Source organism: Medicago truncatula, chromosome 4 (assembly GCF_003473485.1).
Source record: "Medicago truncatula cultivar Jemalong A17 chromosome 4, MtrunA17r5.0-ANR, whole genome shotgun sequence".
In the NCBI taxonomy this organism is placed as follows: domain Eukaryota; kingdom Viridiplantae; phylum Streptophyta; class Magnoliopsida; order Fabales; family Fabaceae; genus Medicago; species Medicago truncatula.
In genome coordinates, this window is record NC_053045.1 from 62117002 (window position 1) to 62189090 (window position 72089).

Consider the following 72089-nt stretch of genomic DNA (forward strand, 5'->3'; position numbering starts at 1 on the left):
GATCATGTTTTCAAAGATTGCACTTGGACAAAAAAAAGGTGTAGCGTCCCTCTCATTTGGGTATTCGGTTTGAGGATCCTTCCCTTCTTTTTTTTTTTTTTTGATTACAAAGAGGGCCGAAGCCCAGAAGGAAAAGAGAACTAAATAGGAATCAAACGGGGGATAGAAATCCCTATTACATCAGCTGCGAGCACGTGACTAAATTGAGCCGGACAAGACTCAAAAATTGTAATTTCACCCGTTAGAGAGCATCCAAACACATCTTAATCATGTCATATCTTAATCATCCTTAGATATCATCTCGTATGTTCTTTCTTTATGCTATGACATTTAGTTTGCTCATGGCAAGTCTTGTTTTGATGGAAATGCCTGCGAAGGATATTGTTCGTGAGGTTTGGACTGTAGTGGATGACTACAAATTAATGTTGAACATATGTAATATATAATTTTTTTGAAGAAGTCAAACTAACTCACTGATATTAACAACATGGAGAATCTAAGCCGAGACATTAGGAGGAGCACATTCCAAACACATGTAATATATCATAATTGCGAGCCTTTCTTTTTTCCAGTTCTTGAAACCCCCTCCTCCAACATTACTATAAAATTAATGATGTTGCTGGCTTGATTAACAATATGTGGGATATATATGTGGTTATTAAATATTCAGATGGATATGTTACAACACCTGCCACTTGGTGTGTCGAAAACTTTCCGAATTATGATATAGCTAAAACTTTGAATGTAAAGTTGACAATTATGTTCTTCTTCAAAAGAAAGGTTGGCAATTATGTTTTCTAAAGATATGAGGTTTTCGGAGGTGAAGTTTCAAGGTGATTCACATAATGTGGTTCATAGTTCCCACAACCTTTTAAATAATCAATCTTACTTTGATATGATGTTTGCGTATCCCATTTTCCCTTTTTTTTTTCTTTGAGCCATGGAAATGTAGCTGCTCATGTTTTTTAGCTAAGTTTTCTTTATCTTTTTCAGATACAATTCAAATTGAGGATTGTCCTCCTTATACTACTTCTTCCGTTGCAGCTGATTTGTTTTTTGTTACAATGATAAACAAAAATATAAAAAAAAAAGACAAAAAAAAAAAAAAAACAAGCTAACCGGAGGATGAAAGTGCCAACAACATCGCTTATGAGAAGGATGACGAGACGAGGAGGTGGCGCTTCATGGAAGAAGGAGGCCAACATCAGAAGAAGCTACAAGTTTCGACATGAAATCTGCACATTGGTTCCCCTTAATTCTTTAAGTGTATGAGAAACCGTAATGTTACTTTGAAGGTGCAAATGTTTTATGTCTTAAATAAGAACCACATAGATATGGTAACCGTCAATGGGGTCATTAATCAAATTAATGCAAACAGGATAATCTGAACCATGATAGATAGAAAAAAACTCAGCAAGCAAGATATCATCTGAACCTAAAATATACCTTGAAAAACCGGCAAGAAACAAACTAGAATTATAGCAGGAGTACCACCCTACTCTACTAGGAAGTAGTAGTAAATAAGAAGAAAGGGTGAATGAAAAATTAATTTAGTGTCAATAGTGAGGATACACCATTGGATAAGTCAAACTTGCACACATCGATCATTCCAATGGTTAGAAATCATTCTCTACCATGACCACATTAAGGTGTCCCACTATAGAAACAAGTTGTTATGAAATCTAAAAACTGAATTCTCTTGTGTGTGTGTTGATAGTTTCACCAAATAGAAACAAAGACACTTATCGAAAACAAGAACAAGAAGCAGATGCAGCCACGAACACAACAACAAAAATGACAATCCTTTCTTCACTCTGTTCTTTTCCTCCAATTCATTCATCTTATCCATTTCCAAATTCTGCATTAACATGTTCAATTTCTAACCTTAGAACTCAAATCCAATCCTATGCTTGTTCCACAAACATTTGCACCCAAAAAATCGACACCTCTTTGATCACAATCGCTGAATCTTTCTACGATGATGAATTCTGGGCTGCTTCCTCTCTTCGTGTTCGTTCCTTCAACCAATTTCGTCCAGACACTTTCGGACTCCAAGTGAGTTTTTTCACTCCATTTTTTTTTCTTTCAATTTTTGTAAAAATATGAAATTTTAGCTACTGTTATTGTTTTTAGCTACTGAATTGCAAAAGGGTGTGTTTGGATTGTGATAAAAGATGGGTTTTTCGTGTTTGTCAAGTTCTGTTAGGATCATGCTAAGTACTTGGCTGAACGTGAGTTTGAAGCACTTAAGGAGCGTGTTTCAGGGAAAAATAAGGCCTTTAGAAGAGTTTCTTGCATAAATGCTTCTCTTCCTATGTCACATTTATCTAGCCTCTACGATGATTTATGTTCTTCATGTAAGGTTTGTTTATTTCCTTGATTTTAATTCAATGGAAATGTGTTTTGTAATGTATATTTGTTTATCGGTCTTTGGTTTATTGTTTCTTAATAACAAAATTGACTTTGTTTTTATTGAAATTTTTTAGTATTCTGCTAGTGGAGAAGACAGGGTTGTAGTTGGTTCTCTTGATCTTAATCAGTGCTTGAGTCTTCCTGATGAAATTGTAGGAATGAAGCCAGAGGTATTTTTCAAACATTCTAGATTTCTAAGTCTATAAGTTGTACGTGTGTTTATGTTCTGTCCGGATAAATGACAAACGCTTATTGTATAAGTGCTTATTTATAAGCCATTTTTATAACAAAGGATGAAATAAAATCAACTGTTTTCATATAAACTATAAGTTGTTTACATAAGTTGTCATGGAGAGCTTATGGAAATAAGCTGAAATCAAGTCATGAACACTTCATAAATCATTTTCATAAGCTCTCCCAAATAGTTTCATAAGTGCTTATAGTAGATAAGTTCAAATAATTCAATCCATACAGGCCCTTAAGCTTGTTTTGGATGATCAAGTTTTGACTTTTGATATGAAAATTGATAACTCTTCTATGGTGACTAATTTGTTCAATGCTTCCTCCATCAAATTGTATAATGTTTTACTGTCAGGTTAGTGGAGCTGATACTACAAGGGCGTACCTTAGTAATGTATGTGTTGCTAGAGAGTTGCACAGAAATGGGTTGGCATATGAACTTCTTGAAAAGTCAAAGTCAGTTGCTCGTAATTGGGGTAAGAATCAGTCAACTGCTAAATGGACATTGCTATTGTTGTTTTCACTGCCTTGAAAATGGTCTATTTATGCGCACCTTTTTCGAGTGCCACTGCCATTACCAATTAGATACTATCAGGGAATTCAATCGTACTTGTAAGTGTTGGTCTTGTGCCTTAAAAAGGATTTGGTACTTAGTTGTTCAACTTGATTAGATATCAGGGAGCTCTTAGTCCTTAATCCTAACTATTTGTATTTATACGGAAAATGAACACGTGTAATAAAGGTCCACATAATTTTTATTTGGAGGATAGTTCATAGGTTAGAGGTAGAATAAGGCTAAAGAAAATTATAAGTCAGACTATTAAACGAAATTTTGAGTTAAATAGTATATCTTTATATATGATCCATGCTAGGAGTTAAGGGTGTTGCTCAATCTATGTACCAATTTTGTCTAGTAGAAGAAGTCTTTAATTGTTTTGAGTAGAGAAAATGTTTTTTAATTTAGAATTTCTTTACCTACTCACCTAATTTTGGTCAATTTAATCATATTATTGGATGGCAGTTCAACTCCCTAGAACCCCATCCTATATTTTGTAACAAAAAATAAAATAAAAATCATATTATTGGATGTCCCATGATATGAACTCGTAGAGATGATCTTTGATTGTAATACTCTCATCATGTAATTTAGAGCTAAATAATTTCAATATTCAGAACTTTATATTGGAGTAATATACTTGCATCCCTGCAAAATGAGTCTTATTATTGATGACAGTAGTAATGGTGTCGTTGTTCAATCAATGTAACCAACTTCGTCTAGTGGGAAAAAAACATTCATTGTTTTCATTAGGAAAATACTTTCTAATTTAGAATTTCTTTACCTGCTCACCAAATTTGGGTCCTATTAATCAAAATATTGCATGTCCAGTGATAATTAGGAAGTCTTGGAGACGATCCTTGAATATACTACTCTCAGCATGTATTTTAGAGCCAAATAATTTCAATATTCATAACTATTATACTGGAGCAGTATACTTGTAGCTCTACAAAACGAGTCTCGTTGATGATGAAACTGAAGTAGGTAAAATAATCATAAGAAAGGGGGGTTTGAATTGTGATCCTTTAAAAAATTAACCTGCAATTTAAAATTAATTCTCAAGTGGATTACTTGGAAAAGTTAAGTTAGTGAAATTGCTTCAGAACGTTCTGACGTTGTTGTGCAGATTATGCAAAACTGTTTTAATCAAGTAACTGTGTTTGTGTGTTTTTGTGTTTGCAGTAAGTAAAGAGTATAGGGAAGAGAGAATAAACGCACAGAGATTTATAGTGGTTCCCCCAATGTGGGTTAGTCCACTCCTCACAATCTTGTGAGAGTTTCCACTATGATGCTTGAGATAACCTCTCAAATCCTGCACCTTACAATTCGTGCTCACCTAAACACTTACACCTCTTTATTCTCTAAGCCTCAGCAGACTTGCATCATGTTTCTAAGTTGACCACTTAGACTTTTACAATCTTTGCTCAAACTAACACTTTAGTACCCCTAAAGCTAGATGAGACTTTCTTTTCTTCTTGCTAAGTTACCCACTTAGACTTTTGCACCTTTAGCTCAAACTAACACTTTATTACCCCTAAAGTTAGATGAGACTTTACAAGATGTTTGAAGCTTGAATGATTGAGATCAGACAAGAGAAGAAAGGAAGGAAGAGTTATCTTTAAAGAGATAACAAAAAGAATTGATTTGCACTACAAAAAGATATAAATAATCTTCAGTGATGATCAATTCAGAGGAGAGGGAAGAAGAAGAAGTTATCTTTAAGAAAGATAACAGAGAGTATTGATGTGCACTTATGGGAAGGTAACAAAAGCCTTCAGTGATTGATCAATTTCAATTGCAAGAGCTGAAAACAATCTCAAGTTATTTATTTGTATGCTTTGCAATGGTGCAAGTTTTGTTAAGGTCTTGATCTCTATTTATAGAGTCTTTGGGCTCATATAGCCGTTGTGAGGTGCCCAATGGTGTTATGCCACGTGTCATGCACCCCACAAGCTTTTACTTGAAAATCTGGGTGAACATTCTGACCATCAAAATGTTGTGTTCCCAGGATGAACATCAGAATGTTCATATTCATGACGTTCTTCATATGGGTTCATCAATGATGAATGTCTGATGAGTTTCTGGGTTTGTTCAAGGCGTGGCATGAGATTTGTTGGGCTTTATCCACCAAAAAGTAACTTTTCCATATGCATCAAAAGTTGCTGGATAAAGTAGGATAAAGTTGATTCAAATATGTCTTGGTCTTTGTGCAGGAGAGAGAGGATAGTGGGTCTGCAACTTCAGGTTCATGCTTCTAGGAGATTTGCTAGATTTTGTTCAGAGTACAAGTTATATCTGATGCAAGATCTCCTTTTGCTAACTTTTTCTTCTTTCTACCAACTACACTGTTCATAGTTAGAAGCATGTGCAGGAGTGAACATTCTGATCATCAGAATGTTTCATTTGATCTTACTTTAGGATGATTTGTAGGACTACTTTTGATGTAATCAATCCTACTAGTAGAGACACAACTGAAGTGCAGTAAAGTAACATCTAAGATAATATCCTCTTTGGAATATTCCTAGAACTTCAAGTGTTCATAGTCTTGAATGAACCTTGAACACCTTTTTGACACTTTTGCTTGTCCAAGCCTTTATTGCTGATACATCCATGCAACTGTACTTTCCTGGACATATATTTATGTCACGTTGTAGTTTGCATGTTCTTCATGTTCTTGATGATTTTGGGTTTGCTTATGAACAACCTTCTGAATTATCATCAGAACGTTCTGATCAGCTCTTTGATCAACATTCTGAACTAACTTTCTGAACTTCAGAATTAGTTCATGGATTCAATGTCTTTTGATTTCTTGTATCTTGGTATTATTTAAACTTTATTTGTGTCTTGGTTAATCACTCAAAAACGCACAAATACCAAGAACTATCCATTAATCCTTTAATCACCATAGATGTCTTTAATGATTTCTTGATCCAAAGTCAAAATCATTGTCTGCATAAGATATGTTCATGTCACATATGTTCTTGCATGTTCTTGGTGTGGACATTGATTTTATGGGTTTGCTCTAATGAACCTTCTGAGCAACCTTCTGAACAACCTTCTGAACTCCTTCTGATTTCATACAGATGAACATCATAATGTTTCTTCTGGGTTCCTTCCTTTTTGACGGTTGTATTTTATGTTGAACATTCTGATGTTATTCAACACTTTGAACCTTATGAAGGTTGTTTATTTATTTCCTTCAAAAGCTACTTGAAGCATATAAATGAGAAATCATTTGTTTTGGCAAACAAGATGATTCTTTCTTTGAAGTCCAAAAGAATATTTCTTTGCATCTAGTTCATCACTGCATGCAACTGATGACTTTAAATATTCTTGTTTATCCATGAAGTAATCCTTTATTATTTCTGGATATGTTCAAGGTTAATGTTCATGATTATTATGAAATCCATTCATATGAACATTCTGATCTCTGTTCATATGAACATTCTGAACTCAGAACTTCTTATCTTCAGAAGTTTTGGAAGTGTGATACTTTGAGGAGGTTCTGAGAATCTTCCTAGCTTGTATGCATATTTCCTTTTATCATATAGCATAAAACTCAATGTGAGTTTTGTCACATAACTTCAAGCACACTATTGTGTAGCTTGTGATGTAAGTTCTTCCATCATGATTCTTGAGCTATGAATCTTCATGGAGATATGATCTTGTTGTTTCAACTGATGATATACTCATTCTTTCATTGTCGAGTAGATATAGTGCACTTATCAATGTGGGTGGCTTCTAGCTTTATTTACTTATGTGATTCCTGTTCTTTTAACAAAAACTCAAGTGCAAACATCAGTAGATCAACATTCATAAAACTTATCATTTATTCCACAAGGTTTGTTATCATTAAAACATTCATCAAAAAGATTTTTGCTTCAACAGAAACCTCTCCGACCAAGCCTTCCAAGAGACTTGTCTGCTAGAAATTCAAACAGTTTTATTGACTGACTATGATTAAGTGTATTTTGCAACTTGGTTCTTTTGTAAATAGTAGGTTAACTATCATAATCATGGCAAGAAAGAAGCCAGTTATGTTTTTCATGTTGTGAATCCTAACAGACAATATTATGCTAGTTATAGTTTTAGATAGCATGTTTTGATGTTTATATTTTCCTTAATGGGTTGAGGTCATCTACAGTCTATGAAAAAATTGCATGCCTGTTTTTATTTGACTGCTTGTAAATTTTTAACGTCGATCAACCAAATTTCATATGATCTTGGTCTCAAACATAATGGATGGCTTCCAAATTGATAAACAATGGTGTGACTCTGGCCATTGTCAACAGATTTCAAAATATTGTTCCTTGAGATAGAAAACTCCAGTCCAGAATTGGCTTTGACCTAGGTTTGGTTATGTTCGGCTCGCAGTAGGGGGGATTTGGTTTCCATAAACTTGTTATCCGGAACTGTATTGAACTAAATTTGAGATCCAAACACCATTTTCATCACACACCCCTAGTTGATTAGATTTTCTTTTTTAATTTATTAATTTTTTATGCCATGAAGAGCCAAACATCGTAGAAAACAATTTTGGTTGCTGTCTTAATCTGTTTTAAGTGAATTGTTCATATATTTGTTGCGGTCCATGTAGATTCCAAGTTATAGGCACTCTATAATTTTCTGAATATTCTTGAGTATATGAACTAGGAAAGACCCTGGGATTTCTACATGACAATAAATACCGGACATTTCTTAAACCAAAAAGTGGTTACATTGACTCTAATTTTGTGTGTCTTTCAGGCATAACAGATTTGTACGTCCATGTTGCCGTTGACAATGAACCAGCAAAGAAATTGTACATGAAGAGTGGGTTTGTTTATGAGAGTGATGAACCTGCATGGCAGGCAAGGTTTCTTGATCGATCACGAAGACTTCTGCTATGGATGGGTCTTTCAATTACCTAATTTGATGGTGTTGTGGTGTCGGGTATCCTGTGTGACTGTGTTAATATGGCTCTATCTATTCGTTTGAAGTTATTTTCAAAACATTTCCATGTTGCCTCGTTAGTTTTCCTTCATTTCATTCATAAGCCATAAGTAAATCTGGCGGCTGACAATTAAAGATCCATTGTAAGAAATGAATTATGAAATACACAGTTGCTTTCCCTCGATGATTATTTTTACAAAAAATAATAGTAACCATCAACAACTGTGATCATGGCTTATCAATTGTACTATAAAAAGATGATGTATATCATATATACAGACCTTGCACTTGCCGCGCATATTTTTAGAGAAAGTTTCGTATAATCACAAGCATTACATATAACTGTTAGCCACACATCCAATGAGATGATGATAACTTGCAAAACCTTTGAGGAACGCATGATGGATTTGAAGATTATGCTTGATTACATTTGTCTTCAAAATTCTCCTCGATATAAACCTGTTTTTGGGAAAGGAATGCACAAAGAATTTCTTTTTGGTTGAATAGGGAAAATAGAGCAAGGGAAACGAGTTGGTAGTTGAAGTGAAATAAATCTTATGTAACAAAAATAATGTTACGAGTTGTCATTTTATTATTGGTTTGTGACTAATAATTACGTGTTGTGCTTGCGACTACACAAGACCTTTCTCAGCACTAGTCTTTCATTCTAAATAAATTTCTTTTTAAAAATTAACACATTGCTATCATGAATTATTGCCAACTTACCTAAAATTAACACGTTTTATTTTCTAATTCGAATGATTGGCTCAACTAATGGTTTTGCCATTATATATTTGTTCCCTTAGACAGTAATTAACCCTAACCTACTGATGCCAATCAGAAAACGATCCTGAGAGATGTGGGTCATCCATCTTTCTTAAAAAGAAAATGTCAACATCTAAAAATACATTAGAGAATCATTTACAATCTGTCGACAAAATTTTCTGGTAAGCAATACAAAATCAATCACCATAAAGTCATTTTAGAGACATCAAATTACAACAGATAACATTAGGAACAACCAACAATGAACGGTCACGATACTGCCATTTGCTGCACAGATCAGATGGTGCTATCTTTTTTAACATATACAACAATTGAAGCTTGAAGATCACGGTCCACCTTGAAGTGAGCATTAAAAAATCTTTTTTCCTGTAGATGAAATTTTAAATTAGAAAACAAAACGTGTACAAATTGCCAGTATTTAGAGCAAACATTAACTTTGGACAATCATGTAAATTACCTCTCTATAATCAAATGAAATTAAAAAGCTTCTCAACTTTTGCTCTTCTGAATCAAACAAAACAATGTGGCTGGGAAGGGACCAATTTTGTGCATATTTTGACATAAAAGATGCAGGGTCCATCATGAAACGGTCAGACTCATCTAGGACTCCTTTCTCTTCACTGCTGAAAATGATACATTGACATCGATTATGAACTTAATTTAGTTTCGACTAAGATTGGAGGCCATTCCAGAATTATTAATTCCAAACCTTGGCGTGCAGTCAAGAAACTTCATCGGCACATTTTGATGCAGCATAGAGTAGTATGGAGTAGCATGGCAAGGTGTTAAGAATAGGATACTTTTCATGTTCCCTTGAAAAGCTTCTCTAGCAAGGTGGTTCATGACATCCTCAGGTCCTCTCTGTTGAGAAAATAAATAATATATATAATTAACATTTATGTCTTCCTTCAAAAAAAAAAAATAATTAACATTTATGTCTAGATTTTTACAGAAACAGGAAGAACAAACAGTAACAAGAAAAATCAATAATTTGAATACTTAGAGAAGATAGAACAAGATACCTGATGAACCAAACTCATATACAAAGCCATTGGTATATTGGTAGCAAGCAAAAATAAGATAGCAACTGTCATCTTGGGAGGACATTTGTTCTTCTTTTTTGAAAACCCTTTTCCTTTATACTCCAGGGAACCGGCACTGGGATCTTCAATCACAGCCAAAGAATAACCAGAGAACATCAGAGCTATGGGAAGAACTGGCAAGACGAACCTGTATCTCAGTAATTACTAATTATTATCATTAATCAAGTCAAACCAATAAGCCAGGTGCATGTAAACATGCATATGTAAACTTTTCAAATTGAAATACCTGAATTCCTTGTGGCCTAATATACTATAGAAACCCAATACCCATGCAAGGAGGCCAGAAAACTTCCACTGTTTGGAATAAACGATACCAGCTATACAAAATGGTAAATGAGAGAAAATCATGACTGTAAATCCCTGAGTGAAGTACCAATGCCACTTGTGAGTTCCATAATAGTCTCCGCCCGAGGAAAGAAAATTGAATTTTAGAAAATTAAGTGGTACTAGAACCCAAGTGCCATACATAAAACGATCTAATAAGCAGGTAAGCCCAAGTACCAAGGTCCTGATAGAATGAAACAGAAACAGGAAAATTAGATATAATGATATAGAATTCTGTAAGATCCCAAGTAATAATTAAGATTTTTGCAAACTGGTAGTTCCTAAAATGGTTGAATTTCTATCCAATGGAGTTATTCAAAGTTCATGTGGAAGGAAAAGCAACACAGAATTACGAAAGTAAATCTACTGGACACTTAGAATGTAGCCAAGAAGAGGGCTACTGAATCTGATACAATTTAAATTCACCATAATTTGAGTTTCTAGTGATATTTGCTGACATAAAATGTCTGCAAACTTTAAATAGAAATGTCAAAGCTTTACATGTCAAATTGATGTAATTTTAGTAAGTGCAATACAATAAATTTCAAGGCACATGTAAGTTATAGTGAAACTCTTCAATTCAATGGCTAAACAAATCTTATTATTTGGATACAAAAGGAGAATACAACAAAATAACAAAGTTCGGGCATCTTTACATGCTTCCCCTAGTGCCATGAAGCTTTCTGAACACGTTAGGGAAAGTTTCCCTAGGTCAAAATCAAATTAGAGCGTGTGATAAACACTACTACGCTACAACACTGCTATAGTTGTTGTTTGACATCATTAGTACTAAATCATGTATTGTGAATTATTAACAGTTTTTTAAATTTCACAATGCTATAGCGCCGATATAGCCGTTATTTGACAACATTGTTAATAAATGGTTTGAAAACATACCCAATAGGAGCCACCTCCAAAAAAACAAACTTCAATCTGTCGTGTGCATTAAAAAGCTCAAGGAAACCAACATACATCCATGTGACTGCACTTGTCGGCCTAATAGCACAAGCTAATGCTGCCACAAATAAACCCCACTTCCTAGAAGCGTAGGAACTTTTCACCACATAAGTTCTCATACAAGGCCAATAGTATAAAGACACCAGCGTAAGAACAGTCTCCAAGCTATTCGACAGTGTACGAGAAAAACAATAAAACATAAACCAATTCGACAGCTGGGAAAATATCTAAGAAACATAGTTAAGGTATCTGTAAAAAATGTTTCTTTCTATATTCAATAATGCAACAAAAACTTCAAACATGAAACACTGTATCCAATGAAATAAAACAGTAGGATACAGCCCATTTTGCAACCGAGTGACCAAAGAGAACTGCTGAGAGTTTGTACAAGTACAAATCCCCAACTGCAGAGAACACAGACTGCAGTAACCTTGGAGCCCTCATCTAAGAAAAACAATACATAGAATTAGTACACGTTTTGATTTATTTGAGTTTATCAACTAACATAAACACTTGTAAGACTCTTTCGAAGAGCGAGCTTATAGAAACAAACAACTTATGATATGTTCACAAGATGTTTATAGCTGATTTCTTATTTTTCTATAAGTTCATGGTTTATGAAAAATAGTTTATGTAAAAATAAATAAATAAATTAACTTTTCATTATTTCAGAATCACAATTTATCAAACTCGCCACCTATCTAAACACATACATTATCTCTAAGAACTTAATTAAGTTTTTTATTCAAACACTAACTTACAAGAAACATAAGAATCAAAACTAAACAAACATTAATTAATTAACAAGAAATAAAGTTAATTACCATAAACCAAGGGGTATCAAGATGGATTAATGCGAGGAACTTGTAAAGAGGAACAAAGAGGAACGGATGAAGATAGCTTCGAATACCCTGTTTCCATTCCCATGTTAAGTGACCGTATCCGAATGCGATTCGATGTGCAACTTCAGGACCTTGCCAATGTTCATCTGGATTGAAGTAACTCTGCACTAGCATTGAATTTAGCATTCGAAATGCTAAGCAGAAAAGGAAGCTTCGTTTATCTGAATCTGATTTCGGAAAATTTGGAGTTTGGAGTTTATTTTGTGGTGCATCTTTGTAATTGTCGCGTCTTTTTCTCATTGTTACAATTTAGATGTTGAAATCATATGAGATTGAGAAGGAGGGATGTGAATCGCCGGCGGCCTGTGATAGATTGATGTGAGGCGGAGGGAGGAGATGGAAGGTTATGGCGGCGTACGGCGTCGGAAACTGGTGGTGGCGGGCTTTGGGTCGAAGAGGCAATGGAGGTTGTTTTTGCAGTTCGCGTTTTGTTTTCTGAATTAAACTTGTTTTTTTGTTTTTTTTATTTAGAGTGCAGCACCACCTTATGGGTTAGAAGAAGCTAAATTAACCCATCAAAATTGACATAATCGAACCTGAGGACACTCTTAGATATCAAGTCAATATCACCAAGTCAATCCAGGTGGGTTCATTGCCTCCCCAGGTATTTTTCATTTTCTTTCATACCTATCTTTTTGAGGAAGAGTTATATTATCAACTCTCAAAACACAACATGGACTCATATTGAAATCAAATTATCCACTATCAATAATGTAACGCAAGAGAAGTGCTACAAACACTCTCCTAATAAAATTGTACTTCCTCTTTTTTGAGGAAGAGTTATATTACCAAGTCTCCAAACACAACACTGGACTCTTATGGAAATCAAATTATCCACAATCAATAATATAACGCAAGAGAAGTGTTACATGCACTCTCTTTTTAACATTGAGTCTAACACATGCTCTTTTATTGGGTGAAGCTCATGTGAGTATCACACTTTAGAAATGAATTCGACATAAAGTCGTGAGATCTACATTGACTTATTTAACACAAGAGAAGAGCCACATACATTCTCTTCTTAACATTCACTCTAACGCATACTCTTTTTTTGGGTGAAGCTCATATGAGTCTCACACTTTAGAAATGAATTCAACATAAAGTCGTAAGATCCACATTGACTTCACCCAATAAAAGAGTAAGTGCTAGAAAACGAGTGTTCATGACATTTCTCTTTAATGCAATTAATACATTCGTAGTTATTAGATATTGTGATAAAACGGTTCAAATTTTAATGCATATTTTAGTTTCTTTTTAAGTAAAAATAGTGAGTTTAAAATATGGATGGTTCGATCTCATTCTAATGATAACAAATATGTCAATTGTATGAATGTGTTGAATTATTGATAGGAGGCAATTTAGGTTGATTGGTATGGGAATTGCATGATACAACGACTAACACTTTTCCTTAATTACACATCACTATGATTTCCGGCCAATAGCAATGCTCCATTGGTATATGTATTTATTTAATTAATAGATCTATCAAGTATTTTACGGTTAATACAATCTTAGTACTATATTAAAGGAAAATACTTGGGTGATATAAAGTTGGGTGACATTGGCCAATCACAATGTCACAATGCTAGTGTTTCTCACTCTTTCACAAGCATTGTGACATTGTAATTGGACAATGTCACCAATGTCACCCAACTCTATGTCACAAAAGTGCTACCCCTATATTAAAGGCTATCATTTGTATATTTATAAATGCTCTTATATAAGCACTTTATTTCCGTTGGATGGTGGACAATGATGAAGATGGTGAGGTTTACCTTTTTGTCTACGAAGATAACGAAAAGAAAGCTTATCTTATTTGTACTTAGTCTCAAATTATAGAGCTTGAGCTAACTAAACGTGCATTTTGAAGTAAAAGAGAAGAGTCCACATAGAAAACACCAGTTTGTCGGTAGGTACATTCCCCGGGGGAAAGGTACCACAAGGACATGATTGTTTCACACGAAGTTAAGCATTTCATAATGTTAAAATAATCAAAACTATAAAACTTACTATTTGAAGATTAACAGCTTGATCTCTTGGACATTCGTGCTCATTATATACTTTTAACTAAACTTACTATTTAGAGATTAACAACAACTTGATATCTTGAACAATGGACATTCTCTTCGTGCTCATTATATAGTGTTTCGATAAGCAAGTTCTTAATTGGATAAACTCAATATTTTAAAAATAGGAATCGGTGTGATCACTCGATCATGGTTCAATGGATTAAACCGGATGACAAATCATTTATTTTATTTTTTGAAAAATAAGAAAACAAAAAGAATTAAACTAATAACACATTCAATCCTGATTGAACCGATTCGATCCAGTTCTACGCGACTATAAGAATGAACCATGGTTGAACCAATTGACAATTCTTGTTTAAATTGGATGGCTCGGTCTTATTCCGAACACTAGATAAATAATTTTTGAACACCTCTCCAACAATCCTTTATCTCTCTCAAGGTGTAAAATAAATAACATTGTGTCCAAGAAATTATTTCCCTAAATTATATCACATTAACTGATTAAAACGGTGTATAAACTCTTAAAATTTTGGTGTCTATAACTCAGCTGATTTAATGCATGATCTCCAAGCAACTGGGCAAATTTAATTGGAATGAGAATTGTCACTTAAAATATAACCACTACTTTGTCCATATCAATAGTCAATGTGATCTCCAACGTGAACAATTTTTTTTTTTTTCTTACTTGAAAGGTAGATCACTGATTGTTCAAATTTAATAATAGGAATAATACATAATTTAATAATAGTTTTTGCAAATATATAAGATTAAAGATGCAAATGAATACATAAGTTATAAAGTACTAGTGATCATAATAACATGGTTATTTCAGTAAAATTGGAGCTCATATTTTGCAAAAGAAGTAGAAATCTTGAGCATATGATTGATGGTAGTGGCCCATGTCTTGTAACGACGAAGATCATCCACCATGTCTAGCTTGAAAGTGCCTTTTCTTGTTGCCAAAACAATCAGATAACATGTATCATCCTCGGTTTCTGAACCTTTATACAGCTCCGCATGCATATTCATTACAATACCTATAATAATAATAACCACTACCATATAAGTTATTCGTGCATTCTAAGCTTTCATAAATAATTAAAAGAATAGGGAATAAAAAAAAAAATCACGTACACTCCTTCTTGCTTTTTAGCAGATTATGCTTCCTCATCATGAGTACAACCTGTAGTTTGAGTAAGAATCATTCATTGCTCCAAAGGTCAGAAAAATTAAAATTTAATTACACCAGTAAAGCAATATTTGATCACAATATTAAGTTAAGCTTAATTTAACGGTACTGTCTTTAATTCTTTATGGTATTTCTGGATGTTTTTAGTTTCATAATCTTATTCACCTAAATAAAAGTAGACAGACATAAATTTTCCATAATCCTAACCTTTGCTTCACTGTTGAGGATTATAGACACTGTTCTTGGCATGTACTTCCCTGTTGAGACATAATTGAAGTAAACATAAATTAGGAAAAACATATAATACTTAGGATTTAATTCATATGCATGAACCGTGTAAAAATATTTTACATTGTCATTCAATCGTTCCTAAGTGTTCGATCATATATAACAAAAGTTTGATTTTTAATATATCTGACTTAAAAGTCATACAGATGGTTGTTTGTGATTGATTTCTTTTGTAAAAGTTTTACTATGATAGGGCATAAAATATTTCTCTATTTAATACTACTTAATACTTCTCCTTTTTAGGCTATATATGGTTATACTAATTGAATGGTAGTGTGGTATTCTAATTTTATTTTATTTTTAATAAATATAAGTTAAGAATTATGACATTTGGAGCAGGGCTTGTTATAATTGCATTGAAAGTACCTTCTGGTGATTCCACATATAACTCAGCACCCTGTGCAAGAATCAATCTTCCTTTTTCAAAGTCAAAATCCAAATCGTAGTTGTCTTCAATAGGCAAGATGGGGGCTCCCCCATTCAATCTGTTCCTTGATCCTGATCTTACTTTAAGTGTGGCTGCTCCTTTTAATGCTACAGTTAGCCAACAATTTTTGTTCAGTAACAGATTGTTCACCCATATTAAATTTAAAAAAATAATTGACATAAAAAGTTTATTTTTTATTGGTGGGGGGGGGGGGGGGGGGTCATGTTATGACTGTAAATCTTTTGCTAATTCTAGCATATATATATATATATATATATATATGTAATACCCCAAAACTATGAACCACAGACACTCATTGGATTAGACGTGTCCCACCGACAAATATAATTACACTGAATCGTGTCCGGTGTCTGTGTCCGTATTCGTGCTTCATAGTCTCAAAATAATTGTATTAAATAAAAGTATGAGTTGAAATAATAAAAATTACTACATGTTGCAGCTGCAGCAGTGAGAGTTAGGATATCACTAGCACTTGTGCCATTCATGGCTGAGCCAATAACACTTCTAAGATCCTCTTTCTTAGCTCCCATTGATTCAGCTACTTTTGCACACTGAGCAGCTACCAAAGCAGCAGCAGAGGCTATTGCTTTCTCTCTATCTTCATTTGACTCTTTTTTTGAATTTTCAGAAGCAATTGCAGCAAGTGCTGCTGCAACTCCTGCAATGGACATTGCTGCATGCACCTCTGCTCTTTGCAATCTTTGTTCTTCTTTCTTCTTCAGCTTTACTTCCTTAAACCATTTCTTTATTGACATACTTTTCAGTGGTAATATCTGCTTCCATGGCATCTACATGATATATGATGGTAAATAATTTATACTAATTTCAAGTGAAATAACTAGTAACGCTTGCATGTAACTCTCACCATGAAACTGAGTGAAAAATATTACGTACCCATTTTTTTCGTAAACTGCTATTGTAATTTAATTCAGGGTGCATTGCTTGCTGCATCCATATCCATGACTGAAAAAACAGAACATAAAAATAAATTGTTATTCTTGAAATGTCTTTGAGCATCTAAGATGTGTCTGTGTGTCTAATACTTGCGGTTGAAGATATGTTTGTGCGTGACAATGTCAAATAATTGTGCGACATTGACACGTGTGATTACATTCAATTCAACCACTTTTGTTTTCTCAAATTATTTCCATGTGTACTTCTTTACCTTAAGATCATTAGACTTCAATGGAGGTATAGACCTGAAATCAGCATCATCCATTCTAGCACTCTTTTTCATATCATACAAGTTTGACAAATATTGATCAAAAGTGAGTAGGTTGGTAAAAAAATAATAATTGAACTTGACATGACATGACATGAAATTAGAAATTTAGAGTATAGTTTAAACTTGGATTCACCGTAGGAAGAGCCATGGGGCTACTAGGCTCGAATTGTTTCATAGGGTTATCAAGTAGAACAAGTGATCCATGTTGTGGCTCAGGCTTCAGAGCCTGTACAGCAAAGTTACACCAAGCAAGTGAAAGGAAATCCATTGAGTCAGGGTGTGCATCTGAAGGGGATAGATTAAATTCTGAAGCCATGTTAATGTGATGATATCCCAAAAACACAAGATTATTTTGGAAACAAATGAGTTGAACAGGATGAAAATTCAACAAACCATGCATGCATATTTATAGTTGCTAAATCATGAACCCATGTTAGCTCCTCTGTATGTCGTCATGCAATTATTGAATCTCTACCATTGAATCAACATCAAACGACTCATATTTTTACTTTACAAAATTCATTTTATTATAAACAAATTTTACATCAGGTTTTTTTGAATGAAATATTAGTAAATTTACTTATTTATCCAATATTTAGTTATGATAATTCTAAAATACTTCTCATTTAATTTAACTTCTTGAATTTTTAGGTGAATCGTTTTTTTTTTGTCCTTTGGTTCCCTCTACTAATTTGAGGTAAACACTTACTTACGGGGTGCGTTTGTTTCAACTTAAAAAAAAATAAAAACAGATTTTGGGTTAAAAGAATCTAGAGATTTTTTTTTAGATATTTTTAAAAAAAATCTAAAGCTATTTTTGTTTGTTTACTAACATAAAAATCATTTTTTTTTAAGATTTGAAACTCTTACATTTGAGTTTCTTGTATTTAGAAAGAAAAAAAAAAGATTTTGGAAAAGCTACCTGGAATAGCTTTTCATTTTGAGGCTAAAAATGATTTTTTTTACAAAATGGATTTTTTTAAAATCTTAAACAAACACTACAAAAATGAAAAAAGTGATTTTTTAGTTAGAAAAATAGATTTTTTTCCAAAAAAATCTCAAACAAACGGGCCCATAGTCAGTTTGAGAGGGTTGTTTTTTTGGAGGGTTTTGGAAAATGAAATCTATATTTTGATATATATTTGATAGTTTAAATTTTTTAAAAAAAATATCATGATGTTTATATAATAGTTCAACCTCACTTAATTACTTTAATAAACATTTTATAATTCAAACTTATCAATCCAAACAAATCATAAATGTTGGCATCTCTTCTAACCATACTTCAAATAATAGTTTGTCTCGTTGTAGAAAACTAGCTACTTCCGCTAGACTCAACATGTTAATTGCTCAATGAACTACTTTATTAATCATGAAATTAAAGTTGGAAGATAATTTCAACAATTAAATTAGTTTTTTTTATTAAAAATTGTATAATCAATTATCTTTCTTAGTATACATATACATAATATACATCTACTCAAATTTTCCATATGTTACAAATCAAAATCCCTAATCAGCCGCTATATATATGTATATCAATAAAGTGAGTTTCAAACCCCACAACTCTTGTCTGCCTCAACCCAAAGCACAACAAGTAAAAGATTGTTTTTACTGTCCTCTGTTTGTCTGTCGACACTTGTTCCACTCAGACATTTTATTTTATATATGACATATATTACGGTAATGTATAAAATTAAGTTAGCTAAGAAGACAAAGCACAAGTGGACGGAACAAAAGTACCATCATGCATGTGTGCATCATTTTTGTTAATTGATATTGATCCATTGTATGAATTTTGAACCAGGCAAAGTGACTACATACATATATTATTAAAGTTCAACAAATTGCTACAGTCCAATGACAAATATCTCATATACCAAAACTTTTTTCTGGTGAAAAGGAATATTATTGAGCAATATGAGATATTAATTAGTACGTTACAGATAGAAAATGGTATTACACTTTTTTCTTTTGACAGAATGGTATTACACTTATTGTAAATATCTATTTGGTTTAGTTGCTGATATGATATTGGAAACTAGGGGACCTACTTGATATTGAAAGAGTTCATTAACAAATAGATTTTGATTTTAGAAAAATAACCTTCAAGATTTGAATGAGTGATAACACATGGTAGCCATAATAGAACACTATAGGTAGGATTAGTATAAACTTATAAAGCTAACGAGGTCCCTTTCTTTTGGGCATCTTTAAATGAAAGCCATACACTTCAAGCTCAATGTGGGTTTTCTTTCATATAAGCAATCAAGTGGGTTGGAGTAATAAAAAAAATATGCACATGAATCAATTTATCAAAAATAAAAGTATCAATTTATCATATCATCAATATTTTTGTATCAAAATATTACTTATTTAAAGTATATTTTCACTTAATATATCTAATGATTTGTCAAAAAAAAAAACTTAATATATCTTATGAGTTATTTAAAAAAAATAAATTAAATGCAATTTTGATCCACCAATTTTATAAAACTTTAACTTTTGATCCTTCTATTTCTAAAACTGAATTTGCGATCCTCCTATTTTACAATCCTTCGGGAATTTTTCGGTCTCCCACCATTTTTTATGATGTGGTATATTTGACTATAATAAAATTGACTCCAATATTTTTTTCTCTTTATCAAGATTTGAACTTAAACCTCCAACTCCTTTGCCCTAACTCAAAACAGTGCTACCCAACCTTCAAAACTCAAAATTAATTGAACTATTGAAAGCAGTTGCAAGAGGACCAGAACCAGCTTTCATGAGGGCCACCGCATAAGAAACCATAACAAAAAGATCTTACAAAAAGTGGCTGGGGAGGAATTATAGCCCAACATGCTAGCGGGGCCAATGTTGATGAAAAGTAACTAGACATGTATGTATGATTGACATGAATGAAAGGCAGCTAAGTATCATTATGATTAAGCATTTTTCATTAGAATAACAAATGCTTGATTAGCAGGCATACTTGTTAAATAATGACGATAAATATTAGCTTTTCATCATCTAGAAAAGAGCGTGTAAAGATAATTGAGTATTTTTATGTCATAGTGTACATATTCTAAAATGAGTTTGTCTGACATGTGTATATGTTAAAGTAACTAAAAGTAGTAATTTTTCATTGAAAATCAACAATTATTGTTTAAATGTTACATATTTAATATAAAAAACACAAATTTCAAGTCAAAATTACTAATTTAAACTTCTTAACATGTGCAAATTTGCACACGATAGAAAAACTCTTCTAAAATATAGATATTGGATACAAGACTAGTGGGGTTTTTGCTTGAAGGCGTGCGTGCTCATTACGTTCATGTACAAGCCAGCAACTGTTCATAGTTTACAAGTTAATTAGATTAGATGCTTATGGGCTTCTTTGGTAATTATAGATATCATAAAGCAAGTAGTTTTAACTTTTACCCAAATAAATCACGAATGGAATTATAATTTGTGTTTGTTTTTGGTTGTAAATTACATTTTATAAAAATATGATTAGTTTAGTAGTAAAAGATATAATTGAAAATTAATTTTGACTCAAACCTAATTATAGGAAAAATTTGATCTGTGTATACTCTTTGACCAAATTGATTTTCATTATAAATCTTGATTTAATTGGAATTGGAAGTGATGAAAACTATTTTGATGAATTGAAAAGAAGCTTCTTCCATAAATAAAAAAATAAAAAAATGAATTGAAAAGAAGCTAATTGCGTTATATTAAAAAATAAATAAATATTTACATCAAATTTTATTTAGAGTGAAAACTCAAAACATAGATCACTTCAAAATCAATTAATCAAATTTATTTGATGAAGTCGAAGCATTTAAAATTATATTCATCAATTTTCATCTAAACTAGGGATGTTAATGGATGGGATTGAGACAGAGGGTATTCCTTTACTCTTCATAAGAATGCAGTACTTAGGTTTTTGTAGGGGAAAGAATAGTATTTGTGTTGCTAGCAATGACTTTGATAACTACATTTAACTAGCTTAATAGGTGAAGTCTAACATGAGGGAGCCAATAGGTCCCTCATGTCATGAGGGAGTGCTTTTTAATGGTGAGATTGATCCAATGGATTAGATCTGCTCCATCTCAGCAAGAGAGCACATGTACCTCTCCACACTCAATCAAAAATCATAACATACAATCTCTTCTCTCTAACTACAATTCTCTCTCCTCTCTTCAATATCTCTCTATGTTTAGCGACTACATTGTTGTTGTCGAACATGTTGGTGCAGGCCTGAGTGGAATTTTGGATGATGGGTTCTTGTATAACCGAGTTTAAATTTTAATTGTAGAAAGAATATATACTGGTTAATTACATGATTATAAATTTTGGATGGCTTAATAGTTGTGTTGGAAGATTTGGTTTTGTTCTATTCATAAACGTATTCTTGTTCTTATCTCCTCCTTTTAGATGATGAATCTAATGGTTGCTTAATATTACTTCCATCTTCTTCTTTTTTCTTTTAAAAAAAAAAACTAATACTTGCATCTGGATTTAAATAAATAATGGTTTTACAAACTGGAACATACTATGATCCATTCAACAATGATGGTTTTTCAGCAGCAAGGGAAGAGCAACGTAGGGAAGAAGATGAAGCAGAGACATTTAGGGGAGAGAGAATAGTCACGTGAATGATATTTCGAATGAACAATAAAAAAAGAACTAGTATTTGGCTTGTGGATTTGCAAAATAAGCTTGTGCTTTCTTCATGACTTTCGATTCCGATGAAAACTATGTAAAAATCGTTGAGTTTCATTGTGTACTAAAGGAGATCCGTTCGTGTTGAATCGCGGGTCAAAACGACCCGTTTTAGAATTGACGGGCGAAGGAGATGAGCATACAAAAATAGGAAGAAAAAAAAAAAGCTAATATTGGCAACGAGTGACTTGAACCACCAACCACATAGCAGTACACAATCCTTACCAACTACAACAAGCATGCATTAATGTCATATTAGGATTTTGAATATATTTTATGTATATTGCTTGTTTTGAATTAATTCAAATAATCCCTAATTGAATTCGTGTTTTGATGGGTTTCGAAGATAAACTTTATTTGGGAATTCATCTATTAATGTTAAAATTTAAAATATAAATGTTATTAAGTGTTGAGATTAAATTATTTCTCTTTTAAATTTTATCATTTATGTATATCTTTTTTATTTTGGATTGTGTCAAACTAAGCAATTCCTACGAAGTAGAAACTAAAATTTTGACGATCGGAATCTTCGTTATAAATTAATCCAACAAAATATCCCTTCAAAAAAGTGTGTCCATCTTCCTTATGATCATTGTTTCCAAAAAAGTGTTAGTCTTTCTTCTCATCAACTAGGGTTCTCAAGGTATAGTTTTTTCGGTAGACATGTCTAACTTTATGAGGGTCACATCCAACGGTGGGATCGAATAAACATGTTTCGGTTCCAAAGTTAGACACGTTTCAGTCACCGGGGAGTTGTACTTCCTAGTTGACTAGGCTTCTGAAGGGATAGTTTGTCCGGTAGACAAGTCTCCTAGATTCCGATCTGAGAAATTCCAGTTTCTACTTCCTTCTAACTCCGTGAAGGTCACATCCAACACCTGGGATCGACTAAACATGCTTCGGGTCCAAAGTTAGAAACGTTTCAGTCACCGGGGAGTTGAACTTCCGAGTTGACTAGGCTTCTGAAGGGATAGTTTGTCCGGTAGACAAGTCTCCGGGATTCCGATTTGAGAAATTCCAGTTTCTGCTTCCTTCTAACTATGTGAGGGTCACATCCAACGGTGGGATCGACTAAACATGTTTCGGTTCCAAAGTTAGACATGTTTTAGTCATCGGAGAGTTGTCATTCCTAGTTGACTAGGCTTCGGAAGGGATAGTTTGTCCGGTAGACACGTCTTCGAGATTTCGATCTGAGAAATTTTAGTTTCTGATTCCTTCTAACTCCGTGAAGGTCACATCCAACACCTGGGATCGACTAAAAATGCTTCGGGTCCAAAGTTAGACACGTTTCAGTCACCAGGGAGTTGGACTGCCGAGTTGACTAGACTTCTAAAGGGATAGTTTGTCCGGTAGACAAGTCTCCGGGATTCCAATCTGAGAAATTCTAGTTTCTGCTTCCTTCTAAGTATGTGAGGGTCACATCCAACGGTGGGATCGACTAAACATGCTTCGGTTCCAAAGTTAGACATGTTTCAGTCATCGGAAAGTTCTTCTTCCTAGTTGACTAGGCTTCTGAAGGGATAGTTTGTCCGGTAGACAAGCCTCCGAGATTCCGATATGAGAATTTTCAGTTTCTGCTTCCTTCTAACTCAGTGAGGGTCACATCCAACGGTGTGATCGACTAAACATGCTTCCGTTCAAATGTTAGAAACGTTTTAGTCATTGGGGAGTTGTTCTTCCTAGTTTACTAGGTTTCTGAAGGGATAGTTTGTCCGGTAGACATGTGTCCGGGATTCTGATATAAGAAATTTCAGTTTCTGCTTCACATCCAACGGTGGGATCGACTAAACATGCTTCCGTTCAAATGTTAGAAACGTTTCAGTCACCGGGGAGTTGTTCTTCCTAGTTTACTAGGCTTTTGAAGGGATAGTTTGTCCGGTAGACACGTGTCCGGGATTCTGATATGAGAAATCTCAGTTTCTGCTTCCTTCTAACTACTCCAGGGTCACATCCAACGGTGGGATCGAGTAAACATGCTTCCGTTCAAATGTTAGAAACGTTTCAGTCACCGGGGAGTTGTCCTTCCTAGTTTACCAGGCTTCTGAAGGGATAGTTTGTCCGGTAGACACGTGTCCGGGATTTTGATCTTAGAAATTCCTATCATTTAAATTTGAGGTTCTACTTTGTTCCCAATCCTCTTAGATCTTATTTTACGGTTGAATTAATTATATAAAATAGAAATACTTAGCTGGACACGATACCAAATAAAAAAATTCGGGCACACACACAAAAATGATGATAAAATTAAATATCATATCTCTTTTAAATTTTATCATTCATGTATTTGTGTTCATATAACTTTTATTTAGACTTGCTCTATATAAAAACTCAAAATAAAATGAATTAAATCAATGATTATTTAATGTTAATTCAAAACTGTTAACTATAAATAAATATATTAAAAATCCCATTTATGAACAAGTGAAAAGATGGTGCAGTTGGTAATGTTTATGGTGCTCAAGGAAAAGGTTGCAGGTTCGAAACCTGCTAATGTATTTTTTATTTTTTTTATTTTTTGAACTTATCTTCTTCGCCCGTGTACTATAAAACAAGTTTTTCGACCCGCGTTTTGACCCGATCGGATCTCCCTTGTTGCACTATTAAACTCAACGATTTTTTATCGGAATTGAAAGGCATTAAAAAGCACATACTTATTTTGCGAATCCACAAGCCCACAGATAATTTTTTTAAGGTTTTTTCACTGTTTATGGTTACTTTTGCCCACCGAAAACCAAACATTCACGTTCCTTCACCGGAGGGAGAGGTAGGGGCCTGGTGACAATATTAGCCAAAGTTACTGTAATTATAAATTAATAATACTACTAATATTAATTATACCAGAAAACTAGAGAGATTTGCACGGTTCCTCTTCTTAATATATTGATATGAATTTGAAAACTGCAAGATAAGAATTGAAAGAAGAATTGACAGTGTGAGGGTTTTCGGAATGGTGGAGGCATCTTGGACGGCGGCGACGAATTGAAGGGGACGGAGTAAAGCCACTGGGTTGGGTTGTGAAGAGAATAGAGCTTTCTGTCAACAAAAAAAAAAAAAAAAAGAGAAGAGAGGAAAGGTGGGGTTAGAGAGGAAAGAGAAATTGTACTTAGAGACAAGAGGGTTGATATGTTTGATTGAGTGTGGAGAGCTGTAAGTGTTCTCTTGCTGATGTGAAGAAGATCTAATCCATTTATTTAATCCTAAGGTAAAAAAAAAAGCATCTTTGCTCCCTCATGACATGAGGGACCTATTGGCTCCCTCATCCTAGCCTCCACCAGCTTAATATATCAGTTTTTCACAAGTTTAGGAGAATACATTTTCAAGTTTAAAGAAAGTTTATGAATTCATTCATTTTGTATGTTTTGAATGTTGGATTTGTTAGATGATTTAATTTGAATATTGTATTGTATATGATTCAATTTTAAATATAGTTGAACTTTTTTTTTTAAAAAAAAACTTTGAATTTTCAAATTTAGTTACAATGATATTTTGTTATTTAGTGATTTATCATAATAAATTTTTTTATATTCCGGGAGTGTTTCAGATTATATAATTCAAAACAATCCAGAATGTAGATAATGACTTGGTCAGCAAGATTGACTAGTTCCATGCATGTGTTCAGGTGTCTTTTTACTATATTTAACCCGTTAACCACATGTTTTAACCTTCCATTGAGTGTCCTTACAATCTATGCTTGTATTTTTCCTATAAATCCGAATCATTCTTCATAATTTCTCATTCTAACTAACATTCTCTAATTTTCTTTCTTACTTTTGTTTTAGAGGGTGGAGGTTAAGATGTCGATTTCAATGTTGTCCTTTTATACACAGGGTCAATAGAGACCTTCGTAGAAATAGTTATGTGTTAGTATTAACGGTCAAATGAGGTTCTCCTAAATCACCTTGTATTTTATACCAGTTTGGATATGAAATTATTCAAAATGATTCTCATATTCTTTTGTCCTATCATCTTGCGCTCCCAAATTTTTCTGAGAACGCACAAGAGGGATAACAAACCTTCTCCCTCATTCCACTTTCATCTTCTTGTACTTCATATTAAGCTTTAGGTGTCAAACATTTTATATTAATTAACATTGTATTAATGTAAATATATTATGAAATCATGTTCAATTAGTATAATCTGAACATTAATTTTGGGTAGAAACAGTTTATATTAAAATTGTCAATTAGTATAATATTATGAAATCATTTTATATTAATTAACATTGTATTAATGTAAATAAATTTTGTTGACAATTTTAAATTATGTCATTTTAATAAATTGAGTTGAATCTGAACATAATTGGGTAGAAACAGTTTGATTTTATAATCTAAAAACATCAAATACATTTTGGATTATAAAATTCAAATAGAGGTAAAATGGTCAATTCGAAGGACGCGTTAGAAGTTAGTTAGGTGGAAAAAGAAAATCTCAAAAAGAAAATACATCTTTTGGGCTATATAATTTGGGCAATTTAATTACTATATCACACTTTTCAATTTAACAGAAAAAATAGAGAATTTCTTTGTAGCCCCCCCTCAATAGCTCTTAGACACCCCCCCCCCATACACACCCCAAAAAAACCCTTTTTTACCCCTGTCCTTCACATATGGTAATTATCTCTCAAACCTTAATAAAAACTACATAACCTTAATTAATAAAGATTTTTTTATTACTGTATGCATGCTCAAAACCTAACTAAACAAAGGGGTCGAAGATCAATTTATAATTTGGTAAAAGATTTATAGACACCCAAAATTTATCTACGCTTTAATAAAGATAGAGAGACATAGATGCGACAAGTTGCTAATGTGATAGGAAATGAAATATAAAAAGAAAATAAAAAAAATGTCAAATAAATGTATAAAATATAGAGGTTTTTAAATATAAGAGTGGTTATCATTTACGTGGGGAAATGGTCGTCTAACATTTTCAGGAGGGGGGGTGTCAAAATGACCTCAGGACTTTGATTATTTTTTGGAATATTTTTTTGGTTGGGAGGCTAATGGAGGTGGACTATTCTTGATGAAATTGGGGTATAAAGTCCTATTAAAAATTGCTTAAACATTTTCATTAGGAGGAAAGGTCAAATATTGATTGTAGTCTTGTGTGCTTAATAAAGAGTGGCAGAGTCTACCGCTATATAAGGTAATTGCATTTTTCTTGCCAACTTCTTTTTTATAGGGTGTCCTGACAAGCCTAATTTGAGTCGAAGAAAGATTGCATTGTTGTGTGTTATTTCTACTGAGATGTCTCTTCATATATTTCTTAAATTTTACTTTATTTACCAGGTATGGTAAATTTTATTCTATTGGTTGGGAATTGAACTGATTATTCCTCTTGGTTTGTTTTTCTTATTTTCTTGCTTCTATGGGGATCGGGGACATGAGCGAGCCTTATTCATACGGACGTGAAGAGGGAAGATGAATGCTTTTTCAAGGTTGCTCCTTTAATCTTTGGAGTAGCTATGATCTTTAGGAATTGAGCATAGAGACATAGGGGCTCTAAACATGTGGGAACTATGAAACACGAACGAGATACAGACACGGACACAGGATACGACACAAACACCAACACGCCGATACCAATAATAATTTAAGAAAATGACATAATTCAGTGATATCATAGATGTCGTGTCGGTTTCCGAAACCAACGTGTGTCCAAAACCAGGACACACTTAATTGAAGGAGCGTATGTGCTTCATAGTGCGGGAAGAAATGTTTCTTGGCTACCATCAAAATCCCACAATGCATCCAGATGAAGATTCATAAAGAAAAAAAATAAATCAAGAAGGCAAACAAGTAAAGATGTGATTGTTTGCAAGTGTCTCATAACTGTCTTCACTCTTCACCATAATCACGACCCTCAACACAACAAAAACAATTTGGGATTACCTAATGGAAGAATATGCAGGAGCTGAAAGGATTTGAAGTATGAAAGTGTTGAATTTAATAAGAGAGTTCGAGTTACAAAGAATGAAGGAGGATGAGACAATCATGGATATCAGATAAATTATTGGGCATTGCTAATAAAGTACGACGACTAGATACTTAATTTTATGATTTTGGAATGTAAAAAAAAAAAATAATACTTGTAACGGTACATGAAAGATGTGACGCTTTTATAGCTGTCTTGGAGAACACAAAATATCCGAGTAGGATCATTTTGGCAGAATTGTTACATGCATTGCAAGCACAAGACCAAAGAAGACTTATGACACAAGAAAGATAAAAACAATGGTGGAAAAATAAAAACATTTAATCTTTCAGCAATGCTATTCATCCCGACGGAAATCATAACGAAACAATCACGATGCACGTGTTATAGTGAAAATGGCTTGATGGCATAACTCCTTGATTAGTGGAAATCACGTGGCCAATATCCTAATAAAACTGAAATACACTTCTCGTGATCCATTCTTGAAATATTTGTCGCTATACATAGCATTTTTCTTAATCTTTTTCACCATTTTCTTATTGCGATCAATTAGGACATATGGAGAAAGTATGCAAGTCTTGCTAACAATAACAAGATGTTAACACTGTTGAAGATCAATAGGAAGAGCAAGGAACTACTACTTCCAATGTCAGGTTTTATAAACAACAAACTCTCAAAAGCTTGACTTATGAATAGTGGCTACACAAATCATATGACTTATTATCAAGATCTCTTCAAAGAGCTAAACAAACCCTCAAAAATGTTATTTCCAAAGTCATAATTGAGAATGGAGCACCCATTTCATTGTAATTAAAAGACACTCAAATTTTAAATTAATTTCCAATGTTTTATATGTTCTTGAAATTGATCAAAATCGTTAAGTGTTGCAAAGTGTTTTTTAAACATTTTTTGAGAGAAAAGTGTTTTTTAAACATAAAAGTTATTATGTGATTAAAGATCAATAAAAACCATTAGGTGGTTCTGGATATACTTGCTTTTAATTTAGTTGAGTTTGAGTACTCCTAATACTTTTAATTAATTAATTATTATTTTGATGTTAAAAAAAAAAAAAAAAACTCTCTTAAGCTCTCCATCGCCAATAACGTGACATTTTTTTTAACAGCATCGCCATAATATTGAAATGCAAAATCTACACCATGCATGCTACTTCACTGAAATCATCTATAGAAAATACACGGTTTTCTTTCTTTTTTTTCAATAGAATACATCACAATCTGGATAATCAATACTCCACATGTCATATGACTTTGATTCATACTAGAGTTACCATTTCTCTCTTCCACTGATGATTAACTACATGCATATGGGTATGAGTTGGTTTATTATAGTGCATATATTAGCAACCTTATTGGATCTGAAGTTAATTTATGAAAATCACTGCTTTACATGTGTATGTATTTTTAAATATTTCAATTTGTTTATATATTAATTACTATATACCCAATCATGAAATCCACGATGAAAGAAAAAAAAGTTGAAAGAATCAAACAAGCCGCAAAGTAATTGATCTTTAAAACATCCAAACAGCAATATCATGAAAAGTAAAAACTTAGGTAATTCGACTTACATATATGTTTTCCTCTGTACATTGCCTTAATGTATGTATAGAAATCACCTCTTTCCTCCATAAAAAAATATATTTATAATTAATATCAATATAATATATAATAAAAGCTAATACTATGGATTGATTATACATGTAATCTATATTAATTTACGGTGGATTAATGAAGAGTTCGGAGGCAGTAACAAGACATCTCATCACTTCAACTTGAGCTTTGAGAGATTCTATATAATCTAGGGTTTCATCAACCAAACATGCATCATCCATGAATTTTCCACCTGGCAACAAACTCTTGAGCCTTCTTGTTCTTTTCTTAACCAACCGTGTCGCTATAAAACTTGCCTCCACTCTTTCCTTTGCACGATTTATCTTTCTCCTTCCAATTTTCCTTTTTCTATAAAGAGAATAGGAATTCGTCGAGTTTTTCCTTATTACCTTCTTATGTGAAGATGAGGTTGTTGATATGTCTTGTTCATCTATGCTTGTTGAAGTATTTGCAATTAGGGCTTTTCTCCAAAGGGTAGTTTTGTCTTTAGACGTGGAAGCCATGGCTAAATCTGCAGAAAGCTTTATGGCTTTCTTTCTCTCGAACAAGTTCATATTCTTCTTTTGAGAGTTATATTTCTTTAGATCCTTTATCCATTTCCTTAGGAATTCTTGCTTGAGCAAGCTCAAATTTCGCATTCTGCAAATTAAAAAAAAAAAAACGCAGGTTAAGTTTCAATATATAATATATATGATATAATATGCTAGGGCTTAATATAGTTATTCTTGGTTCTAGATTATACCAACAACAAAATTCTAGTTCTACATAGCTAGACGAAATTAACTAATCTTATTATAAAAATAAATAAATATATAAGTTAAGACATACCTTGCTCAAATTCTTGAAGAAGATAAAGTAGAAGATGGAGATAAACAATGACGTTTTTTTTTTTCTTTTTCTTTCTGAGAGCAAATTATGACGAAATTTTGATGAGAGATGGAAGCAAAGTGGAAAATGAGAAGATGATGGATTAATGTGAGAGGAAGAATTTAAGTGCTTGAAAGATGAGAGTGGTGGGCCTTGGAGAGAGAGACACATGCACATGCTGGCACATGGAGACGCTGGCCCACACTACCCAAACTATATAGAGAATAATAATATTACATAATAATAATAATAATAATAAAGAAAAGTAACAATGAATATAGATTAGTGGGTAAAGAAGAAGAATAAAGGTGACCTTAATCTAATGCAAACCTAACATCAGTATCTTTGTTTTGAATACAAACAAAATTCACTAAATACGATTCACTTAAAAACAATGCGTATATGGCCCGCGAGTGTAATCCGTGAGAGAAAGATGAATTAATGTACTATGTTATTTTTGTGTCAATCATTACTGTTATGCAGAATTGCATAGATCAATTCCTCAAAGCAAATAGAATTTTAAATGAGTGACAAATGATTTAACATTGTTGTATTTTTAACATTGAATTAGAATTCAGAATCTCCTATTAAATTAAAAGACATTTTCTTTATCTTATCTAAATATACTCTTGACTACATAGTATATTATCTAATTGTTCTTGAGTACACGTAGTATGTTATTACGTGAGTATGAACATGAATTGTGATGTGTGTATTTCTATATGCGAGTTGATCAGTTTTTTTGGTGTATACTACTAAACATTTGAAATTAAGCAAAAATCTCCAAAGATTTATTTTTTTTGACCCAACAAAAAAACTAATGCCAAAGTTCTTTTTTAAGGGAACTAATGCTGAAGACTGTTACATTATGTTTTGTCCGTGATATATCCTTCACATGTATTTACTCAATTGTCTTGGTATGATTAAATTATAAGAAAATCCCAATTGGACGTATATAATTTTTGAATGAAATCAAAGCTCTTGTTGCATATATAAATGATTGAGGTCTAAAAATGTTTGATTGTAATGTTAGGGCAGCCTAATATATTTGAAGATCTAAAATGAAATTTTAGGTAAACTTGTTTGATACCTAAAAAAGAGTAAAATCGTATATTTTTTTGTTTTGTTCGAAATTCGAACTTCAAACTTTGTTATATATCATGCATTATCTCTATCAATTGAGTTAAACGGGGATAAAATCATTTAAAACTAATAGCAACATCTAACAATTTATTATAAAATGGCACTAAGGGTCAAATTATAAAATGACACTATGGGTCAAATGAGTGAAAGTTAGATTGAAACCAAATATATGTGAAAGTTAGATTAAGCCATAGAAAAGCGATTGGGGAGGGAAAGAGAGAAAATCCAAGAATTTTTTTTTTTTCTTTCAGCATTACCTTATTGACAAAATTCACGATACCTTATTGGTAAAAAACAAAATCAAGATTATCATGTGACTCATTAAGTGAATAGATGTGATTTTTATATTGAATAAAATCAATAATTATGATTTGGTGTCAAAAAACTTTAATATATTTTTGTAACCAAAAAAAAAAAACTTTAACATTTTGATGTCATTTGATGATTTGATCATATCTCATATATATCACAAACAATGATTATAAGGGATAATCCCCGACTCTTGCACTAACAAACTATGTGTATATACATTTTTTGTAAGGTATCCTAAAAAAATCCATGACTCTTTATGTGAGAATCATGTACTCCAAAATTATAATTACGGTATTATTAATATTTTTTTTAATATTGTGAACCGTATATTTGAAAACTGCAAACTTATGTACATAAGCTCATTTGCCTAATAATCTTTGAGAGGTTGGGTCATTATATATGCTAATCGCCATGTACTGTTTCTTTTCTTCGTAAATAATTGCGATTATTTATGTCGGGCCTTTTTCTCTGCATGTATTTTTTTTTTTTAAACATAAAATGTATTTTTTAAAAGCATATAAAATTTTATTTTATTTGTCTGCCTACTTAGTGTTATAGTCTTGCCATTTGGCCGGCATGATCATTTGATATGTAAAATTGGGAACTACGGTACACCTCACAAATTGAGGTGTACCGGTACTCCTGCTTCAAATATTTACAATTTAACGATTATTTTATGAAATAAAGAGTTATTTATCAATATTTATATTTTATAATACATCATTTTATAAGAATAAACATCATTTCATTGTTTATAAGAATCATATTAAATTTTTAACATTTTCTCATAAAAAATAATAAATATTCTTTGTTATATGTAAAAAAATTAAAAAATATTTAAATTTTTATTTCGTTGACACTTTTGGTAACTAAGATCTAATTATTGTAATTTTTAATGATAGAAAACGATTCTTTTTCTTCGAAAAAACAACTCGTTTCAATATAAATTTGATGATTTGGTGTACCGGTACACTCAAATTTTTGAGTGTACCATAGAATTTGCCTGTAAAATTACCATTTTATGCATCTTTGGTGAATTCCATTTCGTGTCACATGTACACCACACTATTTTTCATTGAAAACAATTTGTTTAGAGTGTTTATGAATTAAATGTAATGACATATTCTAGTATTAGTGCACAAAATTAAAACTTCATTATATACAGTTGCTCATTTCATAAATAGCAAAGTGAAGCATTTGCTTTATTTCCTAGTCATCGCATATAGATATATAGATATATACAAGACTATCTTCATGTGTGCATTTTTGTATAGGATCAATTAATAGTAAGTAATTTTGAGAAATTTTATTTATCATTTGTAATCACGTTGACAATTTCAAGACATACTTTTTCCTTAAAATAAATGAAAATTTAAGACATACTTTTGTTTGATAGGCACGCTGGCAAATTATACGAAAATGAAAATTCGCTATTTAAATTCTTTGATTTGATGGATAGCAATAAAGAACAAGAGCACAGCCTTCGGAGCATATGATGAAATTAACATTTTTTATTCGGCTATCGTTCTCATGCAAACTATTGTTTGGCTACCATACAATTTTTATGCATGTGGCATGTTCTCAAATCAAAATTAAATAGTGTCTATGTGACATTAGTTAAAGAATCAAAAAAGAAAATTATTAAATTAAAAATATTGTTTTTTATATTTTTAAAACTTTGGTTAAACCAGTATTAAGATATTATATTACTTTTTTTAAACTAGTGTTCAAAAAACACTTATTAGAATTTTACTTAAAAGATATCTCATGTGCCGTTATTTTTATTAATTATTGTGTTATAAAACCAGCAAAAGGTAGTCAATTAAGCTTTCCTCCACAGTAATTTGATTTGATATGTTTCTTGAATGTTGGAGTTAGAATCTGATAAATATGATTTTATAGAAAAAGTTAGAAAAAATAAGATCATATCAATTCAACTATTCAAGTCAAGGTACCCAACTTTCTATTTTTGAGTAAACCTACAAAACTCTACACCAATTAACGGTATTATCTACTTAATTAAAGTAAGTTAAAAATAGAGCTAAGTGATACTAATGGATTGGAGTATATGTGAGTATATGTATAATAAAAATAATAATAACATAATACTAATTTTGTTGAATTAATATGTACTCTCGACGTAAAAATTATTCTACATACCTCAACAAAAGTCTTGAACAACTCTTTATTTTGTCACTTTGTTATACCAATTTATAACATTTTGATCACCATAATCATTTATTGTTATAAGATGTGATTGAACAAATACATATTTTATTTTACAATGATGTATAGTAACAGGATACACCAATTTGTTTTTTTTAGAAAGAGAGTTTTAATAAAGATATAACTTAAAAGTGGTTAAATACATCTTAAGGTGTATGTTGCTAACACACTTCTTTTAAAAAATAAGTATGTGTGAGTTAGCAACTCCTACATACATTTGCTAGAATACACTTAGTTATGTTTTAAAAAGATTATTTTAGTATGTGATAACTAAAAAGTTGGTGAATACACTCTAAGGTGCATGTTGCTAAAATAAACCTTCATAAAACAAGTGGGTAAATCCTAACAAATACATATATATATATATATATATATATATATATATATATATATATATATATGTGTATGTATGTATGTACATACACAATGAAAATTGAGTGAATAGAAAAAATGATCATACAATTATATATACAAAATTGTAAAATGTCACTCGAAATAATGCTTCTCTTAATTTTAATAGTTAGAGATTATGACCTAACAACTTAAGTGAATATGCGTCCCTTCTACATTGATCTCACATCATTTGTCTATAAAATTTAGATATATTGTTGAATAATTTGATACCAATTAATCAATTCACAATTGCAATTAGTTGACAAATTAGTTATTAGTGAGTGCCTTAATTTCATATACAAACTAATTATTTCTAGTAAACTGACATTAGGATTAAGGTACAATGTGCACGTCCAATTAACATGATAACTGTAAAATCAGAAATGTTTGCAGCATAGGATAGTTAGGTTCCTTTTTGTATGAACATAGTTAATTGAGATGAAAGAAACTTGTTTGATGATCTTTGCATATCAATTTTGCATTAGACACCATAAACTACTATAACAATAGAAAATAGAAATTAACAGATGAGTAGTTTTGAAAATTGTTACTCCAATAGCTAGCGAGCTAGGGTTGAATATGAAAGTGAAAGATAAATGGGCGCACGTGGCGTAGGCATAGTTAGGATATGAGAAAGATAGAGAAACGAAAAAGAGAATTGGCATGATCCGGAAAACATGCCTATATGAGTCTGTCAGGTCCTACAAAGAATTCGAATTCCCGGGCACTTGGGGATTTGGCATTTGCCTTACATACATAAAGACCACAATGAAATCCCCACATGTGCCTTTCAAAAGTGAGTTTCCACCTCTTATATTCTTTTTATTCTCTCTCTCTCTCTCTCTCTCTCTCTCTCTCTCTCTCTCTCTCTCTCTCTCTCTCTCTCTCTCTCTCTCTCTCTCTCTCTCTCTCTCTCTCTCTCTCTCTCTCTCTCCCCTTTGCCTTGTTATTTATCTATCTTTTTTTCCCCACTTGTTTCCCACGATAATCTTCAATTAGGAACATCATAAACAAAATTTTCATATATTACAGCTTAATTTCCCTTTTTGTCCATCTATACCCGTTCTATCAAGAAATACACGTCTTTTAGAAGAATATGTCACATGCTTATTTATTCATGAAAAATTAAAAGAAGAAAAAAGTTAGGGGACAAAAGAAATGATAGAATATCTAAATTAATTGATTTGATTCGTCGTTGTTAATTTGTATGAGGATCGATAAATAAACAAATATAAATAAATGTTTACAAAGTCCAAGAAAGAAATAGATTGAAGGTAAGTGAAGGAGGACATCCATAGAGGAAGCAGGTGGTGGAATGGGACCATTGAAGACACAATTCATTTTCATATGTGCATAGGAAAATCAAGGGAAGCAACAAGATGCATACGTCCCAAATTTGTCGCTATTTCATCTCATTTCTTTTACATGGCTCAACGCTTTCTCCAAACTTTTTTTTTAATATGTTGGCTAGCTCTTGTTAGTTTATTAATTCAAGTTAGAATAAATGATTAGTGACTTAATCAAGTTTGTTTGGTTAAGATCACATACTAATTAAGTTAATTTTGTTTGTTATGAAGTTATGCTAGATTTTAGCATTAGGTTGTTAGGGTTTGAGAGATGACTTGTTTCTCATGCAACTCAACAACACCTTGTATATAAGCATTTGTATTGTGTACACCTTAATGAAATCACATTCTTGATAATTCTAATATCCTCATTCTCTATTCTTATTCTCTCAATTCCTATAAACCAAAACCCTAAAAAACTCTAGCTTGTAGAACAAGCATTGTAAGTTGCGCTAACAAATTGGCATCAAGAGTCTTTGGTATCGTTCTAAGGGTGAAAGAGATCTTCAATCACACAATTATCAAAGTAGAAACACTGAAGGAGTAACCATGAATGGTAGCAATAGTTTCAACCCTCATCTTTCAATTTTTGAAGGATGCAATTGGAAAATATGAAGTCCAGTGATGAAGAACTTGTTTGGAGCACAATATTTGTTGGAGATAGTGCAAAGTGGTGTCACTGATCTAGCAAAGTGGTGTCACTGATCTAGCTGCAAATGCAATTTAAGTTCAGAAGAATGCACACAAAGATTTAAAGAAGAAGGATTGCAAGGCTTTATTTCTGATTCAACAAAGTCTTGATGAAGGTAACTTTGAAAGAATCTCAAAACCCACAAGTACAAAGGAAGCTTGGAACATTCTTGCAAAGCATCATCAAGGTGATGATCATAGGGTTAAGTTGATTAAGCTTCAAAATCTTTGAGGAGGAAGTTTGAACTGATGCAGATGGAGGATGAGCAGAAGATTGCTGAGTATATCTCCAAATTCATCAATATTGTGAATCAAATGAAAGCATGTGGAGAAGTAGTTGATAATCAACAAATTGTTGAGAAAATCATTAGAACACTATCATCTAATATTTGATTTTATAGTGGTTGCAATTCAAGAATCAAAGGATGTGAAAAATTTGAAGATTGAAGAATTGCAAAGTTCATTGGAAACTCATGAATTGATGATTTTCAAGAGAAGGAGTGAAAGATCAATTTAACAAGCCAATGTTATTCATTGGTATTCAATTAATCAAATTATCTATAATATTTGTTCATTAGTTTTCTATGCTTGACTGTCATTTATAAATTCTATCAAGGAATTGTAACATGGTATAGAGAGATAATTATTCCGCAACTTTCTTTTTCGATATTTCCTTTTGAAACTTCATTCATTTATTTTTACTTCTTTCTATTTAATTCTTGAAGTTTTTTTTTTAATTTTTTATCAAGATTCTAAATTTTTAGATTTGTCTTTTGTCATGGTTAATTTTTATCTCCAAAACACCCAAAGAGTAGTCTACCAGAACTTCAAATCATAAAATCATACGTCATGTTCGATTATGACGCAGCTAAACTTGGTAAAATACTTTTTTTTTTGTTAATTAAGTTTTTATCTCTATAAATATCTGCAGTTTTGTTTTTAGTTCATATAAAAAATTTCCGTTAATGTTTTTAGTTCCTAACTTATACTAACGGAGCTGACGTTTAATTTAATAATAGAACGTTTTCTGACGTATTTTTTTTTAAATTAATAATAATTATGTGTCAATGTTACGTGAGCGTCTGTTAGTGTCACTTAACAGCAGGGACTAAAAACCCTAACAAAAAATTTTGTAGGAACTAAAAAGTGTGATTTGTTTTTATAGATACTAAAAACAAAACTGTAGATATTTATAGGGTCCAAAAATTTAATTAACCCTTTTTTTTTTTAGCAATTGGGAAAATACTTCTTATTCTTTTAGTTCTTGGTATTTTTTTGTTATATTGTTGAACTCAGCTTTGTTGGCTTACAAATGCTTTCTTGAACACGGGGGGAGCTTGTTTTGATTCTGCTGTAATTGGAGTTAAAAATGGTTTAGAAAAAATGTAGATTACTCGATTGAATCACGTGTTAGGTTGCTCTTTTGAAGATGTTCTGACGCATTGTCTAAAATTGTACAAGGAGACTATCAAGCACGACTTTTTAAAAAGAAAAAAAAAACACCCCTTAAACTTATTAGATCCTCAAATAAAGTATTGTGACCACTCTAATATGGTACATTCATATTTGAGCAGTGTTCTTCCCCCATCTGTTTTTGCTCATTCCTGTTAAAATAGTCGAACGTGAGTTAACTCACACATGTGTATTTTCAGCGTGAGTTAACTCAAGCATGTGTATTTCTCAATGGGAATGAACAAAATCAGATAACAGAATAGCAATTTTCTTCATATTTCTTAGTGAATTTTGATTGTAATAATGTTTAGTTTAAAATTTAGATTGCTTTATTTTAGAGTTGTATAATTATTATTATTATTATTTTTACAATAATATGGTTTCAATCATGCATTTTGGAAGAACCAGGAATATTTTTCATAAATTATGATGCAAGGAATCAATGTTAGCATTGCACTTCAAAATAAATAAATTATTGAAGGCTCTGGAATAACTAATTTATTGTTACATGGAGGAACAAAGTTAAACATTGAGATTGTATTCTCATAAAATTTTAATGTTAAAAATCTCTATATTACGAGATATACTCTGAAGAAAATAAGTGTAGTGAAAATTTTATTTTGTCTCTTATTTATAATACACTTATATTAGTGCAATGGAAGCACATATTATTGTAAACCTGAAGTTTACATGTTATATTATTTGTGCAATGGAAGCACATAATATCGTAAACCAGAAGTTTACAAATTTTATTAAATTTATTGTTGGCAAGACTGGTTGGGTTGTCCCGGATCTATTATGATGCATAAACTAGTTGAAAAAAATAAATTATTATGGATATATATTGAAGAGCCAAAAGATTCTTCAATCTAGTGACTTTTGTGTTACTAGTTCCTAAGGGAAGTTGACAATTTAAAGGAATGAGTGTCTCATCTAAATAAGGTGTTATTTAAATTAATACACTGATCATGTGAATCACTTGGATATTATATGATTTGAATCGATGCATCAACTAAATAATCACATGTATATTCACAACCAGAAGTTTGTGAGATTATTATGTCAACAAATTTGACTAAGAGTTTATTTTCTAAACTTTTCAGAAAGCATTTCATAAGTATCATTCACCAATTCAAATTCATATTGAACAGTTGGTAGCATATGCTCATAAAATTGGATTTGGAGATTCATTCTTTAGACGTCTAAAGTTAATTGTATGATTGATACTTATGAAACCATACCTTATAAACTTTATTTTGGTTATGAGATAATGCCTTATAAACTCAATTTTGGGAATCAATTATTTTGTATATTGAGATATTGATATGCATCAAGCCAGCACATTACTATATGTAAGTTCTCCCCTTAATTTATCATTGGGAAAATATATTTGATATAAATCTCCATCTATCATTAATTGTATTGAGCCAACTTGCTTACAGCCCAGTAGGTTGATTATCAATTGATGGTTTGGTTTTCCCAATATTAGGGGGAGATGGTAAGCAGCTAAAAATTGTGAACCTGAAGTTCAAATAAATTATTTGAAAGGAAATATTATTGTCTATTCTTGATCCTCAAGATATAACTCATTTGCAAAGGTAAACAAATCTTATTAGCTGCTAATGCTCCAATTGAAATAGATGTCCATGTCGGATAATCTAATATTGCAAATGAGTCTTCATCGTGCCTGAAGCATGATAGATCAATCGGTTCTAAATATAAAAACTTTGAATAAGAAAAGGAGCTTCAAGGAAAGATAATCCAAAACGAGGATATAGAAACTCTAAAAGAGTTTTCTGACATAATTGTTTTTTTCAGTTCCAGAAGAACTAATCAGGTACCTGAAACTTATAAAATATTGGTAAATTATGTCATGAATAAAAGATCTCAATGGAATGAGATGGAACCAAAATGAAGTCAACGTTGACGTGTTTTTGCATATAATATAGCGCTATATGTGATAAGTAATAATGAGGATCATGTGTTAAAGTCGACTAAAGATTATAGATAAAGAAAATATCTACAGAATGGAAAGAGACAATTATACTGAAATCAAACTCGCTTCATGAAGCAGACTTTGTTTTGACTTGTAGTCCGCACACTTGAAGGTGTGAAGTTAAATGACTATGTATGATTTTTCGCGCGAAAAAGGAATTAGTATGGTAAATTACATACATACAGAGTTTGATATGATCACCTGAAGTGAATTGATAAATGTCTACCATTTATTTTAAAAGACATATTTACCAGAAGTGAATCCAAGAACTTTTTCATAGTTGATTAAGTTCAGTAGCACATGAAAAGCTCACATTATATGAAAATATGCTACAATTTATTTTTATTATATGAAACTTCTTGAAGGATTTCATTTGAGTGAAACGTACTATCAAATCTATTGAAAAGATGACATCATTTGTCCATTTTAAGGATTTGAAATGAATTTGTTATAATCATATATATATTAGAACTCCTGCAGAGATTCTAAATTTTGTTATATAAATGTTTTTATGGACAAATCTAATTGATTATGTACTAGAATGATTGTGATGTCACTTGATATGAATAAAGATCATGTCCTCAAGAAAATCATGAACAATTTGAATTGGTCAGGTGAGGACACGAATGCATTTTGCTTATTATATATATATATATATATATATATATATATATATATATATATATATATATATATATATATATATATCGTGGTATTTTTTTTGTCAATATTAGTAAATACAGATATTGCAGCAAAGTCAAACATACAATTTGTATCTTAGAGAAACAACAATATCATCCGATCATTTGAAAATGTTAGCACTACATCAAGGAAGTGGAGAATGCTCTTTATTAAGGATTATGATTTCATACATACAAGAAACTTGTGGTTTTCTAATTTTAAAAGGAGGTTCTTTCAACAACTCAATATGAAGATATCACAAGAGCTGCTAATTTGGAGAAGAGTATGGAAATATATCATATCTTTCTACAGAGTCACCGTCAAGTAAAGATTTTGAGTAACTTGCATAAAAGATTGTTTAAACTTCTTTGTCTCATATATAATTGTCTTTATGAGGGGGAGACAAAAATGTGTTCTGCACTCTTTTTCCCTTAACCATGGTTTTATCCCATTGGGTTTTCCTGGTAAGGTTTTTAACGAGGCAGATTATAACACAAAAGGATGTTGTACTCTTTTTCCTTCACTGGAATTTTTTTCCCACTGGGTTTTTCTCTAGTAAGGTTTTAATAGGCATATCCGAGATGGACATCCAAGGGGGAGTGTTATGAATATTACAAGTGGATGTCCATATAGCAATTGGGTTATTTGATCATACTGTTAGCTTATTGGGCCTTATTGTGCTTGCTCCCAAGTCATTGTATTTCTCTATAAATAGAGCTCATATGTAACCTAATTATACATCACAAGAGAATAACATAATCCTCTTTTTTCTATATCTATTCTCTCTTGCTTCTCTTTATTTGTATAATGCTCCTTATTTTTAGTTTCTTATTGGGCCTTTTTAACTCATCATTGAGCCTTATATGGGACAAGTCAAAGCATAGGTATAAATAACAATTTAGTTTGTTTTTAAGAAAAAAGACTAAATTGTAATATTCAATTGTTGATTGAGGTAAAAGCTAGTTTTGCTCCTCTAAATTTTTGGATGAACCAAATATAAATCCTTATGAAGAACATCTAATTCTTATGATGGATCTGCAATTAATTTTATCACACATCCTGAATTTGACAATTTTTTATCCCACTTCTCATCTAAAATTCCATTTTATATGTTTTCTTTCTTCAACTCTTAGCATGTTAATTTTCTTGTATTATCCTTCATTTTTTTACGTTATTAATTTTTTTTACACTAAAGTACAAAAGTACCTAGTTAACTCTAGATACACCTCTCTCCCCACCCGCCCGTGCACCCCGCAATTTTCTTGCAGTTTACCTTCTTGAAATTTGTGTCTTTAATCAAATTATCGTTAGAAATCCTTAGTTAGATTTGTGTTGTTAGACTTATTAAGCATCTTCTCTTGCTGAAATTTTGTAGAATTTGGACTGGTATTCAAATCAATTTTTTTTTTTTTTTTATAACTAAATATTATAATTGTTCTTACAAATTCATCACTTATTATGATCTGCAACTATTCTTGTTAATTTTGTGAATTATAATAAATTTAGTGATGATTTTCACACTTGAATCATCATTTTTTTTTTGTTTTTATGAAATTTGGATTTGTAAGAACTCCATCAATGTCATGAAATTCGGATTCATCTCTCATTCTTGCTCTGAATTTTCTTTGCTTTGTTGTGTGAAATTGTTGTTATATGATGATTTTTCGCACTTAATTGTGTGCATAATTCTTCCATTAGTTGAGTTTTTTATGCACATTTGAGTGATTTTAAAATTCAATTGTTTTTGAAATATTTCTAGAAGTTCATAGTGTTGACCATCATCTTCATAACTTTGTAGGTTTTAACCGTTGCTAATCAAACACCACTTAATAACAATTTCTTGTAGTGTCGTTTAAACCATTTGTGTGTGTGTCTATATATATATATATATATATATATATATATATATATATATATATAACAACCATCTGTCTTGATCTCTGGCTTTTTTTTAATGAATTTGTTTCATTGTAAAAACCAAAACTCCAACAACACCCGCAAAGAAAGATAAGACATAAAGCTGGAGGAGGCTTGCATAATGACAAACTCTTGATCATCCCTTGCACCAAATTTTGCCAAATAATTTTATACATCTTACCTTCAAGAATAGTATTTTATTCTTTGGAAATCTTCACCTGCTTTCTAAGTTGAGATCATTTTCATTTCTTAAAAGTAAGGAATGACTCTACTTAAAAATTAAAGAGATACTCACAAAAACTAGATAATGAGTCACGTTATCAAACAATTCATTTTTTTTCCTTTTTTGAAACTTTTTTTTTTTTATCTATCTCAATTTAAATGGAGTCCTTACATGCACCCCCGACCCTTTCCAAAATGTTCAAGTTCTAGTGGATCTTATACATCTTTTGTTGTGAAATTGGCTGTTTTATTTTTTATTTTTTTTAGATTGAAATAATCCTTGTAGTTGGATCCAGATAATTTCATGCTCACTCTCTTTGCTGCTGCACTTGGTCCTGTCTTAGTCTAAACCATTAGATTTGTTTTCAGTTTCTCTCTCTTTGATTTTTATTTTTTTTATGGTTGAATCTGGCACAAGATAGATGGCAGAAGACAATTGCAGGAGGTGATCCAATTCCCTTGTAGTTCCTTATTTAGTAAATTTTAATAAATATTATATTTATTAGCTATTTTTTTTTTTATTAAAAATTAGCGAAACCACCTTTAAATTATTTGAGAGGTTCGTATTAGATGCATCCGATTAAACTAATTTGCATTTTCACTTGGAATGATGGCCATGAGAAGAATGGCTAAAAAGAAACCAAAAAGGGAGGAAATTAAGTAAGATATATGATGAGAATAATAGGAGACGTGAGTAAAAATCATGCATGTTGAAAAAGTAAAAAAAAAAAAATTACAAACATAATATTATTCCCTCCACACCCGGAAGGAAAGAAACCCTGCAAGTTCACCCCTTTTGTGGGTCGATTTCTTTCTCTAGCCTAAATATAAAACATGGATTATTTTTTGGTGCTTAGAGAAATTACTTTTAAGATTCATTCGACCCCTTTTTAGTCTAGTGCCAATAATTAAATCCTACTATACCCCATACAAGTTGGACAAGCACCTTAAGATTGTGACTTTAGCTTCAAGTAGATGTATGTATTTTTCAATACTATGGAACAAATTGTTTGTGTCCAATCCCTGCAAGCTCCCTGGTACAGTCCCTTGAAGTTCTCGAAGTTTCTTTTGCAAGGAAGTTTTTCCAACATTGGCATTCTTTGCCAAACATACTTTGGCCCTCTTCTTCCTTCCTTTCACATTCAAGCCTCCTTTTGGCCATTGCCTTATTCCCATTTTATCCCTGTGATTGTTATAAACAAATAAGATAAGCAAATATTAGAAAGAAAAAAAGATAGAAGTAAATTAGATAGTTGATGATTCAAGGACTTGGATAGATAACTGCATATATAGGCAAATAAATTGATGAACCTATTTTCTCAATAATTGAATTCACAGTGCCAGAAATTTTTAGAGGTCGATCGGTCAACAGTGGCAACAGTATTGTTTGTGACTGACAGTGACAGTAGTATCATCCCCAATGACTGGAGCTTATAATATCTCGTACGTGGTCATTGTAATTCTCTCATAATAACTATGATTGATTTAAACTTCAATAATTTTCTTTTTTATGAAAACTATCCAACTGTGTGATGGGGTGTGCAAATATGTGATTACATATATTATGACTTGAAACACTACACATGCATGCAACATTTTTCCAGCGATTTACCGGTATTTCAGGAACTTTTTTGCTACTATTGTTAATTTAGGTCGGAATATCAAGTATGAGTATGAATATAATCTCACATTAAATGAAAAAAAATGGATGTTTGAAGTTTAAACAATTTTTTTTTTTTTTTTTGAACAAGCGAAGTTTAAACAGTGAAATGACTTATAAATTTATGGTTTTTGGTTAAGATGTAATGTCCAATTATATTTGTTTGATTGTTAAAAGTGTAATGTGTTGATCTATACACCCTCTTATGACCCAACAATTTAAGAGTCCGACATTAAATAAAATATGATTTTTATAAGTGAGAGACATTCTTATCTTACAAACTAGTTTAATAGTATCCGATATTCATATTGAACCATCCGCTAATGGACCACACAAAAGGGTCTAAAATAAAAATATGTTGTAGCTTATTCCTATAATTACATCCTTTTTTTTAATTCCCGTATGTTTTTATTCATAACATATTGTTGCTTTTAGTCATCAACATCATACATCGTCCAATAATTACGCCACATGTCCAAATAAAATGACCTTAATGATTTTTTTTGAGTAAAGGAAAGTTAATGCATTTCATTCATAATCAAAGAATGCAAAGTAAGCGGTACATTATAGAAAATATGGGGGCTAGATTGGGAATAGGATGCTCTAGCTATGTTGTGAGCGACCCTATTTGCTTGCCTCCGAACATACGACATTACAAAGTCGGAATTACTAAACAATAAATCTCTACACTGTGATACAATGTTGCCAAACTCGTTAAGGTAAACAAAAGAAGAGTTGATGGCATCAGCGAGAATCTTATTGTCCGTTTCAAACATGACATCATGGTAGCCAGCTGCAATTGTCGTGTGTAATGCGTCAAGCATAGCAACAGCTTCAGCTTCTAGGACAGAACCAAATGATTGCAGAAGAGCTTATTTCCCCATTAACAATTGGCCCCTAAAGTTTCGAAAGCACATTCCAAAACCTGTTACAGTGTTATGGCTGAAAGTTGCGGCATCGATGTTACACTTTAGGACACCTTCTGGAGGCTTCTTCCAAGAGATTATGTGGTCCTGATTTTGAGGTTGAGGTCTAGCTCGTTGCATACATCTCCATTCGTGAAGTGTATCCTTCGCTCTAGAAACAGTCGAAGCAGTAGTAGTGTCTAAAGAATCCCACAACTTTATGTTACAACTCTTCCACAAACTCCAAAGTAACATTGCGGCTGCATGTTGTTGATATGAGGGTAACCTGTCAAGAAAATCAAACAACATAGTAGTAAAATCATTAGCCCGGTGCAGCAGCTCGCGAATATGGTTTCCCAAATTAATACGATCCCAACAGTCCATAGCTTTAGTGCACACAAAGAATAGATGCATGTGTGATTCTGCCAATGATTCACACATCACACACATATCATCGCATGGGTTTATGGTTAAAAAAATGACCTTAATGATTAAAAAAATACAAATTTTGAATTAAAATAATTCGAGGACTAAATCATATTTAAATGTTGTTGTTATTAGGGTTTATGGTTACATATATTTCTTCCTTAAAAAAATGGTTAAACAATTTTTTTGTTAATTTAAATTTACAACTCCTATTAAAAAAGTTGTACCAGCTAGCTATAAAACGTTTGCAACAAGTGAAATCTATAATGAAATTTAAATGGTAAATGTGAACTGTTAAGTCTGATAGGACAAAATGGAAATCTCTGTTTGTTATAGAAAGAGGGCAATTTAATGATATTCCAGACACAGGCAGTCCTTTTCACAACTGTGTTCGTGCGTCGCCTCGTGTACATTTTTAAGGGACGGTGGTGGAAATTTTGAGAAATAGGTAGAAACCATGTTACCCTGTCTGGTTTTGTCAGCAACTACAATATGAATAGGGTTAGAAATTATTTGTGGTTTTTGTTTGCAATTACAATATGATAAAGAAAATTATATATTTATGTACGTACATGTGTGTTTATTCTTATATATATCGTGGATTCAACAAAATTATCATGAAAGTTGTATCAAGTGGTTGTTCAAATATCATTTGCTCTAAAAAAAAAAAATAGAGTAACCATAAGGTGAAATAGAGATAGAAACATGCGAGGTCTTATCTACAATTGCAACATGATAAGAAAATCATGTCCCGTACATGCATGGTATTAGAGTGAGTTTGAAAAAGTCATGCATTATTGCCTCTACAACTATGATTTTGTGGTATAGTCAATGTAATTCCAAACATGTACTTATATAAGAAGGTAAATGCTTGCTTAAAAAATAAATAAGAAGGTACTTGCTTGCTAGAGCCTAGAGGTCCATCCATGAAAGAGGATTTTTTTTAAATGATACTCCTTCCGTTCCATATTAAGTGACATAGTTGACCTTATCACATATATCAATGCACAATTTGATCTTAAATAACTTTACTACTCTATTAGAAAAAAAAAAATATAAAAATTTGATATTTTGAAAATACTTATTGAGACGAATCTAACGACATCTTATATGATATTATTTATCTTTGTATATTAGTAGAAAAATATGGTCAAAGTAAGTTAGGTTAATATTGCACATTTTTAAATGGATCATCTATTGTAGGACAGAGGAAGTAATAAATAGTGTAAAATACATTCTACTTCTCTATCAGAAACTTGAATTACATTTTTCTCCTCAAAATATAAACTTCTCTTATTTGAAAAATAAAGTTTATACCCTCTTGCCTTAAGAGATACTTGAATTACAACTTCGTCTTTTAATAATTAAATATATACTACACATTGATCTATTTTAACATAAATAAATAATTTTATGATATACTAACTTTGAACCACTCTTTAAGAAAAAAAAAATTCATTTCATTATAATTTCAATGTGAAAGATAGTTAAATTTGAATATTATGTTATTAGTTTTATAATTTACTGATCTCTCCGTCCCAAATTATAAGTTGTTTTAGAGAGAAAAAAATGTCTTAAATTATAAGTCATTTTACAATACTAATAAAATATTAATTTTGTCAAAAAAAATACCAATAAAACATTAATGTTCTTTTTGCTATTATACATTTAACTATTTATTACCCTCTCTTTTTAAATATTTTAATTTATCTTTTTCATACCATTTATTAAGGACAATTTTGTAAAATAATTCATAATATCTCATATTCCCGTTCCCATACAAAATTAGTTATATTTCTTAACACGTGTGAAACACCAAAAATCATATAATTTGGGATGGAGGGAGAATAATATAAAATTCACTTTAACATGATAATACTTTATCGAAATTTTTATTTCTTACGTATATGGAAATTTTTATTTTTATTTTGTAAGGAGAAATTTTTTATTCTATTTTGAGATATACCAAAGGGGCATGTCGGTAAAGATATAAAATAAATAGGAGAATATTGATAAATAATTAATTAATGTGCTTGAAAATATCAAAAGGATATTGTAAAAAGAGACAAACTTTTTTTTAAAATGGACTTATATTTAAAGAACTGTTTGATGCACTTTTGTCCTCTTTTGTAAAAAAAAACAAATAACTGTTCGAAAAATCTGGAGGGTCTGTGAGCAAAGAAGGGGGTCAGGAAAGTAATAAGCACCAAACATGGCCGATTGGGCTGCATGCATGGGTATTCAGAAAATGAATTTGACACGTGACAGTAGCGGTAACCTCAAAACGGACACGTGTCGTTTGTAAACCGCCAACAAAACAAACAAAACAACGTTGTCCATACCTTTTTCCTAGACTTCTCCAAATCTTATATTTTAATTTTATTTTGTGTTGTTTTATCTGTTATAATAGTGTATAAAATCATATGTTAATGAAATTGTCAATCAAAAATAAAGAAAAATATGCATTCGAATTTTTATTATATTAAAATTGGCCAACAATACTATTTTTTTTAGGAGTGTGTTAGATTTGTTTGTTAGATTATTAAAAATAAAAAACAAGGGTGGAAAGTTTAGATTTTAACACAAGAAGGGTGAAGAATGTAATTCAAACTTCTCTTATGAGAGAAAAGTGAAATTTTTCTAATAAATTTTGTAGACGATAAAGGAGTGTATACTTTAATTTAAGAAGAGTGAGAGCTCTAATTCAAACATGTTTTAAGAGAAGAGAGTGTAATTTACTCTAATATATTTGTATAAAAATATTAATGGATAAAAAGTTAAACCTATGATCTCTTCATTTCTTGAACACGTATGTCAATAACCACAAGTCACTTATCACTTCTAAAAACACTTTTCAAATTCAAATTCTCTATGTTAGGTGATTTTCTCCTCTCTCAATTATAGGAAAAGTTTTGTAAAATTCAGAATAATTAATTATAAAAAGAAATGAAAAGCGACATACATTTCACATGGCTATGTCAAATATGAAATTTTAACATGCGACAATCCATTACCAAGTAATTAAAACTGTCCCGTAATTATAATTCAAATGATACGTGCATGAACATTTAATATATTGTGGATCAGATTTGAACCAATAATTTTTTCACTTGGTGTATGAATTTCATGGCTAAATTCTTTCAAAAAGAAAACTCATTCCCAATAGCAAGAGACTTGGTGACAAGGACAATATTATTATTATTTTGGATAAGCAGAGTGACTAGGACACGATGCTTTTCTTTTTGGTAAATCTAGGACATGATGTTTTCACCTTAGGAAAAGTTAATACGTTAAATTATATCCAAATCATGGAATCCGGTGGAGTCCAATTTTATTTAGTACATTTCCTTCAAGTCTTTTTCTAACATTGAAGTATCTGAAACTGGCCAAGGCACCAGCCTAGCCCGGATAAAGATTGATATGCACTAATATTGTTCAAAATAGTATAAAATTGTACACAGAATATCATTTAGCATTAATATTATATATTTATACTACGTTTCAATCATTGCAACTATTTCCATACACAGTTATAAGTAACTTATCAAACAAAATTAATTAATTTTGTCAAACTGTTGCAGCATACTATATAGTATTCTATTTAGCTTATGTTTATCCATAATTGGGACTGCATGCAACGATTGTGATATTTGAGTAATATATGTATTTCTATGTATTTCTAATGCAGTTGAGACTTGAGACAGATGGCAATGAAAGTGTGATTAAGGTGGGTTGGGGTGGGGATATATATCTCTGTGCATTTAATAGCATGCACGTGCATAGCTTAGAAGGGGCCCGATTTAGGTGTCAAAATGGTTTTTCCTACAATAACTTATCTTTCATGATAAGGCTACAAGGCTAATATAACATATAATCATAAGGAGTTCAAATAGACTAGTCTTTTCAATACATGCATGTGCCCTCCGGATTTTCTGCTCTCTAGTTCCACCAGTCACCACAAACTTCCCATCCATCGATTTCAATACTATTTCAACCAATGTTTTAAAAACGGGACCGGAGATTGAACCGGTGAGATCACCGGTTCATGGTTTAATTGGTTGAATCGGTCTAACCGGTTGAATCAGATATTCGGTAAAATAATATAATAAATAAACATAAAGTAAAATCTTAAATAAAAATTTCTTAAATTGTTATTATGCAAACCATTTATTTATAGGGTTAGTATTAGCTGTTACACCAGTTATGTTCGGTTTTTATGGTTTAAGCGGTTTTTATTCGGTTTTTAGGACTATTGGTTCCAGACATCAAACCAACCCGGACTGGACTCCGGTTCCAGTATGAACTGGTTGAACCGGCTGGTCCGATCCGGTTTTAAAACACTGATTTCAATCTCTCTGTTAAGATATGTTTTATGTACAACTATTGAGGTGTATATACAGGTTCTCTGTATATACATACATCTTAAAACAAAAGTTTTGTTATCTTTGTTGCGGGAAGTCTGAGGAGCTTCGGGAGTGTTGATGGACTTAAATGTCACATCTTCATCTAAAACTTTAAGGCTTCAGATATATAAGTCTCCTCTTTTACATCTCTATTCTATTCCTAGTTGATATGAGACATAATCAATCACACTTGTTTTATCTTTCTTTATTAAAATTTTCTAAAATACACTAAAGTAATCGTGATTTTTCCTCCACAAAACTAGTTACAAGCACGGGTTGAATAACGTATTTTTTTAAAATTTAGTTCTGAAGGAGAAATCTTATAAATTACGGAAAATTGTTGTCCTTTATAAATGTGCAGATTAACGTTACATAATAGTTAGGTTTATAAAAAAGACTGCAAGTGTCATAGACTAACCAAAAAGGGATTTTTGCTAATATTTACATCAGATAAAATGAAAAGAACAAATGGCATTCCAAAATCAAGATAGTTTACGATTACAGTCCAAAGTTCAAAAAAATTAACCAATAAGTAGATTACCAAATTGCCCCTTATAGGGGCAAAATGGTAAATCCATGGAACATTTCTTTTAATATAAGTATATAGATTAGCTAATTCAACCCTACTTGGAACAAAGTTGGTATGCGGCTCATCTAGTTTTGATTCTGTTTTAGATTTTTAAACTAAAAAAAGGTGATCTATGTTTTAAATAACGTAGTATATAATATTTTTTTCGACAATAAACGTAGTATATAATATGATGATTTTGAATGATCAACCCTCATAAAATTACAAGAAAATCTTATAAAAATTTAAGTATCAACTTTTGAACTAATTCGTATGTTTGTAATTTATTTATATATAAAAATGTAAAATACAAATTTGTCAACTCAAAAATGATGATCGAGTGTGATTTTTTTTTTTAGGGAATGATCGAGTGTGCTTTAAACGACATGATATTCTATACAATGATGTAAAATGGTCAAAAGTTGTTCTCAAATGTTAATAAATATAGAGAACATATATAATTTTTTTTTAAGAAAGTTAAGTTAACTATTATAAAACAAAAAACAAATTAATTGGATGTAAGTAGATATTTTATTATAAATTATTTTTAAGTGGTTATTTGACCTCTAAAATCTTCTACCTTAAGCGGAATGGAGGCATCACCCACTAATCATATAATTTTCTTTTAAAAAATGATAATATACGATAAAATATCAAAAAAGATGGATCAAAACGTCTTTTCCATAGTGTGTTGTGTGAGACCGTTAAAATAGAGGTTTAAAATAAAGGCTTAAACTTTTATAAAATGACTTAAACTAAACAAAAAATGTGCATGGATCAATATAAAAAAAATGATGAAAGTGAAAATACCAATAACATGTTAAAGATTCCTTCAAACAAAAAAAAATAACATGTTAAAGACTAAAATAAATTAAAAAATGTAGAAAAATATCTAAAAAAACATTGAAATTAAGGAAAGATCCCCCACCACCACCACCCGCCATCCATCAAGCAACAAAGAGGAAGCAAATAATGTGTTATTCCAGTTAATAAGGAAGATGTTATCAAGAGGAGCTAGCCAGCATGCGTAAAATTTACAGGACAATATTAACATTATCAATGGACAGTGGCAGACCAAATTATAAGGTAGAGTTACCACTACGAGATCCTAGGAGGTTTGTACTTATGAAATCACTTTAGTGGTACAAAAATGAATGTGACCATTCAGTTAGTCCAACTCCAGTTCAGTGCAGTGAAATTTCGTTCCTGCATGTTAATGTCGCTTCATAGCATGTACTTACTAGATCATGTTTTTCTCTTTTTTTTTTTGGTTGAATAAATCGATATGTTTATGCATCAGACTAAAACAACATTTACAATGAACGAACATACAAATCTCAAATATAGAATCATTAGATATTCTGGGGCGAATCCTTTCAATGGGATGGGTTTTTATTTCTATTTGGACCGTTTATATATTTCTAAGGACCTAAAAGACCTCCAAAAAGGCTTTTAGACCCTTCCAGAGACCTCAGCGCCCTCCATAAGGCTCCTAAGGGCCAAGGCGCGCCCTCCTCAGGGCGCCACCTCAATCTGCTTCTAGAAACCTCTAGAAAGCAGCTTAAATACCTAATTGCCCCTATTACTTACTGCCTAAGTAAACATAAATCAGGTCTATAAAGGGCTATAAATACAACCCTTGAGGAGACTCTCAATGCATGACCAATACAATACAAACCCTAATACAATTATTGCACTTTTTGCAAGTACACTATTGAATTACTAGGTATATTAACATGGCTAGCTATCCCAATAATATATTTTTAGCTACCTCAAACAAATTTATTTGCACAAAAATAGCATAAATTAAAAGGTTAAAAAATTATTACTTGACTAACAAACTTATTTGTCTTATTTAGTACAACAACTATAAAAAAAAGCATTTTTAGCAATATAAATTATCAACCGTGAAACATAATAGACGATATTTAATACTGATAGTTTATCTATTTACGTTGAAAAAGAAATTGTTAGTCTATTTAGCAAATATTCAATTATAAATATATTTGACTTCTCGAAACCTAATTTTATAGAGATTAAACATATTTAACCTTTAAATTTAGAGAAGGGATCCATTAACTCCAAGAGTAAGTCTAAAGAGTTACTCCCAATCATGGCCTTTAATTTTAATAATAGTCAATGGTTGTGATTAATTATAATTAATTCCTATGGTAAGATTTGTTTATGAGAAACAATCTGCAAATCAGCCGCATGCCCTCAATTTCAAAGTATCATAACACAACAGTGAAGAACATAAATGTGTATGATTTCAATATCAAATAATCGATTTAGAATAATTTCTCCATATAATTCTGCAATGCTTCATACAGGTATAAGGGTGAGATTCAATAATATTCCCCTAAAAAAAATCAGATCCAATATTATTTCGATGCCAATAATATTCCCCTAAAAAAATCAGATCCAATATTATTTCGATGAATAAGAAAAATCTGATTCAATTAACATCATACTCCTCAATCGGATCCAATTAAATTATTATTTTTGGGATAATGTAAAAGGCACATGAAGGATTTCCAAACGTATACAATTTAATTTAGCAAGGGAAATTTGGAATATTAATCCTTCTCATGAATTTAATTAATTAATGGAAACGAGTGATAGTCTCCAAAAAGTTGAGAAAGAGTGAAACTTACATGAGTTTGTGTTTTAATTTTTTGCGTCAATGGAAGAAAGCAAAACAGAAGCATGGTAGAGAAATAATGTAGGAGATCATAATTTAGAGTTCACGTAAGATGACTAATAATTAACTTTGGCCATTAGATCAAAACAAAATTAAGGGTCATGATTTGGAGTAACTCTTTAGACTTACTCCTGGAGTCAATGGATCCCTTCTCTTAAATTTAATATATAATATTTTAAAATATATAATTTTTCTTGGTTTAAAAAAAAAAAATATGTATTTCGCCCCTTGTTAAAATTTTCCTAGTTTTACCGCTATTAGGGGTGGGAATAGGCCTGGCCGTTTGTCAGGGGCCTATGGCTCGGCCTACTAAAAGCCCGGTTTGGCCTAACTCGTTTAATAAATGAGTCAAAGTTGAGCTTTTTAAAAAGCCTATTAATTTAATTAGGCTAGACTTAGGCTTATAAAAAAGCATATCAAGCCTATTAGGCCGACCCGTATACAAGTATATTACATTTTTTTCATATTTATTATTTATATTTATATAAATAAAAAAGAATTACTGATTCTTCAAATTCTCATACCACAATTATTATTATTTTAGTTTTTTAGTTTTATTTTGTATGGCTTGCTACTGATATATTTATGGCTTAATTACCTTTTTGGTCCTCTAACTATTTAGTTGGTATCAGATTGGTCCTTTAACTAAAAATTGATTTATTTCGGTCCTTTAAGTTTCTCACCGTTACTACATTTAGTCTTTTCTATTAGTTTTATTCAAATAAACGTTAGAGTTTGTGTTATGTGGGTACTTGACCTTCTATTTCACACATACATATGAACCATATCAGTTACCAATAATATCAGTCACTATTTAATCATAATACCTTAACAAGGAATAGGACCAAAATGATATTAATAAATAAAGTTAGAGGACCCACATAACACAAACCCTAACGTTATTTGAATAAAACTAACATAAAAAGGACTAAATGTAGTAACGGTGAGAAACTTAGAGGACCGAAATAAATCAATTTTTAGTTAGAGGACTAATGCGATACCAATTAAATAGTTAGAGGACCAAAAAGGTAATTTAGCCTATATTTATATATATATATATATATATATATATATATATATATATATATATATATATATATATTTGTGTCAATTGTTAAGGCTTGCTACTGGTATGCCTAAGGTCAAGTATGATTATTAGATTAAGTTTGAAATCAAACATGATTATTCTGGAGTTTCTATCCATCTATAAATTTTACAATTGTTTGTCATTAGTTTAATCTCTATCTAATTAATGTTTATCTCTATATTTAGTACATTGTACAAATTGAAAGGAGAAAAAATTTGATGAACAAACTATGTTTGAAATTTGTAACATAAACTAAGCTTTTAGACAGACTAATAGGTCAGGTCAGACTTTTAAAAAGGTCAGGTCAGGCTTAAAATAAAGCCTTTGACAAGTAAAAGGCCTAGGCTTAGGCCTTAGTTTTTTCAACTAGGCCTAGCCTATTTAAGCAAAGCCCGGCTTGGCCTGGCTCATTCCCACCCCTAGCCGCTATAGATATTGTTTCTTCATCTTCGCTATCCACTGGAATCGAATTGTCCTCACAATATGATCGGCTTAAAAGATGTATTATATATTCTTCGACATCAAATAAATGTATTGCAACATCCGAGACGACTTTAAACATTGTCCACTGACCCTACAAACCAACACGAGTCTTTTCAACGTGTTTTGTCCTCGCACACTTATCGGGAAGGTCGCATATCTAAAGACTACTCCAAGTCAAGCACACTTAACTGTGGAGTTCTTATGGAATGAGATACCAAAAAGAAGATGAATCTTGTTGATATAGGTAGTACCAAACAATTTTTATAAGCATTCCTTCAACCATGTAGTCCCATATCTACATAGCCTCAGGATCCTTCTCATTCCGATGTGATTCGGTTCCTCTAAAAGTTGTTGGGAGCCGCTCATTGTCGTGCCTTGTGCACCGGCGACCACTCTTGTCCGTCGTCAGCCTTCCGTGTTACATGTATGATGATTTGAAACACAATTTATCAAAAATAAGATAAAAAATTTGAAACTTTAAGTGGAAGAGAAAAGTTGAGTGTTGATGAAGAAGTGTAATACAAATGAGATTTTCCGTGTGAAGTAAACGAATATTATAGTTACCTTAGACATCATGAGTGAGTAGCATTTATCACGTATATATGGAAAGTAAAACACTATTAATATCATGCATGCCTAAATCTTATACTACCCAAGTCAAAACGGGATGGGATGTTAAGTTTCAACAACTAAAGTGAAGGGGGATTGATATTAAACACCGACCATTAAGTTGAGTAGGCCAAAAGGAAGACCTCGAAGTTATTCAGACGTACAAAACTTTTCAAAATCAACATTTGATGAGAAAAATAATGTGAAATTTGAAAATTGTTTAAAAATTTGACGACGATCAACGTTTAACGTTTTCACCTTTAAGTAGAAATTCAAGTCCTCAGACACGTTTTTTATTTTTATGGTTTAGACTTGTTATGTGAGGGACTGTGTTGCTTGTGGTTCAAGTAACCGCATCCTTATTCACATCCTTCTCTTTATTCTCTAATAAGACTTTCAGACAATAATATGAATCAGTGGCGTAGCCAGGACCCCGGTCTAGGGGGTTCAAACTTTTCATTTAAAAAAAACACTGATAATTTCATGAATATGATGTTGATAAATAAATTCATGCTCATACTACAGTATTTTTCTCTTAATTTTTTTTCCTTCATAATCTTCTACGACAACAATAACAACTAAGAAATTAGAAAGTTCATAATCTCGCACCTCTAAATTTGTTGATTATCCTTTTAACGGATAATCACAAGGATATGAAGTAAACACAAGTTAGATTTATTCAACGAAATGAGCAGAAATATCATATTATTTTACCCATAGATACTCAATATCATCCCTACATGTATGTGTAAAAAATTTACATATATAATCTTTACAAATTTAATAATAACAAATAATCAAATATAAAAAAAAAGATATTGTGAAGATTAAATAAATCGTTCTTTTATAAATCTAAATGATTCAAGCAATTAGTTTAACTATTTTCACAAAATACTCGAAAATAATCTGCCTCATCCAGCAATATTTTATCTTTTAATCAAGAGTATGTTTTTTAAATGCAATTAACACACCTTTTTTTTTTTTTTTTTTAAACAAACAAAACGCAGCTCATATCATTTCTTAAATAATGTTGAATACAAAGAGGAGCATAATCATAAATATGACGACTACCATTTAAAATGGCTACATTTGCTAAGGTATGAGCAACCATATTCGCTTGACGTCGAACAAACTTGACCTCAAAGTTGTAATGTAATGCTAACAAACCTCTAATCTTAGAAACAATGACATAAAATTCAGAAATACCCGCATTATCCGAATGAACAACATCCACAAGCATCTTGGAGTCTGTTTCAAATATCACATTATGGAAGCCGCTACTCAAAGCCCAAGACATAGCATGCCACAACCCCACTGCCTCACCCTCATGTGGAGACAGTTCCGGTCGCGTCCAAGAGGTTAATGCTGAAACAAATAGACCTGCATCGTTACGAACACAACAACTTATCCCGGCTCTGTCCGAAGCTCGGTGGAAACTAGCATCGACATTACACTTAAGTCGGCCATATTCTGGAATTTGCCACCTCATATTAGAGTCAATATTAGCTTGTTGTCTGCCACTGTTACGCAAATCCTGGACCGCATACCACTCCTGCCAAAACCAGTTAACATTCAAGCATATATCATGTGCACTTAAATGCTTTTGGTTCCAAATCATATCGTTTCTATTGTTCCAAAGCCCCCACAACAGCATCATGAAGCGTTGTTTTAGGTAAAAAAAAAAAAAAAAAAAAAAAAACATACATTGTTTTGTTTTCTTCGGTTAAAAGAAACACAAATAGACATAACACGTGGGCCACATTTTGGTAAAAAAGAAATGGGCCAGATACTGAAAAGCAAAGTGGACTATAGAAAACCCTAAATAGTCTTCTTGCTAACTGGCCGCCGCTCACAGTTCCTTTTTCATGCTTGCATCTACGGGATGTTTTTTTTTTCATTGCCTGCATATCCTCTGTTTACCATCTCTGGTGTTGTTTCTTCTCTTAGGTTCTTTGAGTCAAGGTTCAAGAACAATATTTGAGGGGGTTCAAAAAGTAAAATATATTAGATTTACGGGTATTTTTTTCCAGTTCAGGGTGTTCACTTGAATCCCCTCAACATAGTGTAGCTCCGCCCCTGACATGAATGATGCTGATTCAACAAGTATACGAGAAAAATAATATTTTTTTTAATGATAATAATAACTCACAAACACCTCCTGAAAAATATCCACAAAATTTTGTCGGAAAAAGAAAAAGAAAAAGAAAACAACGATAATTGATTCATTTGTTGATTCATTTCAATATTAATTATCTTTTTTAAATTATACATTATAATTAATATTAATTTCATCACTCTAATTCAATATCTTTAAATTTGTATTTGTGTTCTTAGTAAATGCATCAATACTTGACACAATTCTTAGATGTTGTGTGACGAAAAATTGCAATTGATCACAACCAACCAAAACTTGACATGTCATCATACACATATAAAGTAAATAAATAAATAAATAATGGAAAATATTAGATATCAAGAATGATTTTATCAAGAAAGATTAAATAATTATAACAAAGAGTGCAATGATGGTTATGTCGGACGAAGATGGGGTGACAATGAAGACAGTGGCGACATTGATGATGGTGACAAAAGGTGCAATGATGGCCATGCTGGAACGACGACAAGCGTGGCAGTCGAAATGGAGGCAACATCAAAGTTGATGATAGTGACGGGGACAGCTACGACATCGTGATTTACTTTAACAGCTGGAAGCCCGTGGTCGGAAAGAATGGGTAATTAAAAGAGATTGAGAGATGAAGAGAATGGTGATGATCACTTGACAAGATTGAACTGTTTTGGTTTGTAACACAATTCAATTTTGGTCTCAAATAATATAGGAGATGTTGATTTGCAACTCAGCTGATGATTGAGGTTTGGTTGTTCGTTAACTGCAATTTGTATTGAGTTCATTGTACAAATTCAAGAGGTTGATGAGCCATGAGACATAATTGGAAGATTGGTGTTTTTGGAGCTCGGCAAACCAGAAATTCTAGAGACAAAATTGCAGCCGGCTTAGACTCATAATATGTTGTAAAAATTGAGTCAATTGGCCAAACCAGGGATTATGAGTTTTCTTGAGTATATGTGTTGTAAAATTAATGAGATTATGTAATTCTCAAACTACTTGACATTCATCGAGTCACATTTCAATCTTTTGTTTAGAAGTGATAAACATGCTACTTATCACAACAATTGAACACTAAAGCTTTACATTTCTTTTTATCATTATCATAAACTCCTTCCATTATTGGTATATATTTTTTAAAGATGCACCAATAAACTTCTCTCTTCAATTATTGGTACATTTTTTAATATAAAAAATATAAATTAAATATAAAACTATTTAATTTGTGATATGTATACACAAGATTCACTTAAAGCATCTAAATAGGAGAGCTCTCTTTTAAATGCGCTTAGCTTATAGTAAAGGATTAGTATAGGTGAGACATATGTCATTCATTGATGAATTAGAGGTAATTTAGCCCTAAAGATAAATAAGATTTAATTTTAAAACGAAGTAAATGGAGATCACATGTTGAATAAATGTGATGAATTTTTTTGATGTTCTTGAGATGAAAATGGTAATTGATAGTAAGAAAAAACCATATCGATGAATCTACATTTTTTTTTTATGAACTGAGTGTAATTTACTCGTCATGACAAATACGATTCGATTTTAAAGCCAAAGAGCTAAAAATCACATCTTAAATGAAGGAGATAAAGAAGTTTGATGTTTTTAAGATAAAAATGATAACTTTTTTTTTATAACTGATCATAAGAAGAAGAAAAATGAAAAAAGTTATTTGCTAAGAATAAATTACTTCCAATTCATCAAAGGGTAACGTAGAATAAACCATCAGGTATATGGAGATATACTTACTTGGACACAAGATCAAATAAATGTATCTGGACACACACGCACAAAACCATAAAATAAATAAAAAAGAATGAAATTAGATAATGTCAATTGATATGACTAAATACTTTTTCTTAAAAAAAATTCATTTCATGTGAGGGTGTACCCAACAATATATATTTGTGATTATGTCCATGAAAGATTTTCTCCAAGTATATGATATGCGTTGCTGATACATTCAGAATGTTTTCAGTCTCTACATACATATTGTAAAAAAAAGAGGTCACGTATCTACATGTCATCTTTTTGACAAAAAAAAAGAGAAATGATATTTGAACAACCACTTTTTGACAATTTTTATAACAACTTTCTCTCTCATACTCACATTATCATTTTACTTTCTCTCTCTATTGCTTAAATTTGTGTGCCACTACCTAAATTTCTTTGTATAATTTAGTTGTCCAAAAGGTTGTCACAATAAATAGTTGTTCAAATAACATTACTAAAAAAAAGTATTTCAATTAGAAAGCTACTCCTATATGATATTTTTGCTTGATTTGTTTAGCATTGATTGGTTTGTTTTTATTTTTATCAAAAAGCATTGATTGGTGTTAGCTACTCCATCCTTTTCCTATCCATGTTTGATGTTACATGTTTTCAAACTGAAACACAATTTCTTTAAACTCAGAAACACAATTATTTTGAGTAAAAAAGAAACATAATTATCCAAGCTGTATTTGAAGGGAGGGTTTAGGAGAGAAAGGAAGTGGAGAGCTTACTTTTGTTTTTTAAATTACGGACATTATAAAATAATTTTTAAAAAATTGAATTAACATGATAAATGATCATATAATACTTCAAAAACACTTTTATTTATTTTAAAAAGACATTTTACATTGTTCGTGATTTAAACTTCTCTCTTCAAAGTAAAAAAAGATAAAGGGATGAGCGAAGAGACACCAAAAGATTTATCCTAGTTCAACCTAAAACACCAAGCTTACGTCTAATCCTCAAGGAAAAGCCCCTTAAGATTTTCAAGGATCAAACTTTTAAATAGGATAAGCTAATAACCTTTCCAAATAACGAGCATTCTCCAAACAAAACAATCATTTGTAGAAGACTTTCTAAAACCAAGAGATATCACATCTCATGGAACCTTGAGATCGCACCCAATACCAAATAAATATAACAATTTAAATGATTACACCAAATATGTAGATATAACAAATTGAAACATAAATACCAACCTAAAAGTGCTGAAAATGGTTATTTTCTTTATATATAGTACAGATATATAGATAGAGAGTTATGTGTATTGCGTTAGTTGTGGAAAAGCAAGAATGTTATTGGTTAATTACATGTGACCTGAAACATTATAAAGATAAAGAAATACAAATTCTTTATTAAAACTTCTGTCCTCCCCCCCTTGTCCAAACCAAATACAAACTTTGAAATATATCATCCCTCAATTCCATGCTTATCTTTTAAGCAATTGCCAAGTCTTTGGTTTGCATTCTGTTTTGAATAATAGTTATGAAAATACTAATTTGGCAAAAAACAACAAAATCTAGAACAATAAGCATTTTGCAAATTATTGGTGTAAACATCTGAATTTGAAATTAAAACAGAAAATTAACCAATATACTTTCATATCTGATCAAGAAGAATTCCATGTCCAGTTTATCTAAAGAGTCAATAACAAAACATCCTAATTAAATTTCAAAGATGTAAAACTTACATGGTAGGTCCTCGTGTCATTAATTTTAATAGGCCAACTTGAAGGGGAAAAAAGATCATTCAGAATCTGCGATTGCCAGAGATCATTTTTTTTTCAGAGAACTTGTTTATTTAGATCCATCTCCATGCCAAATATTAACAGATAGATAAGGAAGCTCATACTACATTGAAACAACTTATACATTACATGTAAAGTATACCAAAATACGTTACAAAAACAAATTTGTCATTAGTATAATCTATCAAAAGACAAAGATGCTACAACAAGAGAATTCTAAATACATTCATTCATGATATGAACAAGTAAAACAACACCCCATATAGGTTATTATATTCTATGTTTACATTTATATCCAAAAGATTCATCAACTATGAGCTCTCAGCTGTGCGTTAAGGGTCATATTTCCTGCAACATATATATAAGTAGAGTTATAACCATCCAAAATCATTCTTAATTAAAATCCGTCCTCAGAGTCCTTATGCTATGTCAACTTGGAAGAACACATTAACTATCAAAATGATCAAGTTTCCTAGTCTTGTCTTCCATCAGGAGGACAAAATAATCTATAGTGTGTTGTGTCTAGTCTACCATTAACATTGAATCTAATTTCAGCAATAAACAACAAAAGCAAGAATTGAAATAGTAAATATATGATTATGAATAGAGGAGTTGAAGCAGCAAAGAATTTTACTTGAAGTTGAAGTTGTCCGACAAGTTTGGTACACGGTGTGCTTCACAGTTTCCTTTTGTCCCTGAGTAACGCGATCAGAGATGTGTGTTTGAGGAATATGACTTTCAGACCTTTTGTTCAAATTTTCCAAATCATCAGTTTGTTGGTTGTTGACATTCATTGTTGACTTTCCAGTTGAAACATCTTTCCTTATCATTTCTCGGTCCTTCAAAGGTTCTGCAATTTAGCAGAAATGAATAATTAGGTGACAACAACATGATCATATATCTTCACATTTCAATTTTTTATGTTTCTTCTCAAATAGGAATTTCTCGAGCGAGAATGACATCTATCACCAAGAGGGCCACGATTTATATGCCTCCACAACATAGTATCAGTAAAATCATACGAAGAAGTGAGACAAGGTAACAATGTTGGAGTATCATATTTAATTATATTTTTCAATGTCATAATGGTGGAAGATATTGTTAACTGCTTATATAGCTAGCTTAATTGGTAATCAACGAGCTGGTAACCACCCTGCATATAGGCTATGATTTCCAATATAGCACACATAATTCTTATTGCCTCTTCTCTCAACCTGAAGATCATTTGAGGCATGAAGAGTACAAGTTGAGAAAAAACCATCATGAATCAATGGGTGTTCATTGTTATTACATGCACCCATTCTCTCTTTTTATATTTCCAGATTAATAGAAATGAATCAAAATATTCATAATATATTTGATAAGCTAACATGACAATAGATCATACAATTATTTATATGCATGCCCATATGTTTAGTCGGCTCCTACAATTGAATACAATTATAATTATAATCTGTGTATTTCTAAAGGGAAAAAGCAAGCAAATAGGCTTGTCAAGTTTGTTACTCCTTAATGAAGTTGTGACTGATCAATACTATATACACTAAATCTTTTGGGTCTTGCCTTACTCAATGATTCAACTTTTTCATTCTTCTATTTTAATTTACTCGTTCATATTGGACTATTGGTATAGTTGTTTATACTCAAGTTTCCAACATAAAGCTACCAATATGCTAGAAAAGAGGGTTAATGAGCTACAAAACATAATCACTATAATGTTAATTAATGAAATCAAGAGACAGATATATTTTCCACCATTTCTTTTAAAATTGTCTCTAAATCCTCAATGCTAACATAACAATTTATTTAAATTAAACTACTAATCTTTAACAGTTATTCATGACACAAAAATTGAGCAGCTAAAGTTACAAAACAAAAGCCGAATGCATATCTATCCATATCCAAAATAACAATTAAAGTAGATAATGGAAAATTGATAACAAGTATAACTACCTTGAGGTGAAAGTGGAAGCTCAATAACAGGATCATACATATATCCTTGAGATTTGAGATACTCATTAAACCAGTGCCTCTCTTTTATAGGTCTTTTCAGCTCCACCACTGTGATCATAAACAAATTAACACCTCATAAAAAAAAATTGAAGGTAAGAAGAAAATGATTAGTGAGTTTGAATTTGAAACCTTTGAAGTTGTTGGGTGATGGAAAACCAGAGCCGGAGGGTTGAGGAGAAAGAAGAGGAGCATACAAAAAAGTATCAGACTTAAGATAATCCAAAAACTTCTTCACCAATGGTTTCTTTCCGCTGCGCTTAATTGGTTTCTTGTTTTGAACTCTTAAACGATGATTTCTGTTATCCATTTTCTTCTTTTTCTTTGAATCCGACCAAAATGCACAAGATTTGGAGAAGTCTAGGAAAAAGGTATGGACAAAGTTGTTTTGTTTGTTTTGTTGGCGGTTTACAAACGACACACGTGTCCGTTTTGAGGTTACCGCTACTGTCACGTGTCAAATTCATTTTCTGAATACCCATGCATGCAGCCCAATCGGCCATGTTTGGTGCTTATTACTTTCCTGACCCCCTTCTTTGCTCACAGACCCTCCAGATTTTTCGAACAGTTATTTTTTTTTTTTTACAAAAGAGGGCAAAAGTGCATCAAACAGTTCTTTAAATATAAATCCATTTTAAAAAAAAGTTTGTCTCTTTTTACAATATTCTTTTGATATTTTCAAGTACATTAATTAATTATTTATTAATATTCTCCTATTTATTTTATATCTTTACCGACATGCCCTTTTGATATATCGCAAAATAGAATAAAAAATTTCTCCTTAAAAAAAAAAAAAAATTTCAATATACGTTTATGGTGGTTTGAAAGTTGTGGAAATAAAATTCAGAGGAAAAAACTCATTTCTTCGTTCAATTCTTGATCTAATTGGATATATACAATTAGTGATATGGAGCTAGAATTTTTTTTTGAATGGGCCGCTAAAATAAACAATAAAGTATAATATCATTTTATTTTTATGAATCTTCTATAGTTTTATTTTAGTTATCTTCAACAACAACTGTAATTTAGTTAACTCATATAGTCCTAACAATTCAAAAACATATATACTTTATCCTTAATATAAGTAATTGGCATATATCTATGAAAGGTCGTTTTTTAAACTTTATAAATATTAAATTATTTGGCCACTTTGCTTTTACTTTCTTATAACAATTCATCCTTAATTATATTCTCATTTTGTTGTTAAGAAATTAGTTTGCATTTTGCAATTAAGACAAACATAAATAGATTAATTAAATTAGAAATGCTAACGAAGGATGTTCGAAGCAACGGTGACGATGACGAAAAACAAATCAACAAAGACATAGACATACAACAACAAACCATTTATCAATTCAAAAATCAACTAGAGACAAAAATTTAACTTTTAAATTCGAAGTGAAAAAACTGAGATAGGGTGTGAGAGAGAGACTAAGAAGAGGGCTTTCACCTCGACTATGACAACAATTATTGGTAGATTGAAAGCGGAATGGGCAGCGACAATATATAAAAGAGCTGAAGAGGGAAGTTGAAGTTTGAAATTGTGTGCGTTAGAAAAATCTGAGGGAAGGAAGGGCCGTGAGTGGAAAGGGTGGACCATTTTGTATTTTTCTTTAATAGCAAAGGGTGTTTTAGTAATTTCCTTATAGGAAAAAAATATTTTGCTTTTGGGTGGGTGGGTCGTGGCCCACCTTGGCCCATATATTGACATATATTGAGGCACGTTTTATTGATAATATGAGCTTTTTTAAGTCACCTTGTATATCATTATTCGTTGTTAATCCTCTTTTATGTTTAAATTTTTTCTGTTTTTTTTCGATGACAAACCACATTATAAGCCTTTTTAGGTATTTATCCTCTTTAGAGTTAGGTAGAAACTTTATTTTCTTTGTTTTGGTAGTGTCTTAAGCTTGGGATTGCTCTAACATTAGTATCACCTTAAATTTGGAGTAGGAACATTAAAGAATTTGGTTACACTAAATAAAAGGGACACACAAATTGGTCTCTCTTCTATAAAAGGAAAATAGAAAACAAAGAGCCATTAATCGTGAAAGCAATGGTCTCTTGAAAAAAGTTCTTTAAGTACGGCTTGGTAATGGTTGATTACCTGAACTAGAAAAAAGTGGTGGATACATAACTCCAATTTTAGCTTAATTTCCCAAAATATCTCATCTATCTAAGCCAGGTTCTAACCTCTAAATAACTAAAAAATATGTGTTTTTTCAACAACTTTTATCATCTATGTAGAATGTTTTCAAGCCTATGATAAAAAGACATACATTGATTGAGTGATTTGCTTATTAAATACTTGAGAGAGCGGTGATGACTTCCACACATAACATTATTTTTATGTCTTTTTAGAGTCAATTTACAGAAACTTGAGTCAATATTAGGAGATTTTTAGTTGAGGTTTGTAACAATCAGAAGAAATTGTCATTGTATTCAAAATATGCATTGAAGATCTTTTAACCATATTAAAATCACCCTAAACTAAAAGAGAGACCAATTTGTGTCTCTTTTATTTATTTGCTATGTCTATTATGAGGTGAGGTTTAGTATGGGAATGGGAAGTTGTTTCCCATCATGGGAAAGTTTTCTTTTGACCATCAGATCAAATATAGACCATGATATTATCATAGACATTCACCACAAGATTTTTTTTCACTCTTCATCCCAACAACTCCCACGCCTCTTCATCCCCAACCTCCTCTCCCCTCACAAGATGCAAAGTTGTTCTTTTTTCTGTCCATTACTACTGCTATGTATTTGTTATGTACCCTTTATCCATTCTAATTGATTTTTATTTCGATTTTGATTTTGTTGAGTTATTGGTTTTTGCATGTGTTGACTATCCTGTCCATACGTATTAAGATCTGTTGATTACACACAAACCATGAACATTAACACACTCAAAATTAAATTAACCTTGAAATCATAAAGTTAACGGACGATTTTGAAGGAAAACAATTGCCAGAAAGGAAGATGATGAAAGGAGCATAGATCCCCTTTGTTCTTTGCCGGAAGAAAATAAAAATAAAAAGAAAGAGGAGAAGCAGGTGTATAGACATTAACTTGATTTCTTAAAAATAAAAAAAACAGACATTAACTTGATGTTGGTTGATTATAAGTGTATAAACATCAGAAACATCAAGTTACTTTTATTTTTATAATCAGAAACATCAAGTTAATGTATAAACATGAGATGCAACAACCATAATCAGAAATAATCATGCCTGTTGGAGAAGAGGAAATGTTGTTATTAAAAAAATAAAAAATAAAGATGACCCGTGGCATCACATAGAACATCCGATAAATCTAACGGTAGCTGTTTCTTTGACTGTAGTGACTGTGACAAAATCTAGTGATGAAAGACTATGATAAAATTGTGTTCCTTATTTAATATAATGGTTGAGAAAATCTTTCCCATGATGGGAAAGAACTCTCCTTTCCTAGGGTGGCATTTAGTCTAGGAAAGGAGAGTTCTTTCCCATCATGGGAAAGATTTTCTCAACCATTAGATTAAATAAGGAACACAATTTTATCATAGTCTTTCATCACTAGATTTTGTCACAGTCACTACAGTCAAAGAAACAGCTACCGTTAGATTTATCGGATGTTCTATGTGATGCCACGGGTCATCTTTATTTTTTATTTTTTTAATAACAACATTTCCTCTTCTCCAGCAGGCATGATTATTTCTGATTATGGTTGTTGCATCTCATGTTTATACATTAACTTGATGTTTCTGATTATAAAAATAAAAGTAACTTGATGTTTCTGATGTTTATACACTTATAATCAACCAACATCAAGTTAATGTCTGTTTTTTTTATTTTTAAGAAATCAAGTTAATGTCTATACACCTATACACCTGCTTCTCCTCTTTCTTTTTATTTTTATTTTCTTCCGGCAAAGAACAAAGGGGATCTATGCTCCTTTCATCATCTTCCTTTCTGGCAATTGTTTTCCTTCAAAATCGTCCGTTAACTTTATGATTTCAAGGTTAATTTAATTTTGAGTGTGTTAATGTTCATGGTTTGTGTGTAATCAACAGATCTTAATACGTATGGACAGGATAGTCAACACATGCAAAAACCAATAACTCAACAAAATCAAAATCGAAATAAAAATCAATTAGAATGGATAAAGGGTACATAACAAATACATAGCAGTAGTAATGGACAGAAAAAAGAACAACTTTGCATCTTGTGAGGGGAGAGGAGGTTGGGGATGAAGAGGCGTGGGAGTTGTTGGGATGAAGAGTGAAAAAAAATCTTGTGGTGAATGTCTATGATAATATCATGGTCTATATTTGATCTGATGGTCAAAAGAAAACTTTCCCATGATTGGAAACAACTTCCCATTCCCATACTAAACCTCACCTATTATTTATGAGTAACTAGTTTTCTTAGATTAGGTAAAGTAGGTGAATATCTTGGAACTACTTGAACCATGTAATCATCGAGTACTTTTTATGCAATTGCAACCCTAATATTATTCAGTTATCTTGGCGCATAATATTTTTATATGTTGACAAATATATAAACTGATTTTAAATGTTCGATGGTTACTAACTCTAACCGATGAAATTCGATTTAAGATAATTGTTCAAACGATAATATCTTTAAAAATTTGGATTATATGATTGTGATACAAAAATTTAACATTTAGATTATGACCTCACCTTAAACATTAGAGTGTTGCGATCAACAAAAATTTACTTATCTCGCTGCTGAACCTACTAAAACTTTTTAAATAAAATGAAACGAGGCAGTAACAAATGAAAGAAATCCCACGGCGCCTACTTTGTTGAAATTTGTCTTGTAGTGGAGTTGAGTTGATTATACAATCCAACCAATAACCATATTAGTTAGCTTTTCCCGAATTATTGAACGATTATTGATTGGGCGGTTTAAAATTAATGCAACCAACAACTATATATCCTAAAATTTACATGTCATTAATAACTCCATTGCCTGCCAAGTTTCAGCCACCATACCTTCTGATTTCAATATATATATATATATATATATATATATATATATATAGGACATATCAAGTCAGAATGGATAAGTTATGCGAGAATGATAGGAATAATTATCAATCTTTGGATTAAAATGAATGGTTAAGATTAAAAGGTTCCAATTTAATACTAGAGTACCTCTCCCTCTTCAATCTCTCTAGCGTCTAATACCTTTTCTCCTTTCCAGTTTCACTCGACCCAAATACCAAATCTGTGTTTTCTATTTCGAAGGCTAGAATTCGAATCAATGGCTGCACACTTTATTAACATAATTAATTGACCCAATTTTCTTCTGTTTTACGATTTAAACACGGTCTTTAAGAGGAAAAGGAACAATTTATGAATCAATTGAAGTGGCTAATAACAAAGCGTCCGAATTTGAGAGAGTTTTATGATAAAGATGAGAAGGGAAAGAAATAAAAGAAGTCAAAGGTGAAGAATTAGAAAGGAAAATTAGAAACAAAAAAGAAGAAAGGGAGAAGAACCAAGAAGAGATCACGGGTGAGAGAAGAAGAAAGGTCAGAACACGTGGGTTTTTGGATGTTTTCACCTTAAATTGGAACCTTTTAATCTTAACCATTCATTTTAATCTAAAGGTTGATAATTATTCCTATCATTCTCACATAACTTATTCATTCTCACTTAATATACCCTATACATTGCATTCTGTGGAAAGGATGACATTTCAATTAATAAAGAACAAAATGAAAAATATATGAAGCAATCAGTGGGTGTGAACTGGCTAGTTTTGCTTAAACTTCATTTATGGTATGATTATGAATAACTGTCAATGTGTTTGTGATCAATATGATCGTATACAAAACATAAAATACTTTCTGCGTCCCAAAATATAAGCAAAAATTGGTCAACATAAGTGTTCTATTTGGTATAAATTTTGAATCAAATACATTAAGTTTTGTTTATAAATTTTTGCTTATATTGTGGGACAGAAAGAGTAATATAGTAAAGAAACTTGAATAATAAATACAACCACACATGATGGCCAATCCCAACAGAACATGCAATAGTATACCAAAACATATAATTAAGACACAACTTTAGAAAGTTGCTTGTTTATGACAAATATTTTTAATCTGTTTTTGTGTGTGGACTTGATGAAACTGGCCTTAAGCCATGTTTGAGTGCTGCTTCCCACACAAGATCAATCCTGTTAACATCTAAGGCACCAACTTCATGATGAGTCCAACCTTCAAGACTATGTACCACTCCTCCAGCATGGCATGCATGAACTACTCCTCTATCCATTGTGTACTACATCAATAAAATTCACCAACATATAGTAATTAATATCCTTTTTCAATTTATACATGAGAAAAATATTAATGAAGTTGATTGATTTGCTTACCTCACAGCAACCAAGACCTTCCACGTCTTCTGGTAATCTCATGGCTGCTAGATCACCATAAGTACAATCTCTTCTGAATGATAAAATTGGTGGGACAACAAATTGATGAAAATGGGTTCCACTTGGTGCCCAACTTTGCTCTCTTGGTGTTATCCACTTGCCAACAATCCAGGCCTGTATCAAGACATGTAACCATTATGCAAATTACATTAATATTCTCAACTTCTAAACATGGTTCATACTCAAATTTAAACGTACTTATATTATAGCTAAATTTGGAAAGTTGATTCTTATTTATTTTCGAGCTCAATTACATAGACTAATTTCACAAGTTGTAGTAGAACTGTCCACGGAGTTGACATCTCAAAATATGTTTCTCTGTACATCTTGTGAGATGTCGAATTCATGACCAAGTTGTTCCGAAAACGACAACTGAAATCTAATATTTGTGATGTGCTAATAAAAATTGGCATGTGAGGATGATAAAGAGTCTCTATTAAACATGAAGGTAAGTATAATATTAGCATATTCCACCTGCATTATTGTCTACTGATATTTTGAGCTGAGTGTGAAGTGGCAGTGAAAGATATTGGCATGAAAATGAAAGTACCTTGCAGTTTTGTGCTGCTTGGTATTTTGTGACTTGAACAAGGTAACTTTGGTATTCAAGAGGGGCTTCTTTTTGAATCTTCTGAAATCTGTCTGTTGAAATAGTTAACATCTGCAAAGTATCATCATTAGATCTAATTAGGAATGAATTAGTATAAATCAAGTTCAATTTACATTACACTCTATCTCATATTAAATTATAAACATCATTGATTTAAAGTGTTCCCCTTCCTACCCCTCCCAGCTATTAAACATCGAATGTCTCCATCATATATTAAATAGACAGCTAGCTTTTTGTACATGCAATACAACAATACTAGTACATGTTACTTAATATAACTTAGTAAAATCAAATAATAACTGCATGAGTATAGATGAGATCACTGATATAAATGTGCAAAGTTGTGAGGATATAAAACAGTAAAGTTGCACATATGAAATGAGGTAAAAAAAAAAAACAATTAATGAAGATAGTAATGGGAGAAAAATTACCAGAACTCTAACTTTCTTTTGACAAAGGTAAAGTGCAATTGCTCTTCCAAGTTTGGACGTAGCTCCTGTTAAGAACACCTCTTCCACATCTTGAGGGATCTCATTGAGAATGACAGCAGCAGTTAATGTGTTTCCATGAACAACTCTAACCTTAAGGTTTGGATGCTTGTCCACAAAAAGCTTTCCACCACCATTTAGGGATTCATTCTGTTTTCAGTCAAATAATAACAATTTAAAATACGATTTAATTCATATACACTGTCATCGTCTAGATAATTTTTAGGCAATACTCACATTATATGCTGGTTAAAATTGTATCAGAACCTATCCTAAGTTCGTTAAGGGACATTTATATTATCCACGTGTCAGGCACAATAGTTTTAGACATAAAGGATGTGTTGGAAAATAATGTAGAAAAAAAGCTTAGCAAAGATGGTCCACCATTCTAATCAGTTATGATGTACTACAAAATATTTAGTTTTGTCAGGTATGTATCAGAGATCAACAAGGCTTTGAATCTTCAACAACTTTGTAAGAGAATGCCAGATTTCAATTTATCACGTTTTTTTTTTTTAAATAGCAAAAAAATAAAAGAAGAAATTCAATAATATGACAAACCTTGTTCAATGCAGCTAGGCTAATGACTTTAACACCCATTTTATCAGCCCTGAGGATTGCTTGCTCAATTTGCTTGTTAATTCCATCAGTAGCAAATGGCAAGAAATACTGTTAACAATATTGAAAAAGAAAAGAAAAAAATCAATACTTTCATCAGGTGCTGCAATTGTAGAGACCGTTAAACTTAGAGAGAAACTTTTAGAATAGATGACCGACCTGAAAGCCACATCGCGGTACAACCCAGGTTTGGTGGAGTCTACCTCGGAGGTAATAGAAACTAAGTAAAAATGTTTTGGACCAAAGCCACATTGCCATCACAACTAAAAAGGTTACTGGCAAACATGGGATGAAGAAGAGTCTTGTAGTGTATGCAAATGAAGAAGCGGATCGCAGAACAAACGGAACATGCATGCAGGATGAGATATCAACCATATGAGCCAAGAAAACAAAGCGTGGTACCGTAGCGCCATTTCCTGCATTGATAAAGATTCAATACAACTTTATTATCATAATGTGGATTATTAGTATTTAGATGAAAATAGTGAATTAATCATAGGACAAGT

At 31.6% G+C, this 72089-nt stretch overlaps 6 protein-coding genes across 9 annotated transcripts in view; 1 reads left to right on the forward strand and 5 right to left on the reverse strand.

The window, feature by feature from the left end:
* Window positions 1–1685: 1685 nt before the first annotated feature.
* LOC11425479 (uncharacterized) lies at window positions 1686–8356 on the forward strand. Its single transcript, XM_003610191.4, has 5 exons — window positions 1686–2055; window positions 2207–2362; window positions 2487–2582; window positions 3008–3128; window positions 7955–8356. The coding sequence occupies exons 1-5, from the start codon at window positions 1795–1797 to the stop codon at window positions 8116–8118; spliced, it is 798 nt and encodes a 265-aa protein (XP_003610239.2). The 5' UTR covers window positions 1686–1794; the 3' UTR covers window positions 8119–8356.
* A 635-nt stretch (window positions 8357–8991) lies between these two features.
* LOC11419626 (mannosyltransferase APTG1) lies at window positions 8992–12671 on the reverse strand. 2 transcript variants are annotated; one of them, XM_003610192.4, is made up of 8 exons: window positions 12135–12671; window positions 11650–11754; window positions 11251–11537; window positions 10256–10537; window positions 9949–10156; window positions 9636–9787; window positions 9384–9546; window positions 8992–9292 (listed from the first exon to the last, which is right to left on the reverse strand). In XM_003610192.4, the coding sequence occupies exons 1-8, from the start codon at window positions 12450–12452 to the stop codon at window positions 9203–9205; spliced, it is 1605 nt and encodes a 534-aa protein (XP_003610240.2). In that variant the 5' UTR covers window positions 12453–12671; the 3' UTR covers window positions 8992–9202. The 2 variants fall into 2 exon arrangements, with proteins under 2 accessions (XP_003610240.2, XP_024637919.1); XM_024782151.2 differs by having other exon boundaries at window positions 9384–9549; window positions 12135–12670.
* A 2171-nt stretch (window positions 12672–14842) lies between these two features.
* On the reverse strand, window positions 14843–17766 carry LOC11425480 (VAN3-binding protein). Its single transcript, XM_003610193.4, has 8 exons — window positions 17526–17766; window positions 17333–17395; window positions 17062–17130; window positions 16598–16955; window positions 16086–16253; window positions 15639–15688; window positions 15377–15425; window positions 14843–15279 (listed from the first exon to the last, which is right to left on the reverse strand). Exons 1-8 carry the CDS (start codon window positions 17706–17708, stop codon window positions 15071–15073), a joined length of 1149 nt encoding a protein of 382 aa, XP_003610241.1. The 5' UTR covers window positions 17709–17766; the 3' UTR covers window positions 14843–15070.
* An 11826-nt stretch (window positions 17767–29592) lies between these two features.
* On the reverse strand, window positions 29593–30637 carry LOC11418673 (transcription factor IBH1-like 1). Its single transcript, XM_003610198.4, has 2 exons — window positions 30499–30637; window positions 29593–30309 (listed from the first exon to the last, which is right to left on the reverse strand). The coding sequence occupies exon 2, from the start codon at window positions 30306–30308 to the stop codon at window positions 29775–29777; it is 534 nt and encodes a 177-aa protein (XP_003610246.2). The 5' UTR covers window position 30309; window positions 30499–30637; the 3' UTR covers window positions 29593–29774.
* Window positions 30638–60908: 30271 nt separating this feature from the next.
* LOC25494263 (uncharacterized) lies at window positions 60909–63791 on the reverse strand. Of its 3 annotated transcripts, XR_003011098.2 has the most exons (5): window positions 63551–63791; window positions 63362–63469; window positions 62043–62258; window positions 61352–61417; window positions 60909–61128 (listed from the first exon to the last, which is right to left on the reverse strand). XR_003011098.2 is itself a non-coding variant. In XM_024781395.2 (4 exons), the coding sequence occupies exons 1-4, from the start codon at window positions 63726–63728 to the stop codon at window positions 61407–61409; spliced, it is 513 nt and encodes a 170-aa protein (XP_024637163.1). In that variant the 5' UTR covers window positions 63729–63791; the 3' UTR covers window positions 61226–61406. The 3 variants fall into 3 exon arrangements, 2 of the variants coding, with proteins under 2 accessions (XP_024637163.1, XP_024637162.1); XM_024781395.2 differs by lacking the exon at window positions 60909–61128 and having other exon boundaries at window positions 61226–61417; XM_024781394.2 differs by lacking the exons at window positions 60909–61128; window positions 61352–61417 and adding an exon at window positions 61486–61756.
* Window positions 63792–69170: 5379 nt separating this feature from the next.
* LOC25494264 (very-long-chain aldehyde decarbonylase CER3) overlaps window positions 69171–72089 on the reverse strand; it is a 5602-nt gene continuing 2683 nt past the window's right edge. The window contains exons 6-11 of the mRNA XM_013603097.3: window positions 71743–71999; window positions 71527–71634; window positions 70909–71115; window positions 70418–70528; window positions 69808–69981; window positions 69171–69713 (exon numbers count right to left, since the gene is read on the reverse strand). Coding sequence (XP_013458551.1) covers window positions 69531–69713; window positions 69808–69981; window positions 70418–70528; window positions 70909–71115; window positions 71527–71634; window positions 71743–71999 — 1040 coding nt within the window. The 3' untranslated portion in view covers window positions 69171–69530. The remainder of the gene's footprint in view (window positions 69714–69807; window positions 69982–70417; window positions 70529–70908; window positions 71116–71526; window positions 71635–71742; window positions 72000–72089) is intronic.

Excerpts from the sequence above, each read along its gene's own strand:
- LOC11419626 (XM_024782151.2), bottom strand. The coding sequence starts at position 12,452 with ATGAGAAAAAGACGCGACAATTACAAAGATGCACCACAAAATAAACTC. Across the intron at positions 11,538-11,649 it reads ACTCGGTTGCAAAATGGGCT|ATATTTTCCCAGCTGTCGAA; the intron begins GTATCCTACTGT and ends TATGTTTCTTAG. Across the intron at positions 10,157-10,255 it reads TTAGGCCACAAGGAATTCAG|GTTCGTCTTGCCAGTTCTTC; the intron begins GTATTTCAATTT and ends ACTGAGATACAG.
- LOC25494263 (XM_024781394.2), bottom strand. The coding sequence starts at position 63,728 with ATGGATAACAGAAATCATCGTTTAAGAGTTCAAAACAAGAAACCAATT. Across the intron at positions 63,470-63,550 it reads ATCACCCAACAACTTCAAAG|TGGTGGAGCTGAAAAGACCT; the intron begins GTTTCAAATTCA and ends TTATGATCACAG. Across the intron at positions 62,259-63,361 it reads GCTTCCACTTTCACCTCAAG|AACCTTTGAAGGACCGAGAA; the intron begins GTAGTTATACTT and ends GCTAAATTGCAG.
- LOC11425480 (XM_003610193.4), bottom strand. The coding sequence starts at position 17,708 with ATGGCTTCAGAATTTAATCTATCCCCTTCAGATGCACACCCTGACTCA. Across the intron at positions 17,396-17,525 it reads GCCCCATGGCTCTTCCTACG|AGTGCTAGAATGGATGATGC; the intron begins GTGAATCCAAGT and ends GATATGAAAAAG. Across the intron at positions 15,426-15,638 it reads TCCTCAACAGTGAAGCAAAG|GTTGTACTCATGATGAGGAA; the intron begins GTTAGGATTATG and ends CTCAAACTACAG.
- LOC11418673 (XM_003610198.4), bottom strand. The coding sequence starts at position 30,308 with ATGCGAAATTTGAGCTTGCTCAAGCAAGAATTCCTAAGGAAATGGATA.
- LOC11425479 (XM_003610191.4), top strand. The coding sequence starts at position 1,795 with ATGACAATCCTTTCTTCACTCTGTTCTTTTCCTCCAATTCATTCATCT. Across the intron at positions 2,363-2,486 it reads ATTTATGTTCTTCATGTAAG|TATTCTGCTAGTGGAGAAGA; the intron begins GTTTGTTTATTT and ends GAAATTTTTTAG. Across the intron at positions 3,129-7,954 it reads GTCAGTTGCTCGTAATTGGG|GCATAACAGATTTGTACGTC; the intron begins GTAAGAATCAGT and ends TGTGTCTTTCAG.